The 71,224-nt window shown below is 43.1% G+C and overlaps 4 protein-coding genes across 5 annotated transcripts; 2 read left to right on the forward strand and 2 right to left on the reverse strand.

Moving 5' to 3' along the window:
- Nucleotides 1–13,998: 13,998 nt before the first annotated feature.
- On the reverse strand, nucleotides 13,999–22,017 carry RsfS312 (ribosomal silencing factor RsfS-like protein, 312). The gene is made up of 3 exons (XM_077646815.1): nucleotides 21,163–22,017; nucleotides 20,509–20,687; nucleotides 13,999–14,512 (listed from the first exon to the last, which is right to left on the reverse strand). The coding sequence occupies exons 1-3, from the start codon at nucleotides 21,731–21,733 to the stop codon at nucleotides 14,228–14,230; spliced, it is 1,035 nt and encodes a 344-aa protein (XP_077502941.1). The 5' UTR covers nucleotides 21,734–22,017; the 3' UTR covers nucleotides 13,999–14,227.
- Nucleotides 22,018–22,215: 198 nt separating this feature from the next.
- Nucleotides 22,216–24,937, forward strand: LOC144113635 (transmembrane protein 41A-like). 2 transcript variants are annotated; one of them, XM_077646817.1, is made up of 6 exons: nucleotides 22,216–22,469; nucleotides 22,535–22,737; nucleotides 22,809–22,965; nucleotides 23,043–23,204; nucleotides 24,064–24,202; nucleotides 24,527–24,937. In XM_077646817.1, the coding sequence occupies exons 2-6, from the start codon at nucleotides 22,637–22,639 to the stop codon at nucleotides 24,688–24,690; spliced, it is 723 nt and encodes a 240-aa protein (XP_077502943.1). In that variant the 5' UTR covers nucleotides 22,216–22,469; nucleotides 22,535–22,636; the 3' UTR covers nucleotides 24,691–24,937. The 2 variants fall into 2 exon arrangements, with proteins under 2 accessions (XP_077502943.1, XP_077502942.1); XM_077646816.1 differs by having other exon boundaries at nucleotides 22,232–22,436.
- A 90-nt stretch (nucleotides 24,938–25,027) lies between these two features.
- Uba5 (Ubiquitin-like activating enzyme 5) lies at nucleotides 25,028–54,697 on the reverse strand. The gene is made up of 12 exons (XM_077646814.1): nucleotides 54,436–54,697; nucleotides 53,958–54,003; nucleotides 53,801–53,890; nucleotides 47,045–47,154; nucleotides 46,870–46,956; nucleotides 43,976–44,057; nucleotides 43,280–43,384; nucleotides 40,796–40,923; nucleotides 32,701–32,836; nucleotides 32,504–32,582; nucleotides 29,477–29,586; nucleotides 25,028–25,140 (listed from the first exon to the last, which is right to left on the reverse strand). Exons 1-12 carry the CDS (start codon nucleotides 54,570–54,572, stop codon nucleotides 25,066–25,068), a joined length of 1,185 nt encoding a protein of 394 aa, XP_077502940.1. The 5' UTR covers nucleotides 54,573–54,697; the 3' UTR covers nucleotides 25,028–25,065.
- A 469-nt stretch (nucleotides 54,698–55,166) lies between these two features.
- Nucleotides 55,167–58,950, forward strand: LOC144113636 (uncharacterized). Its single transcript, XM_077646818.1, has 2 exons — nucleotides 55,167–55,490; nucleotides 58,576–58,950. Exons 1-2 carry the CDS (start codon nucleotides 55,301–55,303, stop codon nucleotides 58,806–58,808), a joined length of 423 nt encoding a protein of 140 aa, XP_077502944.1. The 5' UTR covers nucleotides 55,167–55,300; the 3' UTR covers nucleotides 58,809–58,950.
- The last annotated feature ends 12,274 nt before the right edge of the window (nucleotides 58,951–71,224 follow it).

Genomic DNA, 71,224 nt, shown 5'->3' on the forward strand with positions numbered 1-71,224 from the left:
GCCGTGACGCTATTACAGAGGTCAAAGGTGTCATGTTGGATTCAACGCTGTCCCAGGCAATTGCGGCTGCTGTGGAGGCTTCCATGTCTAAAATGGTAGAAAAGATTGTCGCAAGTGTGTCGGAGTGCCTTACAAACGTTCTAGCGACTCAGCTTACACATGCCGTGCAGGCCGGTTTGCCCCCTCTCTCTACAGCAATTCCCTCTCCTCTTATCCGGTCTACAATTTCAGTAGCATCACAGCCCCAGGAACAAACTTCTGCCCCTTCCGCTGTACCTACCTCGGGTACTTCGGGGGATGTTGGTATAATCTATGATTCCGAGATGGTGGAGCCTGATGCGCGGCTTCTTAAGCGCAGCGGGTCCCCCATGTCTCATTCGTTGTCTTCTCTGTGCACCCAGCCCAAATCAAAGAAGCAGCAGCTTGGCACCAAACCCAAGGATACCATTTTGGAGGAGGCAGTTGCTGCTGCTAGGCTTTCACAACCATAGCGTCGTTGCGAGTTCTGAAGTGGAACTGTCACTCTATTCTTTCAGCTTCCACAGATTTACACTACATTTCTGCCCAGCTTAATCCGGATGTCATAATTCTGCAACAAACGTGGCTTTCAACCGACAAACATTTTCATATCAAAAATTACCGTTCATTTCGCCTGGATCGCCAGTCAAGAGGAGGGGGTTTACTAACTTTAGTCTCTTCAAAATTTTGCCACAGGGCTATGTTTTCAACAAATGTCTCCTTACTGTGAGATTTTGGCACTAGACTTGGTGCTTCCTGGGTGCTCTCCATTTTCAATAGCAAATTGTTATTTCCCCAATGGAGTCCAGGATGTTAGACCTCTGGACTTGTTACTCGCTAACTGTAAAAACCCAGTTCTCGTGGCTGGGGACTTCAATTCTCACCATGTGTCGTGGGGTTTTAGGACTAATACATGCGGCAAGCGCCCTCGAGACTGGGTTTCTGATCACAACCTGATGTGCTTAAATTCAGGATCGGCCACTATCTTCGCTCACACACTCAATCTGTTTTAGATCTCACGTTCATTAGTCCTGCAATTGGCGTAACGAATTGGTCGACTGTTGATAGCGGCACCTCAAGTGACCATATACCTATTCATTTTGATATCATATGTCGTGTAACTCCGGCGTCTTCTAAGTTGCGGTCACATGTAAATTATGACAGATTTCACACGGCGCTGCGCTCTGCCCTTGCTTCGGTGTCTAACATCGCCGAGGCCCACCAGTCAGCAAGCATATGTCTGGCTATAGAGGAAAGCTGTAAAAAGTCGGAGTTCCTGGTGAGGCCAACAAAAGGGAATTCTAACTGGTGGAATGCGGACTGTACAAGAGATTACATGCGGAGGAAGGCAGCATGGAAAAAGATTCTTCATAACCAATGCCCGAATAACTGGAGGGATTATAAATTTATTGCAGCCACCTTTAAACGCACAGTTTCTCGCGCGAAGGAAAAATATGACTCAGAACACTTCGATTATCTTTCAAAGGCGGGCAACCGACGTGCACTATTCGGTTTTCTACGGTCTAGGAAACAGTTTATGTCCTCTCATAATGTTCAGTCATTAGTTATGTCGAAGAACCTATCCAGGCGGTTGAATTAATTGCCACAGGCCTACAAAAGCGGTTCTCGTCTTTACTACCTTTGCGCCCAATGTTGTTTGCACCAGTCGTGCCAAATGATAATGCCTCACAAGTAAATCTATCAGAGCTTTCACAAGTTGTCCAGAGATTGCCAGCTGCTGCTCCTGGTCCTGATGGTGTTACTACAAAGATGCTCAAGATTCTCTTTGAAGAGTCTCCCAAATCCTTATTGCACCTAATAAACTACTCTCTCAAACACGCTTGGACCTTCTGAGTGGAAGCTTTCCAAGGTGATCCCTTTACTTAAAAATCAGGGTGGAGGCTATGAATTGGATAATATTAGGCCAATTTCTTTAACATCAAACGTGGTAAAGTTGATAGAAAGGGTGTTACTAATTCGGGTGTCAGCCATTGTGGACCGCAAAACTATACTCAGCCCGTGCCAACTCGGTTTCCGGCCACGGTGTTCGATATGGAATGTACATGCTGATATTGAGAGCAGAATTCTCCTTGCTCGTCGTCAAGGCCTGGTCGCGGATTTGGTAGAACACTCCATCCTGATACATAGGCTACAGTCTCTTCAATTTCCAGATTATATAGTTGCATGGATATCTGCATTTATTTATAACAGGGAATTCTTTTGCGTCCATAATGGTGTTCAGTCAGAGAGGTACAAACGCGAGGTGTACCGCAAGGAGCTGTTCTTTCTCCTGTGCTCTTTAATATTCTGTTGAGCTCAATTCCTCTCCACCGCCATGTACGCACTTACGTCTATGCGGACGACATTGCGTTTTTTGCTGCTGCGCCGGATATACATTCCCTGTATGGTCTGTTGCAGTCATATTTGAATACACTTGAGCACTGGTTGAGCGCATTACACCTGAAGTTAAATGTTGGCAAGTGCGCCACCCTTGTTTTCCCTCTATACACTCCTGTAGTGGTCTCTCTCGCTTGCCACTTACAACCAATACCGCAGGTTCAATCCCTAAAACACCTAAGGGTCATTTATGACGAGAAACTCACCTGGCGACCTCACATTGACCATGTCGCGGTGAAAGGGGCTCGTGCCGTGGGCATGTTACGGAGATTATGTCATCACCGGTACGGCATGCGCAGAGATGTGCTATTAATGATCTACATAATGTATGTCAGGCCAATTTTAGAATTTGGATCAGTGTTGTTTTCAGGCTCGGCTACATATAAACTTCGTCCTCTTGTCCTTTTAGAGAGGGAAGCACTTCGCATGTGCCTCGCCCTTCCAAAATTTGTGGCTACCAATGTGCTGTACCTTGAAGCCCGCATTCCGCCTCTCTTATCACGACTTCAATTTTTAACTGTGCAAACTTACCTCAGGATCTATGAATCCCATTTCCACCGTTCCCAAAGCATTTTCTGTTGTCAGCCGACCTTCTTTTTTGGTGTCTCCTGGTCTCGTTTCAATTCCCCTCAGGTAGTGTTTGTGCAAAGATTACTTCAGCCTTTAGATGTAAACATTTATGATATCCTTCCTGCGCTTCGCAATGGGCCCGCTATCCTCATTGTTTTCGACGACATATTCCCAAAAAATGCAAAACTTTTGCCACCGAGTATTCTAAATGGTCTACTAGAAGATCATCTGAGGACCCTACCTACAGATATAGCAATAGCCACTGATGCATCGCAAAGCAATGAAAAAGCAGGTGTGGGAATATTTTGCTCGCATTTAGACTGGTCCTCTTCACTGCGCCTTCCAGATTTCACCCCTATTTTTCAAGCAGAGTTTCTAGCAGTTGTACTTGCTCTACGCAAGCTAGACCCCTCTATTACAGCAGTTGCAGTAATTACTGATTCTTTATCTTCGTGTTCGTCCCTCGCTGCACATGTTGACGGTCCCATTTTAACAACTTTCTTATCCCTATTTCCTCCGCATTTGAGCCTTGTTCATTTAGTATGGGTTCCCGGTCACAACAGTGTGACAGTAAATGAGATTGCTGACAATCTCGCAAAGGCTTCCCTCAGCGGCCCCGTGTTGCCAATCATCCCGGCTACAGCCTATATTACAGCATCTAGATTTCGGCGACGTGCGTTTTTAAGAACGCAAGACACAACACTTTTAACATCGGCTGACTATGAGCACCTTAAATATTATTGGAACAGGAAAATTTGTTGCTCTCGGCAGCTTGAAGTATCACTGACGAGGCTGCGCTGCCGCATCCCCCCTCTAAATTTTTATTTGCACAAGTCGGGTTTGCCGCTCTCTCCCATTTGCGCATTTTGCCGTGAGCCTGAATCTATAGAACATTTTTGGCTGTATTGTCGCCGATTCAACTCTCTGAGAAAAAGGTTGCTGGAGGAGCCCTTGCAGCATCTTGGCCTTAGTTTGAGCAGCCCGCTCTTGCTATCATTTGGCGCCATCACATTTGGGTTCAGCCACAAATCTGTTTGTACCGCTGTTCTAAATTTCCTGATAGAATCTCACAGACTGCCTTGCTAAGTGTTCCAAATTTTTCTTTTCTATCAATTATTACATTTTGACTCAATAATTATTATTTATTCCCTCTATTATTATTCTTATAATTTTGAAATCAAAACTCTCATCCCTTTTCTGTTCATGAGGAAGAATTCACCGGTGTTGCGCTCCCACGTGCTTTTCCTTTTAATTAACTGCGTTCAGGTGAATAACCACCCGATTCTTGGCTGATCCCCCAGTGTGGGTATGTGCCATCTTTTGATAGGCTAACAACAACAACAACGCAAAAGCGCCCGTGTGCTGTGCGATGTTAGTGCACGTTAAATATCCCCATGTGGTCGAAATTATTCCGGAGCCCTCCACTACGGCACCTCTTTCTGCTCTCAGTCCCTCCTTTATCCCTTCCCTTACGGCGTGGTTCAGGTGTCCGCCGAGATGTGAGACATACTGCGATTTTTTTTAGAGATTTTCTCCGATATCGCGAATGTAGCGGGGACGTCGCACCGTGAATCTCGAGGCGGGAAGCGCACTTGCCAACAGGGTAACCTCCCGCGGTACGTATGGGCGGGCCGTCCCACTGGGTGGTAACAAGCTCGCGAAGACGCCGAGAGAAGTTGCCGCTGAAGACCGAGTAATCGGCGCCGGTATCGACAAGCGCCGTTACGTCGCAACCGTCGATTAAAACGTTTAGACTGCTAGAGGCCACAAAACTGTTTTTGCTTCCAAGAGTGCCATCGGTCGAACTGGGACATTCCAACGTAGGCGGAGGCTCTTTACTGCGTGCGACACCAGGAACGCCACCTCCAGGCGTCGCCGTACTTTGTTTTCCCGACGTGGCGAAAGGCTCTCACGGCGAAATCCGCGAGAAGGGGATGCTGGGCGGCGACCGGGAGGTGCGAGGTAGAGCTGACATTGGCGATGGAGAACGTAGAAGGTAGTCCTGTATCTCGCGGGGCTGTTCACCGTAGCGGGGGCGCGGATCAGCCCGGTTGAAACCTCGAAGGCCGGTCGAGTTCGCGCTACGGAGAGTAGCGATACATGTGGTCAGGCTCACTGCAGTGGAAACACAGCGGCCTCGATCCGGTCTGCAGTCCTCCAGATGTCGGTCTTCCTGCGGCCCAGCGGTTCGAGGCGTGCATCAGACGGGGGCACGAACTCGCGGCGTCGAGGTCCGGAATCGGCAGCGTTCTGGTACTGGCGATGGACGGGAGGCATACGACGGACGGCGTAGCTCAGCTGGTTGGTCGGCTGCAGACACAATTAATTGGTACATCTTCTGGCGCCAGCGCGTACGTGTCGCAGTTCGTCCCGTACAGCCGTCGCGATGGAGACAGGTGCAGGCTGCTCAGGAACTGGGATCAGCCTTTTTAGCTCCTCGCTGATGATGTCGCGGATTATTTCACGAACATCGGTGAGGCCAACACCACTAAAGCCAGACGAGGCAAGACTTCCTAGCAAAAAAACCCATAGGGAAATTTATTGGTGTCATAAATATTAGTATTGGTGCTATAGTTTCTCTGTGGGTTGTATCTCCATTTGGACTAGACCAATACAAAAACCGATGCACCTTATTTATTGATACATATATATCTTATAGGCTATGGTATTGACTGTATCGGTCTATCTAAGGGCTGTATATGAAAACTATTAGACCAATAGAGAATTCTGTATCGACTGATACATATTTGCCCCATACGCCAGTACCTATTTGTCCATGGGACTGACAGACTGATATGCATTAGTTAGCGGGTCTTACAAGACCAGTCGGTTGGTGGTTCTAGTTGTTTTTCATTGCTTCTTTCTCCAGTTCAGGCTCTGATCTCAAAATCAACACATGCAGATCCCATGGCGCTTATGAAGCATTGCAGTAACGTAAATTTTTGCCACATTAAGAATAAAGTACGCTGAGGCATACAGAAAAACTGCCGCCTCACGTCCCAGAGGATCCGGCGCGCAATGAATGAATGAATGAATGAATGAATGAATGAACTTTATTCCCGTCATCACGGGGCCTCAGGGTCGAGGCGCAGCAATTAGGAGGGGTTGCCTCCCGGCCGGCTCTCAGCACCGGAGACGGCGGAGAGAGCCTTGTAGTAAGCTGTCTCCGCCTGACGGATGATGAGTCTTTACTGATCCGGGTCGTGGCTCCGAATCAGCTCTTCCCAGGTGGCAAGTTCTGGGATGCTTTGTGATTTAGCCCCAGGAATCCTGACACTTCCAAATTAAGTGATTTTGCGAAGTCATTCTTTGGCAGCTACTGCAGAGCTCAGGCTCCCCAGTGTCTTCATCGTGTAATATAGAGTACGGAAAGAATCTGTTGACCTGAAGCCTCCTGCAGGCCCTGCACTCGATCCATTGGAGTGAGCGACCGGCGCGCAACGCTCTCGAACAAACTACGTTTGAGTTTGACGCCGCAAGCCGCGGACAACGCTGTGCCCGCTGCGGAGAGAGGGACAGTCGGCGCCGGAAAGGTCTAGAAAGGTCACGAGAGAGAAATACTTTTTTCCTCTCTCTCTCAACAAGAAAGCAAACAACAAAGAAAAATGACCAGCTGTTGTGGTTGCCCGCATGCCGACTCTCCAAGGTAGGACTGGGTAGGACCGTATGATTATAATGAGTAAAACTTTTTTCCTCTTGTTTTACGTTTTAGTGCGTAATTATGCAAAGACGCAAGTTGAGGCCACACTGGTGAGTCTTTTTTTATGTTACTAACATTTTTTTCCATTTATCGACTGAGTTTTATGCAGGATTTAGCGAAATGGTAGCGAAAACGTAGTCAAAGAACGGCAACATTGCACAGTACATGGGCCTCTAGAATTTCGTCCCCATCGAAATTTCAACGCCGCAGCCGGGATCGAACCAAAGCCACCTAGACTAGGTGGCTTTGATCGAACCCGCACCTTTCGGGTCAGCAGCCGAGCGCCATAACCACAGAGCCACCGTGGCGGCCGAAGTAATATTGTTTTCTCGTGAATGGTAATCATGAGGCAAAATTTGCACATTATAAGCAACTCTTGAGTAAGTGCATGATCAGGCAAATGAAAAATATTTTGGTTTCTGAAATCTGCAACGAAGCTCCACGTACATTTATGACTGCCACGCATTGTTTGGCCTTTACAAGAAAATAGTCTTCTGTTAAAGCTTTTATTACCTTAACAAACTGCTAGTCACAAAATGAAATCTTAAGTGCTAGAATTTTGATGTTTTTGACATGTATAATGGAACGGGAGATTTCGTTCAAAGCTGTGTGAAGCACCCTGCGGACCATAGACCATTGTTGCGCATTGCTGTTTAAGTTGTAATAGTAGTGCCCTTAGCTTGTACATAAGGAGGAGAGTTATTGCCACCTGCCAGGGATTTGGAGCGCTGGGAGTGATGTAAGTTGTAATATGTGGCCCGGAAACAAACCCAATGGCATGGAGGCTTCTGAAAAGGACAGCACACCATGGTGTAGATTTAAAGGGGCTGCGAAACACCGCTTGAACGGATGCCGGTTACACTTCAGATGGATTATTTATGTCGCACAGATGCTGACTCAAAAAGAATTACGAGAATCGATGCATAGGAACGGGAGTTATTCAATGAAGAAATTTCAAAATACAAGCAAACAAAATGCCCTCAACTCTATTTTCGCGCAGCTTCCCATTCCCATTTCACTCTCCCAATGACGACACACTGTGCGACCAATCAAAACAGCCTATCTTAGACGTGGCGGAAGTTTACACTTCATGGTTGCCTGTTCTCTGTAACTCGTTCATGCCAAGGCTAGCGGCGCCGTTTGCATGGTTACAACAACCATGTGAACGCCCAGCTGACCCAGCGATGCTTCGTCACCACGAGGGCGCAGAGGGGAACACTGATCAGTGACGTTCCCTTACTTATGGATCCCATCTCGAGCGCGAGATACCGCGTCGGTGTGACAGCCTGCGCAAGATATCAGGCACATTTAGCATAGCGCGTACCGCTACCGCTTACGGCGCCACCGCCCGGTGATCCTCCATAAGCTGACGATGCGCACTGTCTGCTAAATGTGAACTGAACGCATCATTCCTTGGGACCGAAGCGAACGCTTATGGAGTGCAATAGCTCGATCGGATCAACTCTGCAAAGCCGCTCTCAGATACATAGTGTGCCCATAAGTGTTAGTGCTAGGTCGTAGGATGTTTACAGAGAGGCGCAAAGTCCGTCGATGCAAAATGTAGCCAGAGCCTCTAGTGGTGTATTTTTGTTTTACTTGCTTTACAGTGCTTTTATCTAGGGCAAACAAGTTGGTTTTGTTAATGTAATATAAAACACACAACTTGACAAAACGCATCTCTAGTTATTAACAAAATTTGCAGTATATTTACTCTTTGTCCAATCATAAAGCTCGCCCTCCGTGATGTCATATCCGATGCTAAAAACCGCCACTGTATGGTGACACCGTCAGCGCCATGAATTTGTTTTTGCGAGCTAATTAAAATATTAAAAACAGGAGTATACGTGGTACGACCGATGCTAATAGCATCACTATAACTCCTTCTATGCAACCAACGGGCAAAACAATGCACTGAAAATGTGTTTCGGGGCCCCTTAGATTTAAGCACTCACTATATTTCTCATTACAGGCAATGGGTTTCAACAAACTCTTTGGATGTATTTATAAGTTCCTCATGCGACATTCCTTGCTGCAGGTGCACAAAGTGATGCACAGTATTCTCAAACACCGTGGCGGCGTCCGTGCTGCGATCCAAACGCAGCACAAGAGTTCTGATAGTGTCGCAAGAGCTCTTAATCCGGGCGCGACGCTGTCGTTCTTTATCGTTATGGCGCGCTCGTCTGTCTTCTGCGCTAGACGCGCTAGCTGCAGCTGGATTGCTTCCCTTGATATGCCTTGCTGGTCACTGGTGCAGTATCGCCAACGTCGGGGCCATCGTCGCTGTACCAGGACGTTCGGCACCAGTCTTGCCCAGGGGCTGTACTACGTACGCTGCATCGCCTTGAACAATGCACGGCAGTTGCTCACGGCTCTCCATTTGAAATTCCCTCACGCACTGAATGCATCCTCACTTTTGCTGCTGCCGTTATGCTGTGCTGCTGCTGTTTCAGCTTCCGGTTCTCACCAAAGTGCAGTGCGCGTGAAATGTGATTAGTTCCGGTTGGCATCCTGGCGGTCGCCGATCACAGCTGCGAGGTGAAATCGTCTTTGCAGGTCTTGCCACGGTCATCGCGCAAATAGCTTGTCTCGTACCGACGTGGAAGCTTAACAGACGATAGAAAGGGCGCTCAGTCGCTGAAAGCGACTGGTTCTTGTCGCCAATGCGTGCTCGATGTTGGTCGCTTCAGCGACGAATTCGGCTACTCTGGTAGGAGGATTGCGGATGAGGCCTCCAAAGATGTCATTCCTGACACCCCTTATCAAGGCCCGCGCCTTTTTCTCTTCAGTATCCCGAGGGTCGGCGCGGACATTCAGACGCAGCGCACGTCTTCAACGAAACTTATGATCCTCTCGGTGGGACCCTGGATACGAGCGTGGAGCAAATCTTCAGCATGCTGTCGCCGGTGCTGGTTCCCGAACGTGCGTATCAGTTCGCTCTTGCACGTCGTCCGTGATGTTAAAGAAGCCTCATGGTTCTCGAACCAGTACTTCGCTGTGGCATCTAAGGAGAAGTATGGGTTCTGCAGACATTGGTCGGGTGTCCACCCGCTATGTCGAGCTACCCGTTCATTGTGCTGGACCCAGTCGTCAACACCATCAAGGCCAACGCCACAGAACGGGGCGACAGATCCTGGGGTGACAGGCACGTAGACGATCCTCGGCGCAATCGCGGGGTTAGTTGCGTCTGGGACGCCATGGTGACATTGTTCCTAGATGTTCTCGATCCCTCGGGCAAGAGTCCGAATTCCGGCAGCTGGCCTTGCTGACGTCGGCTAGCGCGAATCTGTATGTGCCGAGGGCTCCAAGAAAACCCGACGGCCAGGACTTAGTACCGGGCTCGAATTACGAGGCGGAGTGCGCTGCATCAGATGCGTTACCCAGCACCTGCACCAAATGTCACGGCTTGCCGTACATGCTGGCGGCGAGCACAGATGAAAGCAGCAGCAGCACAAAAGCAGGCAGGTGATGATGATGTCCTCTGGCTGAATGGCACGTACCCACGGCGGGAGATTGACTAGGGTGCATTGCTGATTATCGAATTACTCCACCTCTTACGAGGTGGAGTAATTCGACAATTTTGTGAAGACTCAAATTTGGATTAAAAAAGGTGATAAAGAAATGAAAATTCTAGCATAAGAATCTACCTGATGAAATTATATATCCGTGAATAAAATCGCACACTGGTTTCAAGGCACATCCCTTGGCGCTTGCCCCAAAGAAGAGGAGGATCGGGATAGAGGTAGCCCCAGTCGAGCGCGGGGGATCTCCAAGTATGGTACCGCTGGCAAAAGAAAAAAAAGTGATCTGTTGACTCAATTTCGCCACAAGACTCACAGAGGTTGGTCAGCGATAACCCTGATCAACATAGAGATTTAGTCGCGGTATTCTGCAGTGCAAGAGGGTCATGGACACCTCACATTTCCTTGACCTGCACATCCACACACTCCAAGGAAATGCCAGGTGTTGAAAATCCGCTACAGCAAGGAGAGGCTCATAGCTCAAGTAGTGGAGGCGATGGAACCATTGGAAGCGTGCTGCAGTCAAGAAGACAGTATTAGGGACGAACGGGACAATAGGTCCCCCAAGGGCGGACTTAGCTAAAAAATCAGCCCTCTTATTAGAAACAACGCCACAGTGCCCAGGGACCCAGTGAAAACGTACTTCTGTAATATGTGGTGGAATGAAAAAGCAAAGGGAATGGCTCACAGGAGGATCCCTCGATTTTTCGAGCGCTGCCAAGATGGAAAGGCTGTCTGAAAGTATAATAACCAGAGAGATACTGCAGGGAATCCTTATTAAGGCATTAAGGCCACCTCAATGGCCAAAAACTCAGCAACAAAAATAGGGGTATAATCAGGGGCCCGAAATAACTCCAATCAAGAGTCATTGAGTAAATGCCAATGGCTGCCTTTTCATTTTGATGGGAGGCGTCTGTAAAAACAGCAATATGGTTAGGAAAATTATCCAGATACTCCTCAATAAGCCCATTTAATACACTGGGAGGCAGATTTTTAGCATTCCCTAGGAGGGTGCCATCAAAGGAGACTACAGTATCAGCGCGGCGGTGGATAACTGGTACTGCCGATTTTATTGATACAGATATTTTTGACAGCAGGGAATTAGAGATGGGTTCGTTGTAAGTATGGGGTTAGCCAATCCAGGTACACACCCCAAAGACCTTAAAAACATTCGCACAGTAAGAAGCTGAAACCACAAATTTTGATCAGGTATCCGTGCCTCAAGTCCAGCACAGCATACGGCACTGATTTAGGCAGACCTAAGCAAAGGTGCAGAGCGCGTCGCTCCATAACAGCGGTTCAAGCTTGTACCTTGGGCACCCAGAAGAGAGAACAGAGCCGAATCCAAGTATTGGCCGCACATAGGCCTTATAAAGAACGAGCAAAGTGTCCCGACGGATACCAAATTTTTTGTTGCTGATCCTAACCAACCGGCCAAGGGCATGCTCACCTTTAAATACAATGCTTCTAATACGGGCCGCCAGTATAACTGCGGGTCATATAATATACCCAAGTATTTAACCGAATCAACTTGTGCGATTAGGATAGAGTGATATGACAAATAAATGTAAAAAGGGAATAACTGTGGAAAAACAAGGACGGCACACTTGTTGGCATTTAAAGTTAACATCAGGCTGTCAAGCCAAACTTCCAGAGCATTTAAATACTCTTGCAACAATTGATACAGGATATGAATATTTTTGGCAAAAGCGAAAAAAGCAATATTATCCGCGTACACATAAACTTTGACGACCGAATGAATAGAGATATCAAGCATTAGTATATTAAACAACAGTGAAAGAACAGCTTTGTGGGACACCTCTAGACTGGGCGTATGTGTTAGAATTAGCATACCCTTAGTGTAAAAGAATGATCTGTTCCTTAAGAACTCCCTTATCCATGCGAAGAGGTACCGAGGAGGCTGTACACCAGCTAGTTTTTGAAGCAGAATGCTGTGTTCAACGCTGTCGTACGCCTTTGCCATATCCAAAATAACCAGAGCAGATAGCTCTTTTTGCTTCATAGCAACCCTAATACGGCTCTCCAAGTCTATGTGCGCGGTCCAAATTGAACGTCCACTGCGGAAACCAATCTGAGCCTCACTGAAGCCTTTAAGAGACAGAACATGATTCGTGAGGCAGCTAAATACTACCTGCTCTACAACCTTAACCAAATTTGATGCGAGAGCAATCGGTCGAATACCGTCGAGATAAAAACCTTTTTTCTTGTCTTTTAGCAATAAAATTATTTTCGCTGTTTTCCAATTTTGTGGAATCCAGGCCTTTTCCAAAAACGACAATGTGCAAGAGGGCCGGGGCAAAGTCTTGCATTAGTATCTTCAGCACGCCAATTGTTACTCTGTCAACCCTAGGGGCAGCAGACTGCAGACAGTTTACTATAGACGCTAAATCAGATACATAGACCTCAGTGAAGTCTGCACTCAAATGAAGTCGGGTCAAAGGAAAGGCAGTGCGGGCATGAAAACGCACAGCAAGGCCTTGAGCTATGGACTCCAATTGGTCTTTCCTTTCCGAAGGGGCAGCACTGTGGATTGAATATGAGAAGAGGGCAGCACGTTAGTATGTTCCGTGTATTTATAATAGAGAGAGTTCCGGTTGACTAGGTTGGACAAATAGGTGTTCAGATTTGCATTGTATTCATCCTTAGCATTAGATATGGTTCTTTTAAAAGATGTAGCATTAGATATGGTTCTTTTAAAAGATGCTGCAAAGAATTTGTAATTTATCCAGTTCTTAGGGCACTGGTTATGCGCTAGCCTCTTCCATGCGGCTTTCCTCTGATGATAGGCTTTTTCGCAGGCTTCATTCCACCAGCTTGAGGAGTCGTATATTTAACGGTTGACTGAACCTTAATATACTGATCGATGAGTGGCGTCTAACATGGAAGTTAAAACTTGAGGACCCCGGTCAGATTTATCCGAGGGAACAACCGATGAGAAGGACTCACCTACAAGTCTCTTGAACAGTGCATTACTGACTAATTTTTGTGCGTAACCAGTCACCTTAAGCGGGCTGCATGCAATAGTGAAAATGATTTGGTAGTGGTCACTTGACGGACCGTGGTCAATTGTAGACCATGAAGATACCCCAATACCATTGACAACTAACGTTAAATCAATGGCTGAACGAGAATTTACCCTCGTGTAAGTTATGACACGACTGTTGTAACAGCACACACCATTTGCTAACATCCAAGACCAAAGTAACTGCCCGCTGTAGTCTGTCCTGAAACCCCATACAACATGATGCGAATTGAAGTCCTCAGCCAGAACTACATTTTTGCAGGTCTGCTAGCAGCAGCGTCGTCGTCGGCGCCGCGCTGCGATCGCACCTGGTCTTTCTCTTCCAGAAGCTACAATATCTCATATACTTTGCAATTTATTTCTTTGCTCAACTTTGCAGAATTATTCTTAGTCCTTTTCATTTTTGATGAGTCATTTGGTCATCATTAGTCATCAGTTTTACAATTTTTGGGGGGGAGTGGGGGGGTCTTTTCATGGCAGCCACCTTCCTGCTTCTCCCCTACAAGTGCAGGGGGGATTTCCTCTCGCCACTGTGTCACTTGCCAACCACGGCAGGTGGAAAGTGTACACAAAGTTAAGCTGCCAGACACTTTTTCTCCACGATGGGGCTTTTAATGCCAGTGCATTAAAATGCAGTCTAGAGTGCGGCAAAGCCGCTAGTACTGTGCAAAGACACTGCTGAAAGGTAGAGCTAGAACATTCAGGTGGGAACAAAAATAAATTTTTAATGTTCAGTCATGAGAGGAGCCTAGTCACTCTGTCCGTACAGCATTTAATTTATAAAGCAGCTTAGTATCCGGCCATGAGCAACTTTAATCATTCTGTTTAACAGTTTGCGAGATTTATTTGGAGCTGCACTCTCAACATCAACAACATGCCAGATTGCTTTGTGGGTCAAAGCATAGACACTGATGGGTTGCACTTATACCATGCCTATATTAAACAATAAAAACCATGCCTGTGAATTTGTCACCAAATAAATCAAGACTGCTGCATAGCAGAACGATTCTCAAGGTCTTTGGGCTGTACCTCTTGCAACAGCTGGATCTGCTGCTGCAACAAATTGTACACAGGGTCATCCTTTATGTGTGTAAGGTCATCATAGGCGCTTCCCACAGTCCACAAGGTCTCCACGTCATAATGCCTGCGTGCTTCTGGCAAAAAGACATGAAGCACCACATTCCCCATATCAAGAACTTTCCAGTCTGCAGTTTGCTCTCCTTCAATGAACAGGGTGGGGTCCTTGCTATCCTTCTTGCGCTTGTACTGCAAAAGCAAAAAAAAAGATGATACTTAAGGTTGGGTTACCACTGCAGAGCAAAAAAAAATTAATTCTGCAACATACTGCTACAAAGAAAATGGCACAGAAAAAAAAAGTTGCAATAACTTGAACCTAGCTTTGTTTTGCACAGCAGTGGCATTGACAGCACATATCATGTGGGAATGAGAAAATTTCTTTCCACAAAGATGCCTATTTAAAATGCTTGTATACAACATGCAGCACTACAGTAAAAAAGAAAGCAGCGTGCCAAATCGGTGTTGGAAGAACCAAACTACAAAAGAGGAACTTTGTCCAATATACAGTATTGTGCATTTTTATCGTCAAGAGTTAAAAAATTTTCCTGATTCAACCGCTGGCTCGTTTGCGGTGACATTGCACACAGAGTTTGCATATTATGGTAACTTTTGTATCGTAGCTAGTTTGACAACGGTACTTACTTAGTTGAGCCGTGCATGATGCAAATAGGTAATTGCCCGTGTAGAGATCTGGGAACCGAAAGTAGTAGTAGTGGTTTATTAAAATAATAATAAAAAGGAAGGATAAGATTTTTGCTAGCCGCGGCATCTGCCATTGATACTGAAGCATCTCAGCTGGGGCAGCGCAAATAAAGGACAGCAGGCAGAATGGAGAAATGAAATGAGAGGTGAGAGAGCATAGGGGAGAGGTAATATATACAAACTATTTACACAATAGCAAACCGAAACCCGCAAACGTAGTTTTTTTTAACCGCAAACGCCATTTTTTTCGCTGAAAGGCGGCAGTGGCACCATCTGTATTCTACAGTGGAAAGCATCACGACAAGGTACCGAGGCACTGCAAGAAGCCCCGCGCGGGCCCTTTGATTACACAGTTCCGGACGTTTTGTCCACTTCATCTGAAGCGCTTCGAACATTTCCAGCTAATTGAGCGGAAAAAATATCAGAACTGATTTAACGAGGCTTTGCCTTTCAAAGAATATTGTTTAATCTCTTTTTCTGCAGAGTGACTTTATCCATTTCAGCTCATATCGTCTGCTTTCGTGACTCTCCGAAAGCATCGGAGGGTGACAGCAGAAAACAGATGGCGCCACTGCCACCCTTCAACGAAAAAACGGCGTTTGCAGGTTTCGGTTCGCCGATCTCGACGCAGCCAATTATGTTTCTGCATCATGCACAGCTCAACTAAGTAAGTACCGTTGTCAAACTAGCTGCGATGCAAACGTTACCATAATACACAAGCTCTGAGTGCAGTTCCACCGCAAATGAGCCAGCGGTTGAGGCGGGAAAATTTTTGCAGGTTTCGGTTCGCCGATCTCGACGCGGGCAATTATGTTTTCGCATCATGCACGGCTCAACTAAGTAAGTACCGTTGTCAAACTAGCTACGATACAAAAGTTACCATAATATACAAGCTCCGAGTGCAGTTCCACCGCAAACGAGCCAGCGGTTGAGGCAGGAAAATTTTTGCAGGTTTCAGTTCGCCGATCTCGACGCAGGCAATTATGTTTTCGCATCATGCACAGCTCAACTAAGTAAGTACCGTTGTCAAACTAGCTACGATACAAAAGTTAAAATAATATACAAGCTCTGTGTGCAGTTTCACCGCAAACGAGCCAGCGGTTGAGGCGGGAAACGTTCTAAAAGCCTTCAAGATAAAAATGCACAATACTGCATGTTAAACTGCATGCAAAGTTGCCTTCCATGATGAGCAAAATTACTGCACAAGCTTTTTGCATAGTTCATAGAAATATGACATGTAAAAGTTATGAGATCAAACTGTATCAACACTGCAGATAACATATACTGCAAATATATGTTATGCATACTGTCTGGTCAGGAAGTATGGCCAACAGGTGAAATTCAAATGTCGCTAACCAGTTCAGTGTGAAAAAGTGACATGTCAAGAGCACTGCAGCTCCCTTGTTCAGAGAATCGCTAAAAATAAGCACTGCAGCTGAAAAACCAAATGGCACTTTACTTTGTGTTACCATACTTTGTGTAACGTACTTGTATTATGCATTCGTACACAGTTACGTCACTTACTGCAGCAAGGGGAAATACTAATGCCACTTAAAGGGCCACAGAAAGGGGTGTTTGAGCTTGGCTTTAAAATGGTTGCACTATGTAGAGTACAGGCCACCGAGCATCCATGCCGCATACGAGACCTCAAAAGTGAGCGGGAAATTTACAATACATTTTTAAAAATTCTCACTTTCACACCTCGCGGCGACGCGCGGTACTGGGGTTTCGCGCAAAAACTGGCAAATGACATTATGTTGTGCAAGTGATGTCAGCAGCCGGGGGTTATCATTGGTTCACAGCGCCAAATTCTTTACATGTCACACACTACCACAGCCGCGACCACTCCGCGCACGCTGCAGTCGGCGGAGGTAGGGGAGGAGCTAAGTGTGTGGGGCCAGCAGAGGGGCGCCACCGTTCTGGCGTGCAAGAGGAGAGGGAAAGGCGCGCAGACGCGCAAGTTCAAATTTTGTCTGCATATAACTCAGCTTCCACAAAACGCATTAAAATAAATCTTGCTGGGGGATAATTTATGAACCGTGATCCTTTAACATCCCAGACATATCGCAACTTTATTGAGAGCCCCTTTATGGAGCCTTTTAATGTCTGTACATCATTTACAAAACCAGGGCACCCACCTCCTTGTTATATGATCAGAATATCCTATCAGTCCGCAACCTTTTTCAGTACTACCTTGGGATCATACTCTTTAGGCAATAAATCTCATCCTACATATCCAATTTATCAATCACATCTTGAATAACTACAACTCCATTAGATTTGCAGCTAGAAACAATTTTCTACTTCCAAAAGCCCACACTAATTATGGAAAAATGATGTTATCTTTTGCAGCCATTTCATTTTAGAACATAATGCCACTTCAATTGATAACTTCAGCATTTTTACATTTTTGCAAGAATTATCTGAAGGTCTTTTTATTTCAAAACTCACATTTTTTGTTTTTGTATAATGTTAGTGCTATTGTCATTATGAAGTTTGACTGCATTTCTGCATGGTACTGCTACCGCTCATATTTTGCTCCTTGTGTTGTAACAGATTCCTTCGATTTTGCTGTTATTTATTAATGTTGTAATGATGTACCCAGGGTGCCGGTACAGTCTTGGGTGATTGCACGAGAGATCAAACTGCCCAAACATTTCAGATTTTTAATATTCTTAGTTTATATGTATTATGCATACATTATTCAATAGGCTAACAGTAGATTTCACTTTGATAAAATGCTAATATTTTAGAAAAAAAATTATGAATGAAGTCGTGGGAGAGGCATTGTTTTCGTGTACAGCTCAATTCGGGAAACTTTGCAATGATGTAAGAATCGAAATATGAAAGCCATGATAGATATATTTTGTGTGCTAAAAGTAGAAATGAGATAGGATATATCCGGCTTATTTCTGTCATTGTGAGGAATCTGTTGCTTACTAGAAAAAATCTTGAAAGCAACACAAGTCTCAAATGCGGCTATATTCAAGAATTATTTTTTCTGCAAATATAAAGAGCATCTCCTTTAAACCTGCAGCATAGATAAGTATCTATGGGCTAAAAAAGTGTACTGACTTTCATTGGTATAAAATGTAAATAAATGCAAGGAACATTGCCATAAATCTGGCAATTTTGAATATACCGACGTTTTTCAAAAATCAAAAGAAAAAAAATCATCCATAATTGTTCTTAAAGCTTCTAAAGCAAGTCTCTAGAAGGAGGCAGAAAAGAGCATGAAAGAACATGCTGCATTAATTTGTTTTCAGCAATGTTATCGGAGCTGATACCTGTAGCTTGCTCCCCTAGCATCGGCAGGTGCGCCTAAAGGAAGGGGTGGAAGCAGCAAACGTGCTTTGCTTTGCGCTGCTCTAAATTTTTCCCAGGTCTCTAAACACATCTTTTCTGTCAAGAGACAGCATGCCTAATTACATCTTTATGGGCAAACGTCGATCTCTGATGTAAGCAGGATTCAGTGGCGCCATATTGCCGGGTGCGGGTAACAGCTAGGAGTGCTTTGCGTGTAAAGTATTTAATGCAATTTTATGACTCACAGTGCATCTATGAAGCCGTGCGTGACCCCAGGCATACCAAGGCTAATTTTGTTTTCTAATCTTTCTTTTGTAGCCACTTCGTTATTCTAGTTAGTTTAAGCCTGCGACAGCAATGCTGGAGTACGCATTCCCTCAACTTATTTACTATTTTCTTTAAGCTTTTGACTATCAGACAGACTACAAAATGAGTAAACAAGGTCCTCTTTCCTTAATAAAAGACGATAAGAGCCTAGTACAGAATGTGCACTTCTAAAACACCTCCGGCAAACACACATTGCGATGCTTAAAAAATACACAGGCTTTGAAATGATGCTGCACACTTCCATCCGCCTTTCTAGGACGTAGTCACATTTTTTTTAATGAAAGACAATCATAGGTGCACTGTGCAGTCAGAAAAATACATTGAAAGCTTTTGTTTACATGCATTCCAAAGAGCAGTACTCAGTTGTTACCAGCAGTGGAGGATAAAAGCGCCACCGAATCCTGCTCACGTCGCAGATTGGAGTTTGTCCATAAGTATGTAATTAGGTATACTCTCTCTTGACGCAAAAGGTCTCAGTCTTGGGATATAGGGAAAATTTAGAGCAGCGAAGGGAGTGTTTGCTGCTGCCACCCTTCAGTTAGGCGCTCCTGCTGATGCTCGAGAAGCTACAGGTTTGAGCTTGAACGCCATTGTTGGAAACAAAATAATGCGACATGTTCTTTCATGCTCCTTTATGCCTCCTTCTAGAGACTTGATTTGGAAGTTTTATGAAAAATTGAGGATTTTTTTCCCGTTGATTTTTAATAACACTACTATATTCAAAAATGCCAGATTTAAGGCAATATTTCTTTTGTTTCCCTAGATTTTATAACAATTAAAGTGGGAGCACTTCTTTAGCACATAGATACATATCTATGCTGCAAATTTGAAAATGTGCTTTTATTTGCAGGGAAACAAATCCTTGAATATAGCCTCATTTGAGACTTGTGTTGTTTTCGAAGTTTTTTCTAGTAAGCAACGGCTTGCTCACAATGGCGGAAATAAGCCTATCTCACCAGTACTTTTAGCATGCAAAATATGTCCATCACGGCTTTCATATCTCGATTCTTACATCATTGCAAAGTTGCGAAACTGAGCTGTGCGCGAAAACGATGCATCTGCCATGACGTCATTTATAATTTTGTTCGCCTGAAATATTAGCACTTTTACAAAAAGAAATTGGCTGTTGGCCTATAGAATAATTTGTGCATAATATATAAAATAACCAAGAATACTAAAAATCTGACATATTTAAGCAGTTTGATTTCTTGTGGAATCAACCATGAATTTGACTTTGGAACTTTAATGCTGCAATAATTCTTGAGCCAGTAAGCCAAGTTAGTAAATGTGGTTTTGCTAATGAAAAACAAAATACTCCTTCGTGAATATGGCCCTACACAATGCTTGCAGAAGCGCTTACACTGAAGGGAAGATTTCTAATAAAATCCACAACAGTGACACCTGCATGTGTTTGAGCATTCCACAACACTAGACAGCACACTCCAATGTGAACTGGTGACATTAACCACAGCTTGCTGGGCTCTATATACATCTTTGAGGTATGAGGGGTAAACCACAATTTACGCGACACCTCATGCAGGAAACGACATCGCAGGCTACTCGTAAATGACGCCAACACATTCCACAGTTTGCGCGCTCTAGACAAGTGTGTGGTGCACGTTTCAGCATAGCACCGTTCGGCCAAATCCGAGCATTATTGGAACGTTTTTGTAAGCTAGTTGGTTTATGTCAATAAAAGGTACGACTGCGCGAAGGAGACAGAAACGAAAACACCACCACCCCCGTGGTGTTGTTTTTATTTCTGTCTTGCCCGTGCCTCATTCGTTGGCCACTGTACACTTCCCACACAACACGATTATATTTGGAACATTGACAGTAAGCTGGCATACCAATTTTCGCAAAAATTCTGTCACTCCTCGAGCCTGACGTGGTGAGACTGCCGTCGCCAAAACCAAGTAGTCAGCATAGACCATCTCCTTTGGAACCGTGATAACAGCAATGTCAGTCAGCTTTTCTTCTCGCAGAATGTCAACCAGCTCTTCAACTTCAAATACACCGGTCTCGCCGCCTATGAAGGTGACAAAAGGAAAGAGGAAGAAAAGAAAAATGGTGGACTCCGGGAGCAGCCACTCTAGCACCTCGCGTCGTAATTCTACGCCGAAAACGAAAGACGTGCTACAGTGGGGCCGGAATGAAACGCGACCACGCACGTGCCGTACTTCTCTATTTTGCAGCCAGATAATCCTTTAAAAGAGGTTTTTGAATACTATTTCGATAGGCCCTTAGCTAGTTGTACTCACACTGCAGGTGAAATATTTCGTTTCGTTCGCAGGCGCTGTTCGCGTTTCATTCCGGCCTGACTGTAGAGAACATCTGTTTAATGTGCATGGCATGCATGCCGCACGCAAGTTAACGCTTGCACGCCTGATATACGCAAGCAAAAATGGACAGAACGCGCAAACAAAAGCAGTAGCTATTGGGCTTTTCATTACATAATGGCAAGAATTTCAGTGTCGAAGCATTCAAATAAAAATTGCGCTCACGTTTCAAATTGAAGCCTTCAAATGGGTCAACTTTGACGTTTTGAGGAATGTAGTCCACATCTAACTGTGCACCCAGCAATGCGCTTTGTTCTTCGGTAGAGTCCAGGATTATGGACGAGTCTTCGTCAGCGAACAGCTTTTTGGCATTGGCTCGAGCGGAATGCAGCAAACTTTGGATTCGAGGGCCATCCGTCGCCTTTTCCTTTGGAACGTCTCCTTTCGGCGCGGCAGCAGGCCCTGAACTGCTACCGCTGTTACCTCCTTCGGCAGGGCTCGGCTTTGGCGGTACGCACTCGAAGTCGCGCCAAATATCATTCAAGATAGACCGAGTTTCGTCGTCTGGTTCCATCAGGGGCTTCTTAGAAGATTGGCTGCTTTCCAATTTTGAGTCCAATGCGTCGTCCTTCCGCAAAGATGAGTATCGAGCAGAGAAATGACGTCGAAGAGCGGCTTGGCTAGCCAGGCGCTGACATAACTGGTCCCGATGAAGATCGGCAGCCCGGTAGACCGTTTGTCTCGCACCGAATCCTCCCAATCGGTACAGTGCCGTTAGCACCATCTGCGACCCCATCGTGGTATGCACGCCACTTAGTCCTCGACACTACGACGACAAAAATGTCGACGAGCCACCTCGCTGCCTAGATAAATTTTCTTTCACTTGCACGGCGCTTGCAACCTAGAGCCCCACGAGCTGCAACACGGAACGAAGTTAAATCCGCCTTGCACGGAACGACGAAACCGGAAAAACATTACAAAAACGGAAGTGAGTAGAGTCCCCAAGGTTATCGGGAAGCAAACATTGCGTCGCCGAGATTACACAATTATACCAACGTTACTCGTGCACGATACGGTCATACAGCAGTCGAACTCTGAAGCTGCGCATGTTCTTTATTTTTCTTTAAAACGTAGCTACGTTCTGATTAACTGGCAATTTGTAATTTTACATTTGAGTAAAACGCTGTGCTAGCTAATTTTAATATCATGCAATGATACGGCTACGCTACTGCGGATTGCTGCTATCCGAATGACGCATTCGTTGGCGCTGAGCCAGCTGAGCCGACTGAGCGCTGTTGGGGCTTGGGTGCGCTCGCGGCGCTCGCGCGCTGTTCATGCGCTGCATGCAATACACGGCCGGCGGCACGCGTACGGCTGCTGAAAATCGTGTCGCGTGATTCTACCTCTTGGTATCCGGTGACGTTCTATCAGTGAAATGAGACAGCCATATTGACTTTGTGCGACTAACACCATTGTAGCTGAAAGGCAAAAATTGAACGGTAGGCATTACTTCTGGTGCAGACGACCTCTGGGTGCGTCACGGTAGATTGTTCAAGCGCGCAGGGGTTTCGAGTGTTCTATTTTTCTTTATTTTTAGGTTAAGATGGTGCAGATGCCCTAGGAAACGACTGTGTGAATCAGTGCGTCCGAATCGGTGCATCGTAAAACAGCTGCAGGACTTCCTCCGTGAGGTGCCTAAATGCCGCCCATCCTACTGCTTCCAGCCTGTGTAGCCGCTGCTACAGGATGGCTGTATCTCCTCGCCAGTCATCTGCCATGCATCGAACATGGAGGCAATGCGTAAGTGGCAAAGTAGCTGCTAATACAAGAAAAGTGGTTTATGTATTTTACTTGACGAGATTATGTTTCAGGAGCTGCCTGAAGTTCCCTAGCAGCCACCAAGAATTGAAGGATTTAGCGGCGCTGCTGAGCTCATACAAAGAGCAGCACGCAGCTTACGTCTTCGTACTGTTTTCATCGGCGTACTTGTTTAAGCAAACATTTGCCATTCCTGGATCTGTTTTTCTGGTGAATCATCTTTATCATCCTACGTAAGCTGAAATTAGTGTATTGTGTGAAATTTAATCCTTTGTTTTGGTTTTTAGAACGTTCTGGCCGGTGCACTTTTTGGCCTCTGGAAAAGCTTCTTGTTGACTTGCCTGCTCTCCGGAATGGGTGCATCACAGTGCTACTTGCTCTCCAAGTTTTGTGGCCAGAAATACGTAACGAGGTATTTCCCTGACAAAGTAAGGCTGTTGCAAGACAAGGTAAGCTGTGGCGCCGATTTCTTCCCACTGCGCTCGACATCGGTAGTGCCATCTGAAACCGCTTGTGTGAAACCGTTTGTGAAACCCGGAATGAATTTGTATTATAACAGGCTGGTGGTACATTCAAGAATCAAATCAATGCTTGATGTTGTTTCTGGCTCCTAATTTTACACATTTCATACCACAATGTCAAACAGCGCATTTGACAGAATTGTGTGCCTGTTTGCATAGATTCCCATATCGTGGATTTTTAATTATGGTAATGCATCCTTTCACACTTCATGGTTTGTCGGAGAATTATGACTGGAAAGAGCAATCCCAGTGGATTCAAATACACCGAGGGTCGTACTTAGGACATAGCATCAACTTGTGAATTCTTTTCAGCAACAGTTTTTAGGAATCATTATTTTCCAGATACACCTCATACAGGGCTCAGCCTTGTGTGTAATCAAACTGCAAGACCTTGTGGATCAGAGAAACTATGGCATTTACAGTATTCTACTGCTCTCTAGTTAGTTGATTTCAAGGAAGCCAACAGTGAGCAGAACCAAGAAAAGCATATGGGAGTGTTTTTTTTATTTCCATAATGTGCAATAATTTTTTACCTGAAAGGTAAAAGTAGAAGACAAATCTTTGTTCCAGCGACTGTAAGCTTCCTCCAAATACATTTCATAATGAGCCCATCATGTTGCTACCCTAGTCTGTTTTCCTTTAATTATACATTTTGATATTATGACATGGTGCTACACATTTAAAGCATTGGGAAGGTTTTAGAACTAATCTGTGCACCACTAATGGCTTGTGCATCAATGAACTGGCTCTGCAAACTTAAGCCTCTTTTTGCATACTACTTACCCAGGTCGAGCAAAATGGAGATCGGCTCCTGTACTGGCTTCTCTTTTTGCGCCTATTCCCCATGACACCAAACTGGTTTCTCAACATTGCATCTCCTGTGGTTGGTGTTCCACTGCATCTCTTCTTCATGTCAGTTTTTATTGGTAAGCTTCATTTCTTTTGACTTACGGTTGCACTACAAGTCATTCATCTATCTTAACAAGTTGTGTGAAAATAGTGCCCAAGGTTACAACGGTTTAATACATGGGGTGATTACTGAAAATTTGGCGGCAGTGTGATAGCTCTTGCATGAGGAAATTGGTGAACCATAATCTGGTGTGGTTTCATATTTGCTTGTGACACTGAAGCTTTACATGCTTTATTTCTGTATACTTTCGTCTGCTTTCACTGTTTTGTCTACTATTGACTACAAAACTGTAACTGCATTCAATTTAACTCCTTTCTTCATTGCAACCTTTGTCTTTCAGGTTTGATGCCATACAATTTCATATGTGTTCAAACAGGGTGCATACTCTCAGAGCTGAAGTCTATGAATGACATTCTCACATGGACTACAATGGCCAAGATGGCTGCCATTGCAAGTGTTGCACTCTTACCAAGCCTTCTGGTGAAAAAAGCCAAAACAGAGTGACTTGTGGACTGATGAGGCTTTATCCTGTACATTCCATTCTTACCGCATTGAAGTCTGCAGCGTTTACACATACCAACTTTTGTTTACTTCCCCAAGGTTTTCTTTTTCACTTCTCTGATGATGAAGTTCAAGAAAAGAAAGCTTGTATTTCTGGCAACTAAAGCAAAAACCACCACAAAACACCAGAGCTGAAGCACAAATATCAAAGGTGACCAATAAACATGTGCAAATTCCGCCATTTGAAGAACTCGCCCGTTCATCTTTCATTCATGCACCTCAAATAAGGTTCACGTTACACTGCATTTGATACCATCAGGATTTCAAAAGCTCCAGCACGAAGGAGGACTTTCATTTTTATTTGAAGTTCCACTTCTGTTACAATGACTTCATTTGTGCCATAAGTTCTTCTAGAGTCTGTTCACTTTCAGCTGCACCTTCTGTGTCTTCATCCTGATAAAGAGAAGTAGACGTCTTGATATCTCAAGTCTTCAAGTTCAAACAGAAGATGTGCAGAATATTTTGCTGCAATAAGCATTCAGCCATGAAGTTTCCCATGCCATAACATATAACCTGGCAGCTTTGAGCAGAATGCATTGTGTTTTGCGACATCACCTGCCATCATGCAGCTTGAGGCACAAGTGTTTGCTCTGCCAAAGCTGCCACGTTGGCTGTACCATGATGTGGAATGCCATACATTGGGCATGCCTCTCCCTCTTGAGACAGAACGCTATCGTATATGACAACGCAAATAACAGTGGCCCAGAGTTTTGAGCAGAGCAGCTGAGCAAATGCAGCATTGCCAGGACACTGCAAGCTGCCGGCATGCATTAAAAATGCGGAATGATTCCCCTGAACCATGAAAATAAGAAAAATGTGAAATAGTGACTATATATAGCTTCCTTCTACACTGTAGTCTGTGTATTAAACGCTCATAGCCAGAGTTGCCTTGGGACATTAAATTCTACTACCTAAACCTGAACAAGTCTATGTCTTCAGAATTTGACAGTCCCACAACTCGCACCACATTTTGCAATCAAGACACAATGCGTCTAATTTTTTATTATTACATTAACTAAAATTCAAGGGAGGGGAAATATTCAAGGGAATATTCTATTATATGAAGAGCTGTTTTCCTGGAGGGAATCTCTGCTCAGTTATAATATGAAAGGCCACTGCTGCATTGACAGTACCATTGTTGATCCTAATTTCACTGACAAAATTTTTAGAAAGCCTTCCTAGCAGGTCATTGTGCTCAAGTACAAAATGAGCACACTCTCAAGTAATGGTGCACGATGCAAATGGGAGCATTCCTGCTGCAGTGGAGACAATCATCCCGCACATCACTGTACCTTTATCATAATGTAAACTTGGCCACCATTACAAACCGCTCATATATAGGGCCCTTCACTTTCAGGTAAAACCCGATTTTGCCTGATTCTTGCACCCTGAACATATTTCTTGATCTCTCCCCCTGATTATATTGGTTTTTCAGTTCACGTTCACAACTGAATGCACCAAAAGTACAATCTGTGGATGTCTAGTACCTATTACAGAGAGGTGTCCTTGGTCAACTGGGAATCGTAAATTTCTTTTAATGCTCGTTTTTATGAGGCAGATGAATATGAGAATAAATTCGGAAAGGGTGATTTAGAAGCGAGAGGCTGAAACAAGGCTACTTGCCAGGCGTCTTATCGGAGTTGCTGTATTAAGCGCTACCCACCCTAATGAAACCCTGACCCAAGGACCTTGTAGGTTCAGAATGGTTGCTGTGATGTTGAATGTTTTTGCACTCAACAAATAAAGACAGTCCGTTCTTTCCCAGACATGGGAATGCTCCGTAGGAGATTGGTAACATATGTGAAGAAGTAGTTGTAATAGAGTAGCAAAAAATATCTTAATTGGTAACAGTTTTTCAGTGGAACTTGTGATTTCCATGTTGCTTATGAAAGAATGAGCCAAAAATAGGGCATCTTATGTCTAGCAGAAAACAAGCTTATACTAAACTGACTTGTGGTGAAAAAAATGCCCCAGAAAAATCCGAACTACAAAATTTTTTATGAATGACCTGATTCATACCTGAATTTAAGCTAAAAAATATTACCCAATTTTTCCACCCCGAATTCTGAAAAAAATAAAACGACAACAAATCGCCCTACTCATATGTGTGGATTCTGACTGCGAGGATAATGCACTAGGAAGCACTCAAGGTTCTCAGAACCTAACACCCTCACTTCATGGTATACTAGGTATTTTGCTTTAATGCATAAACTCGGATAAATACTGGATATTATAACAGGCATTAAGCTGCAATTATTGTACTAACCAAGATTTTTTTTTTAGTTGAAAGGTGTCCTTCAGGAATTTTTCCTCAGAAACTTCCAATGCTATACAAATTACCCAAAGAGGCAAGGCATTTTTCCAATAGGAATGACAGAAAAGAAAGTATAGACAAATAAGATTTCTGTACTCTCTTCCCTAAATAATATGGTGTTTAACGGTTAAATACTGTACACACCAGGTGTTTCAGGGAAGCCTGCCACTAATTTTTAAAATAGGGTTTTTGAGGTGAAGATACGCTTTCTACAGCATAGTAACACCAGTGCTGGCAGATGTCAAAAAACAGTTGAATCATGTTAATAAAGTGATTAACTAAATTGTAATAGTTAACTCTTACCAATAGGTACCCAATCACAATTTAAGATCTGTAGCCTGCCGTAAGTAATAGCCATATCAGTTTTTCGAATTTCGATAGTGTGATTACCCTCACCACTGTGGCTCAACAAATTTGGGCCACTTCTCACGCCATCTGAAAACCACGAGCCTACGGGGAGCACAAGCGACGTCCATCAAATCACAACATTCCATGATGCACATGCCATGTGACAGTCTCTACCCCGCCTGCGCTGGAGCTGCGAAGTGGCGAGGAGCGGCGAGCACAGCAGTGCAATGTCTAAGCAGAAAGAACTATACAGACCATAAAATCGATGATAACCAAGGAAGGCAAGGATCTAGTACTAGTGCTCGACTATCACTCCACACCAATACCAGGAGGAAAATCACCGCTTGAGCTCCAGATGGGTAGAAAACTTCGCACAATCCTACCAAGTCTACCAGGTGCCTTGAAAACAAGCATTTCAAGCAACCCTCAACAGAACCTCCTGCTGACAAGGTAAACCCACATAGATCCACAATAACCAGAACTGGACAAAAGCCATTGTAGTAAACGTTGGCCCAGAACCTCGAAAGTACACTTCAAAACAAACACCAGGGGCATATTCATAAGAAACTGCATCCATCTGCAATGCTTAACAGCGAAACATTCTGCCGCACAAACTTTGCTGGAAGACCAAGAGATAACTGACCCAAGCCCTCCACAACAGAACCCAGAGTACCTGGTCTTCCCCCACTCCCACCACATTAAGTACCTCCTTGCCCATCTCATACAACTTGCTCAGGAAGAAAGATCAAGCCTCCTGTGCATTGCCCAAGCAAAAGGAGTGACTTCTGATAACCAGGATATCCTGTGTGCAACCTTCTTAGTTTCCTTAAAGAAGGGAGTGTTATGTATACACACAACAGCACTGTCGTTTCTCTTCCAGCTGTGCCATCTCTGTAGCCTCGTCACCTAACAAGGCCTCACAGCTCGCACCACCTATGTAACAGCAACCAGACTTAATCCTGAATAAACTTCAGTTCATTTCCTGGTCTTAACTGGGCTAGTCCGTGCCATCAGTCTCTCCTACAACGCCCAGATGTAACACTGGGGAGGCACCGTCCAGGTCCAAAGGGTGGCTGGAGGGCTATGGGGACAGCCCTGCATATTTAGATTTAAGGTACCTGATCTGACAAATACATCCCTATACGGAATACCGCAGAAAGTTACAACGCATGTGGACAGCCCTGCCGCTGCCACATTTTTGAATCACAAGCTAACAGCAGCTAATGCTGTAAAATATACGTTCACATTAACCCAAGCTCAAATTAAAGGGAGCTGGGTAACCACATCAGGGATGCGTTAGCCCATACTAGACATTTTCGCACATATGTGGCCTAGGACAAGCCATGGATCAGTAGAGGCCTCCAACGCACATCAGCATCATGTTGGTGCCACTTGGGCGCCATCAAGTTCACAGGTGCTCAGCCACAACAAATGTGCGGGAAAAGATGGAACAGGGGAATTGAAGTTGAGTAACGACTGCCACGATGGACATCCAATGCATGTAGCATACAATGGGCAGAAAGAACACAAGTGACGATTAGCGGAATGTGCTGACAGCTGATGGTCATGGATGATAACTGCGAGCTTCATGTGCACACAGCACAAGCAACGCCATGACAAATTGTGCAATCAAGGAAATCACGTGATTGCCTGCCATGGTTAAGGCACACAGCCACTCACTGCTCTGCTGGACATAAACCGGGGCACTTGTGTGCTTCATTGGCTGCAGCAAGTCTTCTGCAAGGCCCATTCGATAACCATTGCATGCACTAGTGCATTGAATGATCAAAACTTTTCTCTCACTAAATACATGTGAGTTTGACAGGACAAAAGCATGAGTTCAAATTATTAAGACTCCAATTCAATGCTTACTTTCATGGTCCAGATGACATCAGTATGCAGAGGCTCTGTGACAGTAGTGTGAAACATTCACATACACACGTGTACACACACACTCAGAGTCACACAGATATGCTATCATGCCAATGCATGCGTGTGCATGCCGAGAGAGAGCAGCATCTGCCTTATGAATGGTTGCTACAGACGTGAGAAGATTGCACTCCTCACCTTTTGCTGCTTGGGGACAGTGTAAGCCAGCTGGAGCCCGGAAGCAAGACCAGGCATGGCGCACTCATCGTCATGTCCTTCCTCCACAGTTTCTGACACTAAACAGATACCTGGACAAAACCCCAATTGAAGAGCCTGACAATTCTGCAATATGCAAGCCTTTTTCTACTCTTCAGCAAGTATAAAGCAACCGCAATGTAAACATGGGGGAGAAATGAATATTAGCACTCATTTTCTTAAAGAAAGCAAACAGATGGTGGTCTAGTAAGGCATTCTACAGAATGCAGAAAGTGGGCAATACGGACACTTTACAGCAAAACAACAGGGTACTGCCATCTTCGGTCATATGACTACACTTTCTATCCTCTGGTTTCAATAACTGCCAGTGCACGGGTGCCCTCCTGAAAAGTGCTATTCTATCTCTCACAGTAGATAATGAGCTAGTAAGCAACACGAAAGCATCATGCAGATTCTCAAACGATGTGTTCATGCTGCAAAAGGCTTGATTTAACCCTCATTTATTTATCTCTTTCTGATTGCCCTGACCAGACATTGTCAAGTCTTTGTGATCGAATTGTAATTAAAGTTAAAAAGCTTCTTACATTGTGTAGCTCTAGTGGACTACAGGCACTGCCCAGATGTAAGAATGATTGTATTTCCAACCTGACTGATGGAAATCTGGTGAGCATGACAATCCTTGCAACACCACCCAAATACCAAAGGTTATTTACAGAATGGCAAACACAGAAAGAGGAGAGAGTATGCCGGCGATAATTGCTTACCTCCAAAAAACAATAATTTTGTCTGCCTTTTCTTTTTTTCAAAACAAATGCCACCGGATGATCCACCAAATGATGCGAGACGACGCCAGCAAACTGCTAGCTATTCTTCATATCACACCCTTTGCCACCGTTGTCTTCATTATCACCACCTTAACTACCCCCATCACATTACTGCCAATAGACCACAGGAACCTTTCCATATACTACACTGCATGTCCACTTCTTTGAGAGTAAACAGAAAAAGTTGGTGCATCCATGAATCCCAAGTGACATCACAAAAAAACTTTCCAGCTTGAATTCAGAGAACCCCAAGATAATGTCACATATCCACTCCTTTTAAGTGGCAGCATTCTCTCTTCTTTAAGAATTCCACTAGCAATTTGCCTTCTATACCACAACTCTTCACTTTTGATGAGCTGCACAGGCATGCTTTGTTTTGCTGTGGCATGTTTAAAACAAATTTCACAGGTATTGGCAATACCAATCCCATCTGCACCCTTTTTCTCCACATCCTTTCCACTGTGCTTGATTTGCTATAATAATAATAATAATAATAATAATAATAATAATAATAATAATAATAATAATAATAATAATAATAATAATAATAATTGTTATTTATTGACCATCATGTAGCCAAGTGGCCCAAAATTCTACCCTCCTAAGTTGTAGTATGATTATATATTTCTGCTTCTTGTGTTAGCAGCACCTTTGCCCTAATGTGGTCTAACAAATCATCCTTGCTGGACAAGTTCTTAGCATTTTTAAGGGAATGGTTACAGTACGACAGACAGGAGACAGAAGGAAGGGCACAGCGCTGTGTTATGCCCTTCTTTCTGTGTCCCGCCTATCGCGCTGTAACCTTGGGTTACAGAAACCACGTCGCCCAACAAGTTATATCAATAGCTTGCTCTTGATGCTCCTTTTTTTTTGTTGCAATATATAGATCACATGTGAACTCCTGACATGTATACCAGTAAAAAAAACCAATGGGTCCAATTGGGCATACTATTTGGTTTCAATTTGCACCAGTACAGACTCAATTGGTCAGCCAATTGGGGTCATATATCCAACTGGGTAGTCCAGTTGGTTTCCCTAGTTCCAGTTGGGCATTCCAATTGGCTCTACGCTTCCAATTGGATTAGCCAACTGATTCGTGAGGTTTCAATTGGTTTCGGCACTCCCAGTTGGATCGTCCAACTAGAACCATTTGAAACCAATAACAGCCCCCAGTTGGAACAAAGAAAATCAATTGAAAGCTGATCTCCCAACTGAAAGCTCCGGTTGGTTCCAATTGGGCGATCCAATTGAAAAATCCTGGTTGGTTCCAATTGGGCGATCCAATTGAAAAATCTAAGTGAAGTCAATGATGTCCTTCACTGAGATTGGTATATATATTTAGCTGGCTATAAAAAAAGAACACTAGAGTAATTAGGCTCTTGTAAGAGATTAGCAGTTTAATCTCTTAAACTGTTTTCGTCATCTCAACCATCATCGCGGGCATTCTTAAATTAGATAATTTTGCCTAATGGTCAATCGCCACTGGCTCCAGCTAGAGGGTCTCAAAGGTGGAATATATAAATGACTGCAAGTGTGTTCTTTGGATATATGCTGAGAATTTATTCGTATATAGTGTTTGACTACAGTGTTCAATGCACGCTTGTTGGTCTCGCTTGATTTTCATAACAGGCTGCAATTATAATCTCAATTCCCTTCTAGAAATGGCAGAAGTCTCACAGCAGTCTAATTCTATTTTTTTTTTGCTGGCCAGTTCAAACCATTTGAGTCGAATAGGTATGCCATTTGTGTTCAATCGGTGGGCCATTTGGTCTGGTTGGGTGACCAATTATTTCTAATGGAAGCACCAGTTTGGCTCAACTGGTCCAGCCCAATGGGTGGCGAAAATACAATTGGTTTTTGACCAATTGGTTTCAACTGGAAATTTTCCAATTGGACCCACTGTTTTTCTTTTTTTTTTTGACTGGGGATTCATGAGTCGTTCTATGGCTAGCTGCAGCCTGTCTGGCTATCCCAACAGAGCACTTTCATTCAATCCAGGGCTACCTGTATTCAAATCACGCATAGTCTGGCCCAGCAACACATCCCGCCAAGTTAATTTATGGGTATTTATGCATTTTGCAGATTTACTTCAGGCAGGTAATGTCAACTGGAAGGCCCTAAAGGCATCAGGATGAAAAATAACAACTAGGGTAAAGCAGCTAGCTACAGAGACCAATGTACTTGCCCCATTCATTGTCCTCATGGACCACTTCTTCCTTCTGTACCTCCACAAGTTCTGGAGCTGGCTTGGATGCTTCCCGGTCCTACTTTGCATACAACCACAAAAAAAGGGGGGGGGGGGGGGGGGGTCAAATGCACCGAAGATTATCGAGAACAAAGCCAATGTGACAGTAAAGGTTCACAGCTAGTAGTGCACATCACCTGGTACTCCTTTTGGCGCTGCCTGCAGAAACTGTCGTCACATTGGCTATTGGGTTTCATTTGCATTGTTGGGAAGAAGTCCTGGAGTGCATTATAACCAAGGTAGTGGGAGACAGTACCAAAGTTCAACAGGTATCTGCATAAATTTGCAATGCATATTATGAGACAATGTTTTTGGTTCAGGTAAAAATAGAGCTAAAGTGTACAATTACAGTAAATTCCAAATGGCGAAAATTGTCAAATAAACTCAACTTTATGTGCAACTTATGCTATTGTCATATGCTAGCCGAGTCTTTTCCACAGCCAAAAAATGCATTTTTTTCAGTTAAAGGGATCCAGAAAGGGGGTCTCAATAAAGGTGCAATATGTCTGGGATGTTAAAAGATGACAGTTCATAATTATCCCCAGCGAGAATTATTTTAATGCGTTTTGTGGAAGCTGAGTTATATGCATACAAAAGTTGAACTTCCGCATCTTTGCGCCTTTCCCTCTCCTCTCGCACGCCAAAACGCAGGCGCTCATCCGCCAGCCCCACTCACTCGGCCCCTCCCCTACCTCCGCCAGCTGCGGCGCGCGCGGCCGCGGTGACGCGTGACGTCTGAAAGAATTTGGAGCTGTGAACCAATTTATCATTGGCTGCTGACGTCATTTGTACGACGTGACGTCGTATGCCAGGTTTTTGCGCGAAAGCCCAGCACCGCGCGTCGCCGCATGGTGCGAAAGCGGGAATTTTTAAAAATGTATTGTAAATTTCCCGCTCGCTTTTGAGGTCTCGTATGCGGCATGGACGGTCGGTGGCCTGTACTCTACATAGTGCAAGCATTTAAAAGCCAAGTTCAAACTCCCATTTCTGTGGCCCTTTAAGGTAACAGAGTGGATTCCAATGGAAGTAAATGCAGCAGGAGGAGGCAAAGAGCCAGGAAAGACGAGATTAGGGTGCTTGCAGGGTAGCGTGGCCGCAGGCGACGCAGAACAGGGTTAATTGCAGACTAATGGGAGAGGCCTTAGGAATTGTACTATAAAACTTAATACAGTGAAACCTCGTTATAGCGAACTGGTAAAAAATAGTAAAATAGTTAAATATAGCTGAAATTTGTAATATAAAATGTCGCCAAAAACTAGCGATGACGAAGCAAAATTCAGTCAGCGAAAGAATGGCAACTGGGAGAGACCTCTTCCATAGCTTTAGCACTATTTTGAAGCCACTCGCTGCGATTGTGGAGGCCGCAAAAAACCGGGTGGAAAACGCTAGTCAAGTTGGCTTCGCCTCACAGCACCGCAGCACACGGCAGTGGCGGCAGATCAAACGCCAGGAACAACGCTATCGCCCTTTTCACTGCCTGCCCTCCATGATAGTCGACGTGAGCAGAGAATGGCTGTTGGAAAGCTACAACTGACCGTGTCACTGGTTATGGGGCACTGTCGATGGGTGCGAGAAGTGCAAACAGGTGCCGTCTGCCTGGCTACCAGCTTTCCTCGCTGCTATTTCTGTGGCGCTATTGGCAAAGCGAAATAAAGCATGAACCGTGGCCCGAACCCCCTCCTTAGTGCGGCAAAGCACCCATGTAGTGCATCAAAGCATGCCGCCTGCCATCCAAACGGGCACAGCTTGGCGCTCGGCAGTTCGACATATCCGTTTTATGGAAAACCGCGTTCAATGCACAGCATTGTGCACCTTTATCGTGACGGCTTTTAAAAATTTTCTTGCCTCAACCGCTGGCTCGTTTACGCTGAAAGTGCGCATACAACTTGGGTATTGTAGTGACTTTTGTCTCGTAGTAAGTCTGTCAACAGTACTAGCATGGCTCAGCCACACATGATGCTCGTAATCGTATGGGTCGAAATCGAAGCACTGAAATCCACCAACTCTGGGTTTTCGCCAAAGGGTGTAAGTGGCGCCAAGGTCAGCATTGCAAGCTGTGAAGGTCCTTTGATGGCGCAACTGCCACCCTTCGTGGCAATCCAAAGCTGGCGGCTTTCAGTTCGTCGATCTCGGCGCAGATGATTACAAAGTTAGACCATTCATGGCTGAATCAAGTAAGTATCATTGTAAAACTTGCTACGAGACAAAAGTTACAATACGCAAGATCTGTGCTCAGTTTTACCGCAAATGAGCCAGCAGTTGAGGCAAGAAAATTTTTTGAAGTCTTCATGATAAAGATGCACAATACTGTATAGAGTAAGAAATGCACTTGTTTGTTGCAGATATTTAGAAAAAGTTCGATATAGCCAATAATTCGTAATATCCATGTTCTTTGTAACGACGTTTGACTCTTCCCACGATGAACAAAAACTGTACTATTATGCTGCAGCATAATCAATGTGTTCAGATGCAAACTAAGAAGAAATGTTTACATAAAAGACACCTGAAGAACTTGGCCTATACATAGCAAAAATCCACTGCTAACCAATCAGCTCACGCAATGAGGCCAGAAACTGTGAAATCCTAGACTGCTAGTGCCTTTTATTACCTGTCTACTAATCTTTGTGAGCAGGCTCTGCACTGAAGTTCACTCCTTCCTTATCATACCCACAGAAATTAATCACCGATAATCTATGGTTTCAATCCCTCATTTCTTCATGTTCAAGGCGCATTTAAAAGCCACATAGTTACCAGTACTAGTTAGCCCAGCAAATGAGCTTTCAGAATCGGTTTTGGTTTTATTTTTGCACAGAAAATTATATATTTTTTTAAGTGGATCCAAATTTACTGAAATGCAAGTGTAGCGCCATCACACACCACTGTAAAAAAAAAAATAATATACTCTGCACCGTTCGCTCTGACGGCATATCAGAAATTAAATCAAGAGTGCCAAAAGAGAGCTGGAAGACAACATCTGATACTTCGAAACATTGTGAATTATTTACTTCTGCAATTTTATTATCTGTATGTGTTATATTTGAGATACTGAAATACAATACTGGTCATTTTCAAGAGGTTTCCTCCAATACAGATTGTGTTTCAACAGCAAAAGCTTGATGTCAACCTTAACTATGCAGGTGAGCCCAGTGGCCACAGTATTTATATCACATACATTTGCACTGATATTTACACCATCACATAATTGCATCAATAGGCTCCTTAAAAAAAAAAACATGCCACTCGCAATGTTAGCATTTTCACTACCTTTCTTTTTCTGATATAAATGATTCAGTTTTCAACTACAAGGCAACAATGGATAGTCAAATATCAGTTCCAATGGCAACAGTGTGTGCAGTAAACCTGGAACATCAATAGTAGGAGCGTGACAACTGTGGTTTTTTGGTTCGAAGCAAATTTGCAGTGAGTAGTAATTTTCTTTGAATAATTTCGAAGCGAATATATTTTGAATACCTCTGGCACACAAAAGAAAGTTGGCATTATAAGCACTTCCGAAATCATGTGTTAATCTAACACACAAGGACGTTCCATGAAAAAAAAAACAGAGCACAATGCAACTTTGTCAAACTCATTGAAGCTGGCAATGTTGACTTTCTGCAAAAAATTGGGGAACACTTAAGCTCTGCCTTTAAGGGTATGACACGACAGCGGTTCCCCTTGCCCACACAGACACGGACACTGTTTCCTCTTTCACAGTCATTATGTGAAAGACCCCATGACATACATATAAACCCCCGCTTCAACCAAGCCGTATGAACGCGTCTGCGTGGCGTAGCAGTAGTGTGTCTGATTTGCAACCCGAGGGCCTAAGGGTCAGGGGTTTCCAATCCGCCGCTGGTGTGGCTGCTGCCTTCTATGGGAGCCTCTTGTAATCGACTAGTCCTAACTTTTCATCACGCCGACAGCAACGAAGCACACTGGCTTTTCAGCGACACGGGGCCTTTGCGCTTTCACGTAAAAATGGCTATCGGCAATTACGGAAGTCATCCTACATGCAGCGCTGATATATTTGTGAGGTGTGATACCTATTTGTGGAACCTCCGACTGTTCATAATTGCAACTACGTCGTTGCACAGCTGTTGTGTTCCAGTGGCAACTGCATGGACACCTGTTAAGCATATACACTGGGTACCCAGCATAACCCTTCGTCAGGCGTTGGAAAAGGACACCCACCTCTATAAGTCTCGTGCTAGCTCCCCTCCATGATCACATCGTCGCGCTTGATTATCGAATTTCATGCGAAGAAGAGCGGCAGCTAAGACTCATCCTGTAGAAGTCAAAGTAGCTATGCTTCCTTCAATTAATGCACACCGCTGTGCCAGTTCTGGCACATGTGCACCACGGGTAATCCCAGACAAAATACATTGAACCGAAACCACACGAAGCAAGCGTTCCCGAAATGTTATTTGCTCGAGACGAATACTTCGAGATCACGAATACCAAACATTCGGATCGAATTGAATATCGAACAGTTTACTATTCAACCGAATATTCGACATTACTGAATCTTCAAATACTCCTAATCAATAGCTGTTTACTATTTCTGACTCCAAGCAGTTTCCTAATTTTTATGTGCTTTCCTAACAGGCTTGCACCACCGTAAATGTAGTACTGGCCATTTGCAGAGTTTTAACAAGTGTCACTAATATTCATTGCCACTAAAAGTGAAAAGAAGTTGTTTTCTTCTAGAAGTCATCTCAGTGTAGATATCAGCTACCTCGCTGATGCCACAATAGCATTGCATCATGACTGAGCTTGCCAATAGCACTTGTTATGAAGAACAGCAGCTGGCCGAGCAGCTGCTTGGATGTGACAATGAAGATGAACTTCCGCCTTATCGACTAGAACAGGATAGAGAGAAATACACCAGCAAAATATGCTACCAAGAAAAACCATAAGCTAGAAAACATTTTCGTGCTGTGAATGTGCAATCTGCTGCTTTCTGGAGAATTGAGAAGCTTTCTTACCACGTGGAACAAAAATCATGTGGAGAGAACACGTTCTCTATCTAGGATGCACGGTTTACATCTCTGCCTGGCAGAATAAAGGAACCCCTCTGTATCACAGTTTCTTGTTCTTGATGCAAAAAGTTCTTGTCCATATAATTTATTTTCTAGGATATATTCCCAAAATGTTCAGCTATGAAATATACATCGTAGGTTTTTCAGAAACAGTCATTTATTTTTTAGATAGTTAAACCTGGATATATCAGCAATGAAAAGCGTTCACAAGTTTCCACTGGTCAAATGTTTAGGGGAATCCCCCAAGGTGGACTGCGGAGCAACTGCTCCGGTGTAGCAGTGGTCCCATGTTCGAACCCCAGACCAGGATGAATTTTTCTTTAACTGCGATGTTTCTGAGAAAGCTGTATAGCTTTCTTTTGAAGCTGCAAGGCTGCGCTTGGGTGGATGGCAATGAATAATTACTCCCTTATTACAAGTTTCTATTACATGCAAGTTTATGTTGCATGCAGTTTTTTCTTGAAGACTTGGTAGGACAATGCAGAAATGAAACCAAAATGATAAATCAAACTATAAATCCACATAGCAAATGTTCGCAGTAAACCCTCACTAAATAAAAGTTGCAAAAACATAGGTTCTCCATGAAATGTTTTGATATAAATAAAGCACTGAAACTGTACATGCAGTGACTGTGCAATATTAAAAATTTGAGACTTCTATCTGCCTTTATTTTACAACACAACTTTCACTATGTGAACCGAGCATTTAATAATAAAAGGAGTTCCGTGCAGTGCAGGGTAGCGAAAAAAAATGGCGGTGGTTTAGCTCTGGTTAAACCTGGAGTGACGCGATAGCTACAGCTGGCCGAGTAGAACTTGCTCAGTTGAATTGCAAAGTGCCGCTGGCAGTTGTTCCGCACCACGTGACCAACCACGTGACAGTGCAGCCACGGGGTGACAGCGCCGCCACCGCCACGGTGGCACCATGCTGAAGGCTTGAAATGCTACCGTAATGTAGCTATCGCAACAAAAACATGGCCAACAAGGATGATCACCTGAGCTACGACTACGCGACTGCGTTGATGATGCAGCTGTGGCACCAGCCACTGCCATCCGTGTCATGACTCACATGATGATGCTATCTGGGTCTCTTACAAGCCAAGCCACCTTCATGAAAATGTACGCAACTGAGCTTGTTAGCGCAAACAGCCGAGCAGCAGTTATCCCAAATCCATTTGAGAAAGGTTTCCTGGAGATATTTTTTCACATATGTAACAATTTTTAACCTCTATGACAGTTGCAGGCCTTTCAAAAGCAAGAGTGGCGGATCAGGCTAGTTGGTGCACGTTTGTCATTTTTCGAAAGCGCTAAAACAACACGGACAAAGAAGGAACAGACATAGACAAGTGCTACTTCCAACTGTTTATTTCATGAAACCACAAGTGCTTTATACAGTGGTCAAAGGCTACTATGACACGGCAGAAGACTGTACGTGTGTGATAAAAATGTGTAGCTGCTGAGATTGACAGAAACCAGAAAAAATGTGCAAAATTACGTTCACACACTGAGGAATGCGAGTTTTTTTTTTACAATAAAATGGAAGGAGTGCTGACACAAGTGCTTCTCAGTAATGCTATTTTCTGTGCTTCGATAACCTTTCGGGTAAGTTGATCATGACCACGTTCGGTAAGATGACACTCAACAATGGAGCACAGTTCCGGCACTTACTGCAGTGAATGGCTAGGTTGCTTCCGGATGAAGTATGTTGGACAAACAGGCTGTTGTCTCAACAACCGGCTATGCCAGCACAACAATAATGTCAGAAATTCGTCTAGAAGCAACCTAGCCATTCACTGCAGTAAGTGCCGGAACTGTGCTCCATTGTTAAATCAGTGTCATATTATCGGATGTAATCGTGATCAACTTACCCGAGAGATTATCGAAGCACTTGCGTCAGCGCTCCTTCCATTTCATTGCCAAAAAAAAAAAAAAAACCTCGCATTCCTCAGTGTATGTACGTAATTTTGCGCATGTTTTCTGGTTTCTGTCAATATCGGCAGCTACACTTTTTTATCACACATGTACAGTCTTCTGCCGTGTCATAGTAGCCTTTGATCACTGCGGTTTCATGAAATAAACAGTTGGAAGTAGCGCTCGTCCATGTCTGTTCCTTCTTTGTCCGTGCCGTTTTAGTGCTTTCGCAAAATGAAAAAATGAAAAAGCAAGCCTCAGGAAACATATAAAGGCGTGATTTTTTTTTTTCTTAGTGCAATGGTACTGTGCACAACTGAATGCTAGCAACCACTACTCTAGCACTTCCTTGCATTCAAAATTGCAGCTGCCATGTTGAAAGTGTTCTCCCATTTAATGGTAACATGCAATTGCATAACAAATCTGTCGCAGAGATTAAAACAGCATGAATCCTGATGGTAATGTTAATCACAGGAGAACAAAAATTGTGAAAAAATGCATTATGCAAGTCGCAAAGTGATACAATTACAAACAGCTGTTTGACCTATATGTAGAAATTAAGTTTTTTATGTGATGCAAAAAATTAACACACTTCCTGTATACACTTGTTCTGAAAATAACAAGAAAAGCTCACATTTTAGCAATTTTCAGAAAAACATGCTTTTTCACTGATTGAGCCAATAATACCAAAATTTTATCCCTAAAATTTCAAAATCAAAGATCTGTACATATAAAGTAGCACTTATCATTTCAATTTTTTTGACCCTACAATCTATGTCATCTTAAGCTACTAAATGTAAGCAACAAAAGATGTAAAGGATAGACAGAGTTAGTCGTACAGACCTTTTGCAAAACTATACGAAAGTGAGCTTTTCTGCATAGCAAAAACCCCTTTACCATGGCAGCACAGCCTGTCCTAGGGGGAAAATGTTGGTTGCTGCGCTGAAGACTTCTCTTCCAAGCATTCTGTTGTGCACGCAACCGGCAAGCAGCAACTTGGCACAGCTGCGGTTTACCCTTCCTGTGCGACTGCAACACAGGGCAAGTGCATTGCATCTGCAAAGCATTGGCTAGGCGGAGCAGCACTTGATCTCTTTATTGCAACAGCAATACATGATAGAAGCGAGCAGGACAGGTGCGTGGAATTCCTCGGATTACTGATGTCTCCAGCGCTACACCCTATTCCTGCCCCTAAAACCAGTCGTGATGCCATGGCCAAGGGGTTTTCTTTCTGCAGAAAAGCTGACTTCCTGAGTTTTGCAAAGGGTCCATGCCATACTCACTTGAGGGTGTTTTGCACAAGAAATCCTGCAACGATTCCCATTGTAGTGGGCAAGCTGGCAGCACAAACTCCTTCTCGTTTCAGCGTCTTTTCATCTATGTTAGAAGCAACAACTAATGGAGGTGCACACTGCAAAGAAAAGAAAAAAGAAAGTCATGAGAGTCAGTCATCTCTCTTTCCCCAGAACGTATACAGAGGTTAAATGAGGTTCTCTTTTATGATATGACGTATGGCATGAATGTGGACTGCGGTCAAGAACCCTTTCTGAAAAGCAGCCTGTCCATTCTGAAGACAACCTAAGTTGTGTTGCCGGAAAAAAGTTCTCCAAATAGGTTCTTGCCCCTTCCCTCTCTCTCACTTAACTGTTTGATGGAAGTTTACTGTACCGCTGCTCTTACTCTGTAGTTGCCCAAGTAAATGCCTCATAGGTAATAAGCATTGAGATAATTGGTCTACAATTTTCCACATATCATGTCTCAGCATTTTTTCGTGTCTCTAGTAAACTTAAAATTATGAGGCATGGTGTCTGAGCACGGTTGCCACCTGCTTGCTACCTCAAAGAAACAGTAAACCACAACATGAAATGAATCTAGATGAATAAACTACCGCTTATTTTTAAAGGATATGAAAAATGCAGAAGTTCAGCAAAAACAGACCTGTTAAAACAGAAAATAACTCAAACACTAAGTAGTGACACCTTTCCAACAAGCAAGCTGATCGGCAGTGCCTCTTCAAATATAAAAGATATGACTCAGAATGTGCTAAAGCAAGGCATTTTGCACCTTGAAACTGTTTTCTCAGATTGGTGCATGAATAACAAAATGAAAAGAACAGAAGGCATAGCAACAGAAAAAGAAACCTCCACTGGTGTTGCCACATGATACCATCCGAACCATAGTATGCAGTTTCATTAAATAAATAATTATGTTATGGTTGACGTCTTAAGTTCAACCAGTGTGATGTTAAATACAAATTCAATTATTCAAGCAAGTTCCTTGGCTTATTTAGTAGATTTCCACACTGAACAAATGGGGAGATATACAGAGTGTTTCACCCAAAGCTTTCCACAATTTTTAAAAATAGGCTTTTTGAGTTACAAACCACTTTTTTCGGCATAGCATTGTCAGCGGTGTAGGACATCAGAATAGAACTAAGACGTGCTAACTAGCAGGCTGGTTAACTAACACTGAATAGCTAACTTTTTAACTTTTACTGTTAGGCTCCTTAATTATTGAGAGGCATGTAGCCCACAGTAAGCAATATCCATATCAGTTTTTAGAATTTCGAGAACACTGTTACCCTCGGCACTATGGCCTAACAAATTTTGGCTATTTCAACGAGTTATGTACACTGGAGAGCTAACTTTGCCAGCAAGCTTCTCGAAAGCACATGTATTTTGGCACAATGTAACCAAAATTTGTTGGACCACAGTGCCGAGGGTAATTGTGTTTTCAAAATTCTAAAAACTGATATGGATATTACTTATGGTGAGCTACAAGCCTCTCAATAATTGTGGCTCTTAATAGTAACGGTTAAAAATTGATCTATATAAGTTAAGCAGCCTACTAGTTAAAAAGTCTTAGCTGTATTCTGATGTACTATACAGCTGAAAATGCTAGGCAAAAAAAGCATTCTTCTAACTCAAGCCTACTTTTAAAACTTGAGGAAAGTCTTAGAAAAAACACCCTGTACATGAGAACCCCAACTATTTGCATCAAAAAAGTGCAATGCTCAGGAGTGCCATAATTTACAGTCCCTTTCACTACCAAATTCAAACTCCTGACGAAATTGTCATTTTTGTCCATCCTTTTGTCCACCAATGCCCAATTTTTACCTGGTTTCTATCCAATATCCTCTGTGGCTCAGTGCTTCCCCAATCTTCTAAATACCATTTCCCTTCCACTTGCAAGTGACAATTCTACTAATTCTACCTCATCTTTGGGACCAACGAATTTCATGCCATAAGCTTCTTAATTATGTCATTTTGTCTCCTGGCACTACTTGCTGATGTCCTACCTAGCTGCCCTACCTTCTGTTTCAATAGCACACCAGGCAATTATTCTTCTATGTTATCTTCACTGCCTCTACCCTATGTTCGCCTCCCTTGATAAAAGCGAAATATGCTGCTACAGCTGTAAAGGACGACGAAACAAAAACCTAGGAAAGAACGAAAAACCAGCACGAGCGCGTGCCTGTCCTGCCGTCTGGGAGCACCTAGCTCACTTCAGTCTAGCTGATTGTTCCCTACCTCACTCATTCAACATTAAAGACGTAACAACATTCTTTTGAGCAACACCCTCAATGGTTACACTCACACTTGCACTGCTTGCTATGCAATTACGCTGCCAGAATTACGTCCTCCTTGTCCTTGTTACAAAGCCCATCAAGGCAAAACAACATGAGTTTTTCCAATATGTCCAATTTGGCTCTATTGACACAGAATGAGAGCCTGGAATGAGTCACCGTTATCAAGCTGACTACTTACTGCAAAGCAAGCTGTTTCACCTGGAACTACAAGCTGTATGTGGCCAGAGACTGCATTTTCACTGACACCAGATTCAATCCACACCTGGTTGAGCTCGTTGCAGGCCTTGACAGCAAGAAAGAAAAGAAAAAATGCATGAAGGCAGTTTTTACTGTCTATAGAACAAAATATATTCTAGGTGAACCCAGTGAACCGCAAGTTAGTGTAGCTACTTCTATTGGTTGAGCCATGAACACTGAAAGTAGATGGCACAAAAACGCTTTGCACATGCACAGGAAAGGCTTGTATGTCAAAAAAGCAAAACCCATATTTGTGTGCCAGGTACCATATATAAAACAAAGTGAACAAAAAAAGGAGGGGAGCCTCAGTCCAGTAGCCAACATTTTGACAAGAAGACTTGTCTTCGTCTAGGCCCAGACAAAGACGTGCTCTCTTGTGGAAAACGGCTAGTAAAACTGAGGCCCCGCCCCACAAGCCTTGTTCATTTTGTTTTGTGTTGCGTTGTCAAGTGTTCCATCTTTCCGCCTTCTTTCTACTGAAGTACCACTTATGTTATTTCCAAGCAGCTCATCCAGCAACATGCAGAGTGAACAGACAAGGTCAATCTAGTCATGCAGGGTGCATACCATAGCTATCTGTACACAAGTGAAATTTTGCAGAGTTCAAGGTTGTCTACAGTTCAAATTAAATACATACTGTGTTAATTGCCATACGTGCTTCAAAGTTGTCCACACAGCTCAGAACAAGATCTACTGGGCCACCCTGCAGGCTGCCAGTCCTAAATGAACAGAAATTAGCAGGGGTTATCATAAAATAGCACTAAAGAAACAGCACAATTTGCAACTTGAACCTTTTTCCCAACCTGTTCTTTCAGCCGCCGCGGTGGCTGAGTGGTTACGGCGCTCGGCTGCCGGCCAGAAAGACGCAGGTTCGATCCTGGCCGCGGCGGTCGAATTTCGATGGAGGCGAAATTCTAGAGGCCCGTGTACTGTGCGATGTCTGTGCACGTTAAAGAACCCCAGGTGGTCGAAATTTCCGGAGCCCTTCACTACGGCGTCTCTCATAGCCTGAGTCGCTTTGGGACGTTAAACCCCCATAAACCAAACCAATCAAATCAACCTGTTCTTTCTTAAAAGTGGAAGCTTCTTCACAATCGCACTAACACTAAGAATCCCTTTCTGGAACTTGCAGCAATTTAAAAGGTGTGTAGCAAGCCACAAGGCACTTCTAAATGGAATCCTGCAACAGCATTCCACATGAAATCCGATAATGACCAGAGTATAAAAGCTCTTCATTTGGGTAGAGCATAGCAAAAAAAGAAAAGTCTTAATGTAAGGGATTGCGATCCATTTAACAGCAAGAATTTTACTGTCAATAAATGTATACGAAAATCCATCAATTTAGTTGTGGCTCCTTGCACAATATTAGCCCCTGGCAAAATGCACCGAAATAAACAGTTAACTAATTTGAATTATATCTAAAAGTATGTGGAGCCCTGTTCATGAAGCAAGAGACAAAGAAGATTCCGCTGTAGGACAGGAATAAGCATCTGCTACAACTGCGCACCCATGTAATGCACAAAAGAAAGACTGCTCAAGTTTCTTTGCTTTCAAATGCAGAGCATTTATAAGTCCCAACCCTTAGGATTCTGATGTTTGACATAGCCTAAATAGAATAAAATATTATTTAAGTAGATCTCAAAAATAAGAAAGATAAGAAGCAGATATCACAGCAATTGCTTGGTGCATAACAGTAATATTAGGAGATGAAAGACAGGAAGAGCAATGACACCGGGCAGGGTACTTGCTCTATGCCGGCTAAAATTATAAATCGTGAAGTTTAACGCCCCGAAGCGACACATGGGCTATGAGGGATGTGATACTGGAGGTCTCCAGATTAATTTGGACTACCTGAGGCTTTCTGTTGTGAGCTGACATAGCACAGCACACGGGGGCCTTTTGTATTTCACTTCCATCGAAATACAACCCCCATGGTCGGAATCAAACCCGCTACCTTGGGATCAGGAGCCAACCACCAAAGCTACAGAGCCATTGTGGCGGGCGACCTACACCTGCTGGCTTTTGAAACTGCCATCACAAACATATCAAAACAGAATAAAATTTGGCAGACACTTAAGAGTGCTTACGTGTGCAAATGCGAAAGCATTAAAGTGCTAAGTCATTATAAGTTGCAGAATGACTATAAGTCATGACTATGAATACTTTTTACAAACTCTATACACCTTACATTACCTTACTTGTAAAGTAATGTGTCATGCTACATCACAGAATGACTACGAGTCACGAGTCATGACTCTCATAAGTTAAGTTTCGTTATTCATGATTACACATGTTCGCTTACATGTGTTGTGACCTCGTGCATAGGCGTTTTGACATCATCTGAATTTCATGCCATGGATGACGACGGATGCCAGCTTTTCTGCTAATAGGACATATAATGCTTTCGCATTAAAAAAAAAGGCCTCTGTGTATGTGCATGTATGTGGATGTGTGGAAGAATCTGCTAACATACTTTCAAGACTACGCTAACAGCAGCGTCAGCCATTGACTTCCAGACGGTGAGCACTTTGTTCATTCAGAATGTATTGCATAACACTATAATACTGTAGTGCAAGAGCGCAATCACACAATTTTTGTCCTATTTCATGGGCTTCCTTTAAATGCTGGAAAAAAGGACCACATAGAAGATACACTGCTACAAAAGACTGCATCGACTGCTTCATAACCACCTCTACCTCTGTATTTCGTTAAGTAACGAAATACATGCAATCTCAAAGTGGATATTAGAAATCCTGCACAATTAATCTTAGCTAATTAATTAATTAAGCAGAATTTAAAAAAAAATATTCCGAGGAGCGCCACATGACAGGAAAAAATATGTCACTGGTCTCACCCAGCTCCGGTATGCCACCTTTTTAAAATTCTTGGCTCAAGTTAGGTGTAACACCCAGTATATGCCCTTGCATATACTCAGAATTTTCTCTTGTGTACATTAATGCCCATCCCAGAGTCTGATTTACAGGTGCAGCTCATGGTGGCCCTACAAAGCTGGGAAATTAGAATGCCTGTGCGACATGCCAAAGAGAGAGCCAGTTTTTTTCTTTTTATCCATGTAATAGGTAGGAATGCATTCAGCAATATTTCACGATAAGAACTAGACAGAGCTAACACACAAACAAGCAATGAAGAAAAACATCATTTGCTCGATGCAATTAGTAGCCTCCAGTGCAGTCATACAACAATAAGCATATCATACCACTGCTTCACCTAGCAAAGCCACCTTTTCTAGAAAAGGAGAGCAGGCATTTCTGATGTGCATCAGAATACAAACTGCCTGTGTAGCACTGCAGCTAAAGGCAAAGCTACCACCCCATTGCTTCCTAAACTCCCACACAAGGGTGTAATTTTTCATGCACCGGTTGTGTCACATGCGCAAACTGGCTGGCATGGGTGCCACAACCACCGCCAACAACGGGACCATCAAGCCATGCCAGCAGCAGATTTTGTTCACTGAGGCCAGGACTGAGAGCAGCACGATTGTACAAAACAATCAAGACGACAGTACCTCACCTGATAGTGTCTATGAAATGCTGGAAATTGTCAACAGTTGTAATGTTGTAGTTGTAAATGTCAAATTCTACATCTGGATTAATAAACCTGAAATAAAATTTCAAGACAAAAAGCTTTAGTATAGTAATCAAGCATCACAGTGCTAGTTGGATTTTTAAAGGCAAAATGAACATACTGCAATGTCTTGACAGCTGCCTCCACCTTGCTTAAACCTGCTTGGTGTGGCTGGAAGAACAGCCTGTTCATGTTGGCAAGCTCAACTTTGTCATAGTCAAATAAAATAAGCTGCACAAAGAAAAATAACAGTGAACAGATAAAATATTCAGCAAATGTGGAAGCGCCAGCAAGATAAATATGCAGTTAACTATGCAAAATCTCGTATAGAACATCTTCCCCATGCAAGTTAAGACAACTCTAGATGTACCAGAAGCTCAAGCACTCAAGCACACACACATAAATGCTTCTTGCAAGAAAACCATGTGCTCGCTTATGCTTAAACTTCCAACACAGGTGGCATTTGACATTCAGTTTTATTTGACACTAAAATGAAAGACAAGATATTAACCCTTCGTAACCAATTTAAAACAGATAACATCACTATCAGTGAAGATTTCTCACCTGCTACGCGCCGGGATCGAAAAAAAACTTTTTGAATTCGGATATAATCACGCTGGCCCTTTCTCCTTTAAGATATGATATAACAAGCTGCACATCAATAAAAAATGCTTCATGTATAACCCTACCACGGACACTGTTGAAGAAATCGTGGCACGTGGCGAATCGTCTGCATTGGATTCCGTAGCTGGATCTTCCGCTGCACCGTAGGGAATCGCGAGGGGTAGTGGACAGTTGTCATCGTCGATATCAGTTCTTTATACTAACGTCAGGAGCCTACTTAACAAGCATACTTCTTTATCTTCTGCCATAGACACATGTTCATCTGACATTATAGCGCTAACAGAAACCTGGCTCCCAACGCATGTGTCAGATGCCGAAATCTTCCACAACGCTCATTGCTATTCGGTATATCGTTGCGATAGAACAGCCAAGCGTGGCGGTGGTGCTCTACTTGGCATTTCCAAACACATTCCATCTTCATGTATCCAAGTCTTCAGTGAACTAGAACTAATTTTTGCGTTAATAGTGATAGGTCATCTCAAATTGGTTATTGGCATCTGTTACCGTTCTCCTTATTCGCCTACATTCACTAACGAAATTCACGACGCTATAAATCTTGTTCGCGCACTATTTCCTTCATCACCGCTTTTTATAATTGGGGACTTTAATTTCCCCACTATTTTATGGACTGCTTAGCCACCGTCTCCATCTCCCCCTTCGCATCAAGCTAAAGAGTTCTTAGAACTATGCACCACATTTTCGCTAACTCAGTTACAAAAGCCACTAGGATGCTAAATAATGCTTCGAACACTCTCGATCTAATTCTAGCAACTAATCCAGAGTTAGCTACTGACATAACATATCTTCCAGGCATCAGCGATCACATTCTGCTCAATTTTTGCATTAATATACCACGTCCAAAAGTGAATAAAATAAAAAAATCATTCTAGATTACACGCCAACATTACTGCTATTAACAATGAACTGGGCACATTTGTTGATTACTTTATTGCAAACTCAGACTACTACTCTGTCGAGGATAACTGGATATCTTTCAAAACGAAGGTTCACTAACTAACTGATAAGTATATCCCAAAGCGCATCGTCACCTCTAATCCACAAGCACCATGGCACAACTCTCACATCAGACGATTATCTAACAAAAGCGAAGCTTTCACCATCTAATGCGCGATGGGCGAAGTACAAGTCTGCTTCCGACGCTTACGTCAACGCGATTAAACTTACAAAGAATAACTTTTTGTCTGCCACATTACCAACTATTTTTAAAACGAGTGTTAAAAAGTTTTGGCGCTTTATACACCCTGCGAACGACCCATTAATTAGACTACAAGACGCCTCCGGTAAATTTATCCCCAATGACCTTTGTGCTTCTGTGCTGAATGACACATTTGTTGAAAGCTTTTCCTCCATTTCAAGCGTTATTCTTCCATTCATACCGCACCACAGGTTCCCGACAATGTCACCTATAACTGTCGATCCACCTGGTGTAGCCAAATTAATTGAATCTTTAAAAAATGATACTTCACCTGGTTCTGATGCGATTGGAGCGAAATTCTTAAAAATACTTGTGCTTATAGTTCAGTTATACTAACCAAACTTTTAAATCAGTCACTCGACACAGCAAGCCTTCCTAACGACTGGAAAATTGGGAAGGTGGTTTCACTTCACAAGTCCGGTGGTAAGCACTCCCCCCAAAACTTTCGTCCCATTTCGCTCACCAGCACATGCTGCAAATTATTAGAACATATCATTTTCAAGAATGTCGTTACCTTTCTCGATGAGAATTCATTTTTCACGCCTGGCAACATGGTTTTCGTCAAACATATTCCTGTGAAACTCAATTACTTGCCTTTACTGATAAGCTATACCACATACTTGACAACTCATCTTGCGCTTACTGCATTTTTTTGGACTATTCCAAAGCCTTTGATAAAGTATGCCATAAATTGCTGCTACATAAACTGAGCCATCTTAGAAGGTTCTTGCTGACGATTGTGTCATATTTCGGGAAATAAATAACGTCAACGATACTGACACTCTCCAGTCAGACCTCAATTTGGTGTCAAACTGGTGCACTACATGGAATATGGAATTAAACACTAATAAATGTAAAGCTTTGCGTGTTTCCCGGACATCTAACACTCTTCCTTCATATTATCTTGATGGCACTCCTCTTGATTGGGTAAAAACATACAAGTACCTAGGAATTCATATCACTCAAAACTTAACATGGTCTATTCATATTGACTACGTGATTAATAACGCTAACCGCATGTTAGGATGCTTATGTCACAATTTCTCTGCCGCTCCCTCATCCCTTAAACTTATATTCTATAAAACACTCATACGTCCTAAACTAGAATACGCAGCATATTCAATGTGGAACTCTACACATGAAAACCTCGTATATTCCTTCCTTGGAATTAGTCCAAAATAATGCCGTTTGCTTCATTCTTTCAAATTACAACCATACGGCAATCATCGCAGCTATGAAATCTAACGTCTCACTCCCACCGTTACAATATCGACGCAAAATTGGTCGCCTAACACAATTTCACAAGCTATATCATCACGTTGCGCTTCACGACTATTTCATGTCACCCCCCAATACATTTCACATCGCATCGATCACCGCCACAAGGTTGGCATCCCAACATGCCACACCAAATCTTCTTTTCAGTCATATCTTCCCCGCACATCTGTGGAATGAAACCGCCTTCCCCCCGATGTTGCAGCCATTACTGATAATAAAATCTTTCACGACGCTGTAGCTAATATTGTTTATTGTGAAGAAAGTTGATTGTGTGTTATATCTGCTTCCACTGTATTGTATACATTGTTTTTATACTATTTACGTTCTCTGGATGTTGTTGTTTGTTTTATTCCGGAGGAAATTTATTTCGTAATATTTATTTGCACTGTATTCTATTCATTGTTGTTTATCCCAATTAACCCACTCCCCTCTGTAATGCCTTTGGCCCTGAGGGCACAATAAATAAATAAATAATTTTGAGTGCAATGCTTGCTTGCATTGTTAACTTGTTTGTTTATTTATTTATTTATTCTGATACCCACAACGCCCGTCGGGGGCATTATTGTAGGCGGTATACATGGGAAAAATACATTTTCATAGAGATGACACACTATGTGGAAAAGGGAAAAAGAATTACAAAATAATCCAAGTGCCCATAATGCCAGGCCAAATAAGCACAATTTCACAATGGAAGCAACAGTGGAGGCATTTGCTGCTAGGGTGACAAAGGTTACGGAGGTCTTCCTGACACTAGCTTTCTCCTCCTAGTGACTTATGGCGCCACTAGGTTCTAGTTTATTGGACTGATATTAATGAAGGTGACATGTACAAAGACTTATCTTGTAGCAGACAGGCAAATACTGCATCCAAATACAGGGCATTGAATAAAACCAACCAACAAATGGCACCACTCCGTAACACCCAAGTCAGCAGCTCAGCCAGGAGCAGCATATTGTCTCTCTAAACGATGCAGCAATTGGTACATTTTTCAGAAAAGTAACTTCTGAAGTACCATCAGGCAGTGACGGAGCAATTAGCTCCACCCAATCGTACATCAAGCATGCCTTCCTGCCACCTGAAGCTTCCTAGCAGTAGTCTCACGTTAGCAATTTTTTTTTATTGTGTGTAAAACTGTCAGCATATCCATTTGCAGTTAGCTATGTTACAGCTCTGAGGCGAAACTTGTTTTTCATCTCATATTAGAGTCAGAAGCAGCTATTTACATGTTATATGCTTGCAAAAGCAGCAGAAGAACAACCTAGCAGTGGTAAATACAGCGAGGGGAGTCCCAAAGTGAAGTGGGCTGAGGCTTTCAGATCTCACTAACTCTTCAAAATAGATGCACCATTGTTAAAATTACATCCGACATTGTGTGTGCAACACTGCAGTTATGTGCATGCAATGGCACTACCTTGCCTCACACAAGTATTTCTGATACCTCTGCTCAGTTTCCACTGCTGCAACAACCAAAAGAAGGACTCATCAGCTCATCTTCATGGGCTACTAAAACTATTTCAAGCACAGTGCCACATAACTGGTCATCAAGAGGTGCAAAATCCCATAAAGTTTAAGTAGCTCTGTCAGCAATATGCTTTATGTGAATATTTCATGTGAAATGAGGTGCAGGGTGCACACCCAGACTTTTAAGTGCATGGTGCAGGTCCTGTGTCACCCCAAATAAAGTATGAACTAAAATGATGTGTCGTTTTGTAGCAAAAGTTGCTGTTTCGGTTCCTTTAGTTGTTTATATGCAATGATCACCTTGTACAGCAAGCTAAAATGCTTTTCACCCGGCAACATTACTATCTCAACAGAGTCGGCAACAAGAAGGAAGACAATACAACTCTCAGCAAGCAATTAGATGCATTATTTGGTACCATAATTTAAATCATTTACATAGATAAAAACAAGGGCTCCTGTTGTGCATTTTCCTAAACACACAATATGCTGTATGACAATGCATAACAGCAGAAAAATGACATGTAAAAGATTCTGCCATTTTCTTCAACTTAAATGGTTCCTCCTTTTTCCTATGGCTTGCATATACAAGTCCACTGCCAAGGCTGCAGGCAGCATCATTGCCTGTAGCAACCTGGCTCTCAGTGCTATCTTGAATAGCCATGCTGGCACCCTGCTGGTGTGAGCTAATGCAGGCACTGATCTCCCCCACCATCTCCAAATGCGTACTTCAGTATTATGTCACACACACATGGTAGAGGCACCGTAAGATACAAAAAATTCCTAGTTCTTCGCAGTATCCTATAAAGGAATAATGGTGATGGCTCAGACAGTGCACGCTCTGCTGCACTTTGCCCAAAAACACACTCCAGGACAATGCAAAATTTATCACTGCACTTAAAAGGCACACGATAATTGAACTATGCTGCTACATTTAGACAGTCAACAATACGCAGGTCGTTTCCCAATATCAAATCCAACACTATGCGATTGATTCTGGTTGGTTTTGTGCTATGCTTGTGCACTCCAAGCGGCGCCACTGCTATCACAACGTCTTCTGCGGCAATCAGGTGCTGACGACAAGGACATGGAATGATATTCAGCCCTACGTCTTTTGCGGAGTTCGCATGCCGACCATAAAGACACTGGATGAATTTCCAGCTAAAGCAGTTGCGTTTCAATAGTGGCAAAATGCAAAAGATGCATCTCTGCTCTGCAATGTCAGTGCACGTTAAAGAGCCTCAGGTGGCCAAGATAATTAGCAGCTCTCCACTACGGTGTATCTTTTGTCTATTTTTCACTCCCTGCTTCAATTCTGCCTTGGCTGCTGAGCCAGATGACATGGGATAAATCCTGGCCATGGCGGTCACGTTTCGATGCAGGAGAAGTGCAAAATTTTCCCATGTCCTGTACAAAGTCTGTGTACGTTACAAAATGTAAGGCGATTGAAATTATTCCACGGCCTTCTACTGTGGTGCCTCTTCCTGTCTTCCATCTTTCACTCCCTGCTTCATCAGTTCCCTCATGGTGCAGCTCAGATGTCTGCCATTTTTTTTTTATTTTTCCATCACAATACATCTGACGTGTCCAGCAAGAGTGAGACAATTACTGTGCCTTTCCTGATAGCCAGCTCTCTTAATCATCTCTCTTCAGGCCTCTCCCCTATTCAAGTCCCAGATGTTGTTGTGTGAACCTACATGCTTCTGCTGAGTTTCCCTGCCAATAAAGGCTATAATATAGGCCCTTTGCAGAGAGATCAGTTACAGATCAAAACACATGGAGCACGTCATCAAGCCATGTCCAGTCCAAAGGCCAGCAAAACATACCAGCTAAAAAGTGGAGATGATCACTTCCAGAGCTCGACACCTCAATCCCTCCTATAAAATGAGTGCCCTCATGATAATGGTATTTCCCTCATTCCTCCCCTTTCATCTGTCTGAGTGCATGTGTGTGCTTGTGTGCACGCATTGCGGTGCACAGAAACAAGCTCTGAAGAAGGCAGTTTCCATCCAGCAAGGCATGGTTTTCCCTGAGTCTTTGTCAGAAGCTGGTGATCACTCTCTAAAGTGACTGTTCTGTATGTGGAATGCTATGCATAACCTCTGAAATAAAAAACACTAGTTCAAAATGCTCTGCCACTTCTACAACATAATTTCCTGGTGAATGGACAAGAGGCCTTCCCCAATCGCCACCAAAGGCTTCGAGCTCCCACCATTTGCAATATTCTGCTCATGCCAATGCACGCCTGCAGAAACAGTGCAAAAATATGTCATGCCAAAAGGATTGTACAATAAAGCTCACCTTTCCGATTCCACACCTCGTAAGCATTTCGGCGGCCACACTCCCTACACCACCAACGCCAACGACGGCTACAGTGAAAGTCCTGATGGCCTGCAGACAAAAGCACGTCGAATTTGAGTTATTATGCAAGGCAAAAGTGTTGATGCCGGTGACTTGCCTCGTAATTATCGACGATACCCATACGCTTCAGGGCCATCAAACGGCTGAAAGTGAAGGACAAAACAAGTTACAACAAATACAAAGTAATACGCGGATGAGCTATTAAGAAATGGAAGCACATGAGCATAACAACCTAAGCTGGCACAAGAAAACAACACCATGCTCCCAAAGCCGGTTTCTGTCAAACTTCATGACATTATAAATGCGCTGAAGTGTCTGACATGCGCAGTGATTCAATTCTGTAACTTCTAAAACTCGTTCATGAATAGCACGACATTACGGAGAGTATAGTAGCCTGATTTTGCTTAATTCAATGAAGAATGCCAATTCCACAGGGTACCAGAAGGTAGGCGGAAAATGGCACGCTGCTGTTACTTCCGCCTGTAGAAAGCCGTTGTAGCGACAGTAATGGCCAAATAAGTTCGCCCAGCGAAATGTCGATGAGCAGCTTTCTCAAATATAAAAACGAAACCGACCTGTATGGGTTCGAGTCCACAACCTCGGAGCTCATCTGAGCAATTTTTTCGCGTGGCGTAAATCCTGGGTCTCTCATTGAATGCTCCTCTTCCCTGAGTTTCCTGTCGAGTTCTTTGAAACAAGCGGAATCCGCCATCGTATGAAAGAGAGACGATCAAAACACTGGCAAACGTAACAAGCGGCAAGCACGCAGATGATCTTGACAGATGTCTGCTACTCCTCAAAGCGCCACGCGCGCACTGAAACCGCCACTGTCCTTGGTTGCTAGACCACGCCAAATTGTGAGGCGTCTTTAGACTTTAGGCGAGAAATAGGCGGTGTAAAAAAAAAAAAAAAGTACGCAAACCGCTTTAAAACAATTCAAATCCTTATATTTGTTGTGAATAATATAAATCATATCTTTACTGTTCTACGTTTAAACGGGCATTGCTTGCGATGCTGGTGTGCAGCGTACGTGCCACACAGTGCCGGATACAACAGTTTCGGTTTTAGACTTGCAGCGTAGCACAAGGAAAGAGTTCCTAAGTTTTTTTTCCGTGTTGCAAAAATGTAATGCAGTTTAACGTTTTTCTGCACCTATTATTACATACGACGTTCACTGTGAAATTTATGAGCTTTTATTTGCATTGTTTGCTCCAAAACAAATAATCTTGTTAGGGGTGCGCGGATGGTCACGTACAGTTCGTCACTTGAATACGCGTTGGTTTCGTCTTCGCTGGTTGCACCTGTTTGTATTTTGACGAACTGAATGGCTAGTATGGCTTCTTGAGTATCGCAGCAGCGACGTGAAGAGGACGATTGGGGACAGTCGTTTTTACTTTTGTCGTATTCACGAAGACACATGTCACCTTGTGGAGAATCAAAATGAGGACGGGAACGTTACAGCAAGATCAAGAACTGAGGTCGAGACGTCTGAAAAACGATTCGCAGCGTTCCAAGTTTTCGAGCGATGGAACCGTTGTTGACCGGAGCCTCAACCTTCAAGGAATAGTGACAATGCTAAAAGAAGATACGTGTAACAAGTCTGTAGGCGGCATAAACTGTAGCATCTGTGGTAAGGCCTTTGAAGTAATTAAGTGCAGTGTTGTCGTTCGTGTCCAGCTGTTCAGTGACGCAATCAGTGTTTCGGTGGCCATCGTTGTTGCACCCATTAGCAATTGGCTCGCTTTCACTCAATTCATTTAAAATTTGCCCATTACAGTAAAACGTTCTTATCTGACCAGCCGGGTAAAGACGCAGTGCAGCTACATGATTCGTATCGGTTGTTGTGCAACTGTTCGGCCTTCTATGAAACCCGAGTTGCTGCTCGTATGATCCCTACGCAGCACGCATTCCTGCAACATTCGTGTTCTGTACGATCACTGACACGTATCCAGTTTTATGTCACAACTAACAACAAAATAAATGCTGAAGAAACGCAGTGATGTAGGTGGCACCGTTCCTGTTTTGGGACCGTGCGCTGCTTGAAAGTTTGCCTGCTGGGGACACAATAGCGGCACCAGATGACCCTTTTTTCATCAGCTTTACGGGGAACAGAGCGTTTCGGCATTCCTAGAATAAATTTACCCATTGAGACATGACAAAGGAGCAGTGGTATTGCACTTTTCTTGTGAATCTCTTATTTACATGAGTCATTGTTGCATGCAAATGTTTTTGAAACATTCACAATATGTGTCAGTGAGAGCTCTAATTTGACATTCACGTGCTCGTTAAACTTTGTGAGGACTTCAGTGACAGTGGGGATTGCGATAACAGTCAAGCAGTAAATAATGGTCGAGTTTTGTTGAAAAGACCTATACTGTGGTTATTTGCGAGCTTTATTAGTGCCTTATTTGTGAATGAGATGTTCTGCCTGTAAGCGAACCGGCTTGCATTGTGCACCTAATGTGTTCCGAATGATGCATGTGTGAAGGTGCTTTAATCATTTTGCATATTTTTGTTCCACCCTTTGTTCTAACATTATTGTATCATAGTTTCTTTTACTTTCTGCTCCACTCCTGCATTACAGCACACAAAAAAAGGTTAGACTTCTGCCTTGCATGCTTATAAAATGATAGTTGTCTGAAATGTATTTCATGTTAGTGATACCTTTTCTTTTCCTTCAATATTTTAGTGCCTTGTTTATGATGTGTTGGTAATGTAATTATGCCAAGATATTTGTCACAGGAGAATTTATACTACTTGTGTAGCAGTGTCAAGTCTATTGCATGTGGGCAAATCCTATGTAGTTATGCATAACTGTTGATGTAAAGTTTCCACACTGCTTGATATATATACCTTGGTACATCTGTTTAGAGGTGCTCGAGAGGCACGCTCCATGTGCGTCAATGGCACCTGCCTTGGGCTTCAGGTTTGAGACTTTCTGAGTGTGTGCTGGATGTGCTGACTTTTCATTTCATGCCCTACTGGGTGCCATTTCTTTTGCTCGCAGCAGATGGCTTCCACGAGACATCATGACTGCCACGATGGTGTACCGTGCATAGCTTCCATGGTGCAGCTTGTTACAGGTGGCCATAAGCAGATTGGACAAATGCATGGCCTTCCACTGCGCTCCTTGTCTCTAGCATAGCGGCCACCTGTTGGCTGTTGGAGGCACTGTTTCTAGTGACAGGCAAAAGCAACGACGCACAATGGCAACTGTACCACAATGCACAGAGAAAACAAAAAAATACAAAAAGGAAAGAAAGGATGCTGTTGGTCATAGCAGTTGCTGTCTAATATCTTGAGCACTGGAGCTGTGGGTAGCAGAAATGAAATTCACAGGGAAAGGACAGTGAGGAGAAGTATGAAAAGTAGAATGGGCAAGAAAAAAAGAAATAAAAACAGAGGAGAGGCATAGTGGAGAGCAGTAGCAAGAAAGCATAGGGGAGAGCTATGCACACTATTTTTTCTGCTGCTCGCGTGCGAGAGTCCTGGCACTAGAGCCAGCAAGACACGTCGGCATTTCTGCCTGTTGTTGAAAGGGGGCCTGTGGTAGCAACTGGAACACAGTGCAAGTGGCAGCCAATCAGGCACAAAACAAGTTATCATACCCAGCACATACTCAGAAACAAGCTGTCTCAAACCCAGAGGACAAAAATAGACATCACTGGGAGCACACCACTTGAGCACTCTGGACAACTGTGTGGTTGCTTGCACTTTGTGTGATTTGCAATGCACAACTGTGGCCAGGGTGCACTGTTGGGTGAACTAGTAGTGCCTGCAGATCGAGTGTCTCGTAGCCTTGAGGAGAGGGTTAACCCTGTACGTCATCCCCTGAGCTCTTTCTTTTGCAGCTTTGTTTCTTTGGAGGCATAGCGACAACCTGATGAAAGGCACAGACCCACAGATGAGAATGTTTTCATGTGGCCAAAACAGTATGACTATTTTCGTCACAACTTTGGTTGCACATGATCCACTTTTTCTATCATACTATGGTGCTGCGTCCTTTTTTATTTTTGTTTTGTTAATGTTTAGTTTTTATTTTTTTAATTTGCATGGAAGGCAACCATCGCTACAGAAAGATGAAAGAAAAAAACCGGCAGTACTGAGTGTGCTGACTCCCTTGCCAAAGCAGACCACAGTGGCTGTGTGAAATCGTGTGTTTGGTGCAGCACTGCCTTATTGCCTCTGCAGATATATACCATACTGTCAGAGAAGGGTATGGCGGAAATGGCTTGGGGATGTTCTTGGAGTGGCAGAGTACTACCCACTTCTTTGTTTTTAAATGTATTGTAGGCAGTCCCACAAAACTGTTCTGGAGAGCACTGTGGCCACTACTCGTGCACTGGCAGCCATGTGGAGCACAGTAGCACATATCTGTAGCACTGCACACAAAGGCTATCTGTGCTACATGCATATGAACTATAGATGGCACTTATAGTCCAGAAATTAATGAGTAATTGCTCCCTGTATATATATCTGCCCCACTTGTGGGGATTCCCATTTTAACTGAGCTGGAAGCAGTTTGTTAAAGATTGGAGTTGATATTGAATTGTGTGCATGTGCAGTCAGGTGTGTGGAAGTTTACTTCTCACATGTAGTATAATGACTGAGATGAATAGCTGTACACAAAGGCATATATGTTTTGGTCTCCATCTATGATTTGTGTGCACAGCTTTTCGCAGTTCTGATATTCTCGCTTTTGCTTGCCTCTGCAGGAAAGCTGTACAAGAGCAAAGTGTGCTTTACCAAGCACATATGGGAGCACTCTATGTACTGGGACCTGTTTGACGACATGAAACACCAGGACCGCGTCTTATCCATTCAGGGGGCCCTCATCCTCTACAGCTTGCTGCACCCAGGTGACCTGGCTGGTCTTTTGGTCACTGACCCACCGCGGCTGAGGCGCCGAGAACGGCTTGAAAGGGCTGGAGTTCGCACCCATCCCTAGGTGGGCACCCACGTCGTAATCATCTCTTGCCTCTTCTTGTCTCACAGCTGGCCTGTGGGAATGGGTGCTTGTTGTTCTCCAGACACATGCAACCCTGCTTAAATTGGTGTTAGCTTGGACTTGTGCACTTGTGATTGTTTTCATATAACAAGCCTCTGGAACAAATCCAGAAGCTTTCTGCTGTATTTGGTGTGGGTCTGTGTGGTAGAGTCCTTGATTCCATCTGGCACAGTGGTTTGTCTCTTGAGTTACAAGCCAAGGAGACTTTCGGGGAAGTCGTATTGCTTGCTCAGATGTTTTTTTTTTAGGCCTTGTCCTTGTTCCCACTGTAGATGAACACGGGAAGAAAAAGGGCGATAGTTTTTTGCAGCTTTACCTGTTGATGAAGCCTGCTGGTGTAACCATGTTGTGACAGCACAGTCTGCTTGACAAAGCTTCATCTTGGCTGTCAGCTCAAACTGTGGTGAGCCACCAGGGTTTTGTATTCAACTTGGCTTTTTTATTATTATGGCAGTAGTGAAAATAACTTTTATAGTCTCAATTCCCACTCTGCATATTTTTACCGAGCCACTGGTAATGCGCTTTCTCTCTGAACTGTGCATGATGCTTATGTTACCCTCAGAGACTATCGCACGCGTGGTAAGCATTCTGCAGTGCTATATGCCAGAAGACACAGACATGTAGCTTATTTTTGCCTTTGTTCCTATGTTTGTCTGGAGATAAGTAAACCTTGTGCTAAATATAATCTTTGAGGGCCCAGTTCAGATCAATATAATACGCCCCAGAGAACATTTTACTCAGTGTGCCCTGTTTCATATAAGCCGTGCCTATGAAAATCAGAACTGATGTATGCAACTAATATTCACTGTGCTTGCACAAACCAGCACCTGTATAATGCTATCTGATGTATGAGCTAATATATTTCATGCAAAAAATAATGTGCAAGAAAGGACACAGTATAAAAGAAAAAGGATGAGGAAGGGTGTTTGGTTGTGCAGTCCTCTCCTTTTGTCATGAATCCTTGCTTCATTTTCATATCTTTTTCTTTGTGAAAAAGGTGTATAGCTCGACAAAGCCAGTTGCTGGGCGAGTTGGTTTTCACAGTGGAAGGTCCAGTATGCATTGGGCAGGTACCTGCATTGTGCAAACCTTTCTTTTGTTCTGACACGCAAAAAAAATGATATATCATTTATTCATTATTTTATAACAATTTGTTACATTTTTCTTTAATGACTGTGAAGATTGCGAATTACTGCAGTAGTCTGGGCAGAAAAAGTTGCTTAAAAATTGAGTACCTTTTCTGTTGAACACAATATGTGCAATGCGCAAGATGCTTTTCACTAACGCCGACCTTATTTGCAGATTTAACTTCATTTGCTGTTTAGAGAAACGATATGTAGTCTAACAAAGAATATACTTGTGCAAAGAACACAGGACACAACAAAGTAACATATACGACAAGTACAGAGCGATAGTACAGATATGTAGTCATATCATCAAGCTCAGCACAATTTCAGTGTGTGAATTTACCTGAAAGAACATGTAGCAAAGTAGTTCTAGAAAAACAAGAAGACATATAAGAAGTATTCAACTTTAAAGATAGCAGCAATATTTTAATAAAGTAGCACAGTGCTAGCAAATATTGAAATTTTGCTTTCCCTTGCTTTTTTTTTATTCTTTCTGGCATGACCACTATATGACAGTTTTATATCTTTTAGGTTTTGTTCTGTATGAATGTCTGTAAGCAGCGAATTTTAAGTTTCTTTCCTGTATGTGTGCACCACATCCTTTGTAGTTGGCACAAGAGTTAAAAGTAGAAATTCGGGCAACATTTCGACATTAGCTCAATGCAGTGTTGCTAGTGGTCCTTTGCTACAGCAGGGAGTGTTTTTAATTTTGAATATGCTTTTAGTTAATTGGGAGCATTGGACATTTTTAGTTGGATTGTTATAAAGCTTCAAAACTAGTAATGAAGGCTGCAATTTTCAAGAGTGGTTGCTTGCGTTTGCTGAAAATTGGTTTTGAGGAAAGGAAATGACGCAGTAACTGTCCCACATATCTTGGTGGCTGAAGGGTGGGGCCCTAAGGGAAGGGAGGGAAGGGATAAATGAGGGAGTGAAAGAAGAAAGGAAGAAAGAGGTGCCATAGTGGAGGTCTCTAGAATAACTTATACCACCTGGGGATCTTTAACATGCACTCACATCCCACAGCACAACGCCGTTTTTTGCATTTCTCCTCCATTGAAACGCGGCCGCTGCAGTCGGGTTCGAACCCAGGTACTTCGGCTCAGTAGTTAGGACAGCTTTTTTAGTGTATTGCAAACCCGAGCTGTAAACCAAAAAGATAATATCAATGTGGCATGATCTGGAGCGTCATGATTTACCTTCTTTGCTTGACTCTTGAAACTAACCAGAAAGGGAAGTTTTGGTATTCAGTCCGCATTAAGTATTTTTTGTGGCACTTCTATTCACTCATCGGCTATGCTTAGAGAGTGCATATAGTGTAGTCCCTTGTGCAAAAAGGAACTCAATGCATGGTGCCTGCTGTTGCCTGATTTGGTAGCTGAAAGTGCCGGATACTGAACTCTGCCAAGGTATTTGGCATCACTCAAAAACTCATTTAGTTTCTTATGGGAGAATGTGCCTCTTATGTTACACTGCACTAGTGACCTAGCAGAAGGTCCTGTGGCAACACTTTGCAGCATCTCTGTGCAGAGACAACTGCTGGGGCACAGTTTGTAGCAGCAGAGATATTCATATTATTACAGAACATATTGTGGCTGAAGTTGTATTTAGCACTTTGATCTGCATTGCAGCATGTCCTGGCAATGTCGCTCAAAATTAATTAGGAAAATCCTTTGCCTCTGAAGTGGTCTTAAAATGTCATCTTATCAGCTGCTGCAAATGAAGTCTCATCATACTGTTAGACATGGCTGAGCTGCAGAGTCCAGGCAACATTACTGGTAAGAGCAATTGGAAAAAATAAAAAGGCAGCAGCCAGGACTGTAAAATTTATCACAAATTATCCCTGATGCTGCAATGCGCAACTTAGCGTAGGGTAAGTGCAGCGAAGTTTTGCCTGAGGGAAGACACAAAAAAGGTGTGTCTCGGTGCACATTAAGAACCCTGTGCTATCATAATTGATCCGGAGCTACCACAGAGGTGCGTATCATATTTCACAGTGTTGCTTTGGAACATAAAAATCCAGTAGCTGTTAGCATGGGGCAGGCCGTCTGTGCTTTGAAGTACTATTGGAGACAAAAGTAATTAACCCCCTCTTCAAGTTCCGAACCGTGCCGTATGCTGTGCGGCATGGTTCGGAACTTGGATGGGGCGTCAGTTACTTTGTCCCTGATAGCACATTGCTTGTTTTCTTCAGGATGGTGTAGTTTGGTTTATGGAGTTTAACGTCCGAAAGCGACTGAGGCTATGAGAGACGCCGTAGTGGAGGGCTCCGGGTAGGTTCGACCCCCCTAGGGTTCTTTAACTTCTACCGACATCGCACTGCACATGAGCCTCTTGCTTTTTGCCTCCATCGAATTGCCACCACCGCGGCTGGGATCGAACCTGTGTCTTTAGGGCCAGCATCTGGGCATGGTGTGGGGCTTGGATGTGTTGCTGCATTATAACACTTAGGTCTGAAAGTGTATTCTTAGTCCTAGCGCATTTTTTTGTTTTCTCTTAAGCAGTTTAAAATTCCACATTTATCTAGGGTATTTGAGCAAAATAACCCTAATTTTGCTGCAATCCTAACCTTTTGACTACACATATGAATGAAACCAGTTTGAAGTGGTGTGAGTCATCCTTTATTGTTTTTTTTTTATGTCTGAAGCTGGTCTGTGACTGATAACCTATGTTCTCTTAACCAGAACAAATATTTGAACAAGAAACTCGTGCATTTGGCGGCCTGGTTGGGAGCAAGTAATGTGTCTGTATATGGGCATGTGTGTGTTTGCATGTGCTGAAAATGCAATTTGCCAAATATTGTTACTTCAGGCTTCTTTCGCATTCAGAGTAAATCACATTAACTCTTGTAACATGTTTTTCACTGCGATAGAATGTTACCAGCAGATCTGGCACTCTTCTTCACCTTATTCAAAAATTTTCTTCATGTTCTGTGAGGAAAAACCTGACGTCAATGGCCCAATTTTTCTAATGGATTGATTTTAGTTAACAAGATTTCTTGCATTATAGCATGTGGTTGTGTGAGTGCATGTGCACTTGTGTGCTGTTTTTAAGCTATACAAAAATTTATTGATGTTATTGAAGTATTTTTATGAACTGCAGTGCAAATGTTTTGCATACTGCTGGTGTGAAAAATATTCCTTTCTGGAGCATTAGCACATATGCTTAGAGCAGAAGGTTTGCATCTTTCTGTCAAAGTAATGTGTTCGTAGTGGTGGGTGGAATTGTTATCCACATCATCTTGCCACGTGGAGGTCAGTCACAAATCCAGTACTCTTAATTTCTGCACATGCCAAGGGTACATGAAGCGTATCCCGAGACCAGGGTTTGCTCCAGTGATTAATTAAGGCTTCCTTTGCCCTGTGACGGGAAAAGGGTACTACGGTTGTGAGTGGAGCACTGTCGTAGTTTTTTGCGGAGTATGCATGTGTGTTTTCTGAAAGCATTCCGACTGTTTATTTTTCTACTGGCCTTATGGCAGTTCATTTAGCTAATATGGGCGTTTCGGAATATTGTTTTTCTTACGTCTAAACTGACATACAGGTATGCTTTACTGTGTCATAAATGTCATCACTTTTTTGTAGCATGCAGATGGTGCTGTTCTTGGACTCTTGTGTGTCCAGTTTCTTAGTTGCTTAGTCCTTAGTTGCTTGATTCACATTAAAAATTGCATGGAGGCAATATTTCTCTGTAAGCATGTTAATTTAGATATGAGAATGTGTGCTTATTAACATGTATTCATGTTGCAGTAGTTATAGGTTGGTTTTTGTTCGGTGAACAGAATGCTACTTTTTAACAGTGTCACAGTGCATGGCAGAAAGGAAATTTATTTTGTCTCAGTTCATTCAGCTCCTTGTCAGACTACAGTTACCACTGGGAACTAGGGTTGCTTACTTTTCTTCAAAGAATGTCACAACAATTTTTTTTTTTGGGGGGGGGGGGGGAGAGAGAGAGAGAGAGAGAGAGCATAAAAGACTGAGAACCACACGATGATGTTAAAACTTTTGTTCCTCTCTTTCTCTTTATTTTGTGTTTGCCTCTTTCCGCATCTTCAGCTGCCAGATCTCAGAGTATTACTTGGCTACTGCTTGCTTGCAAGGCATAATTCTGCTTTAGAACATGTGCTTGGCAGCCCTTGTATTTTTAATTGAAGGCGAAGGGACCAGAGCATTCCATCAGCGACTGTGAGAAACACCTGGCAATCAGCAGGGTGCCTTCTGACAAATGTCACCCTGTGAGAAATTTTTAGAAAGCACAAGATGAGGACAAAGAAATCACAGATGCACATCTCCCTTTTTGTTCTTTCTTTGGCACTTGAACCTTTCCTCCCTCAACTCGAATGCGTGGGATGCAACACTCCATGTAGCCACTGCTAGCCACTGGCAAAGGTGGCAGTCATGGTACTTAGGAAGGAGAGTGCAGGGTAGTTCGAGCAAGTTTAAGTAGGTGACTGTCCCTTTCTCCAGGAAACATGTCATTCCTGAAACAGTTAAGGCTGTGGACAATACTTTTGGTTTGGTTTGGTTTGGTTTATAGGGGTTTAACGTCCCAAAGCGACTCAGGCTATGAGAGACGCCGTAGTGAAGGGCTCCGGAAATATCTACTACCCGGGGTTCTTTAACGTGCACTGACATCGCACAGTACACGGGCCTCTAGAATTGCGCCTCCATGGAAATTCGACCGCCGCGGCCGGGATCGAACCCGCGTTTTTCGGGTCAGCAGCCAAGCGCCATAACCACTAAGCCACCATGGCGGCTGTGGCCAACGTTTTTAAATTCTTAATTTGAATATATAAGAAATTGTGTAATTAAGCTCTCTTTGTGGCTTTGTGTGCTGATATGCAGACTTTGCTTTGTACTGCTGACAAGCATATTAAGCAGCTGCTTGCTGATATCTTGAGGGTGCCTGCCTTTGCTTACTACTGCTATTTGACTGGTCTTGCAACTCAAAAGGTATTAGGAAGGCTGCTGCAGCAAGAAATGGAACAAAACGACTTTGTGTTACATTTGTGAGCACCAGGACAGTGCAGCCCAACTGAGGTGTCCGTAGTCATGTACTGCTTCGCTGAATTTTCAGTTTTTTTTTCTTTTGAAAACACTCAGGTCCACTTTAACTTTTACTTCAAGCTGCGCGATGTTGACTTCCACACACATTCATTTTGTCACCTCCCTGCAATGCTTGTTGTAACTGTAAGTACTTTTTACTGAGAAAGAAGCAGAGGAAAGTTAACAAGCATGGAGGACGGAGTTCAGATAATAGCAACTTTAGAAAAAGTGTGCATACTTCAAATTAGCAAAAAGTTCTCTCCACTAGCTTTGACATTGTGGAATAAATTATAAATTCCAGGGCAGTCCCACAAAATTTAAGGTGGTTGGCAACCCTATCGAGAACACCAAACTCAGGGACTTGTGGAACTCTTGCCCTGGGCAATAATATGGTCTGTATAAGGTGGAGCATTTGAAGACTGGCTTAATGCTCACTGCAAAAGTGTCTAACTAAGTAAACCAAAAAAATGTGTTGTATAGCAGAAGCACTGATCAATACAAATGCCCTTACTACTGAGACTGTTGACATTGCAAAATTTGCATCAACACATGATTTTATTGTTTCTTATCCTCTTGTACCAGCCGTGAGATAAGTGGTGGCAGCATCATTCTGCTAGTGTGTGGATATAGCTCTCATCTGGCAAAGAAATGTATATGATGGCAGTTCACTTTGGACTTTACAGAAGATTTCCGCTGCAAAAACACAGACTCATTGCAGTTAATCACTGACATACAACTTTGCAGCCTTCCACTTTTGCACCTCACATGCTATGTAAAAGAAGCACTAGCTGTGGGGAACATGGGACCACCGCAGTCGTGGTCTAGAGGCTTGGCCGTCCGCCTCGGCTGCGGAAGGTGGTTGGTTCGAAACCCACCGCCGGCCACCCACCGGCAAAAATGGGCACAAGCGTCCTGGCTCGGCGCCCGGCTTCCTCAGGGGTGTGCTTGGAAGAGGCTCCGCAGACCCCGCTGCACCCCACGGGGGGCAAAACAAGTTTCGAACACTCAGCCTGCAAAGGTGGTTCATGATTCAGATGAGACATTGATCTTGGCATTCGATGAAGTTTAAATGAGCTCGCTCTAATGAGTTCACCAGATGAGAATGTGCTCAAAGAAGTTCAGCATGCTGTGCCATCAAAAATAACTAACGTTATAAATTACTAACTAACGTTATAAATAACTAACGTTATAAATTACTTATAAATTAGTAATTACAGCCTTCTTACTAGCATATATAAGCTCCGTTATTGGCACAGTTGCCCTGCCAGTCATTGGAACTCAATAATGTAGCGATGCAGGTGAGCTTTAATTTACCCTCCTCTAAATGCTATGAAAACTTACACTTGGTGATATTTTCGGAACAGTTTGTTAAGTTAAAACCTTTAATATTGATTCACTACCTGAAAACAGTTGATTCGTGACAGCTACAATTTCTTGTCCAGTATAGACCACCACGCAAAAAGCAAAGCTAAAAGGCTAGACAGAAGGGGTATTCAGTGTTATGGTGTCATAGGCTGCTCTGACACAGATGTGGTCCATATTTTCCTCCACCCTAGTTTTTCTATTGGCGTGAACACTGTGCTAGCTGGGAGGGAACATGAACCAAAATACAATTTCTACATATATATGAAGGCCTACATCTATTTTTGCCATGTGAGCTTTCTCCTCTTGCAGTAAGGTGCATAGTGTGGTAAATATTCAAATTGCATCATTATTCGCTCAGATAGAACTCCCTGACTGTCCCACCATCACAGCCGCAGTTCAAGTTTGAAAAATTAAAAAACAGAAATAACTTTAGGTACACCCTTGTAAAAGTGGGTCACATAGGGACAGTAATCATACAACTTAACTGTGCAGTTTACAAGATAGGATGTGAGCAGTTCACAAGACTGCACACAAGCAGAGGTAAATTCTGCTTGTGAGCAATCTCCAGCTTACTGTATGTGGGTACCCATTTAAACCCAAAGATTTTGGACAAATTAACTTATCAGAGCATGTGATTTCTTTACAGATGCACTCAGTTATAAATATGGCAGTGATCATGTTGTTTGGTTTAGCATGATGGCTGTCTGTCATAAGCTATCATAAGTGCCGTGTCATAAGTAATTTATCATAAGTTCCATGTGGCAAAGAAGTTAAAATGCCTATGAACGGCAACAGATGCGGTGATCCTTCATGGCCTATTTGGCCTAACAATCACTACTTTTGTTACGTCATGGGTGTGAGGTATGGTTCACATGAACTTTGTCAGAGGAGGCAGAGGAGAAAATGTGAGTGTAGAGAAACCATGGAAAAAAAAGGGATATCAAGATGGATGTGTCCCATACACAAGCATGCATCCAGTGGTAGCTAGTAGACGATGTGAGAAGCAATCCACACAGGAACAGTTCCTCACTGTCTGCCAAAGTGACAACTCTGCTTGATCTCACAGCCAACGGCCACAACTTGTTTGGATGCTGAGGTCTAAGAAAGAAAAGAAAATAGAAGCTTGTGTTGCTTCACAGCTACAAGCAATTCTGTTGCAGTAAGCCCAACCTGTAGTTTGTCACATGCTTGTATAAACTTGCAGCATTCAGCAGTGTATGTATACATACCCAACAATTCTGGAAAAAAGCATTTTTCAACAGGAAAAAGTTTGTGAGCACAATTTTTTTCATATATTTTAATATTTCACTGTAACAAGCAATATATCCGCAGATCTCCTTTCGACAGGCTTGCAGTCTTTTGCTATCGCCAAAAACGTTCTCCACTGGTTTTCTATGGTAGCCTTACTGCTCCATGCAAGCAATAGAAAAAGTGTAAAAGAAAGATATTGCTACACATCACAAGGATGGACCGTTACCTTCAATACTTCCATGACTGTACCTTACAATTTTCTAATTTTCAATATTTTTGTCCAAGAACGTTGGATGTGAGTTGACTTACAGGCCATTTCAACATTGTTAGCACTGTCATGTACACCTGATAAATTCATGTGGATTGAACTGGCTCTAGAAATGGTAATGCAAGCTATGTGCACAGAACCATCGTTGTAGAACGTGTAGGGATGCACGCCACATAAGGTTGCTTTGTCATGCGATGTGATGCTTTGCAAGATCCACCATGAGTAAAGGTGCCTTTCTTGTAAAACTGCATTGGAACAAGATCATGACTGAAGAAATGTCACTAAGAAAAGTGAATAAGCCTCTTCCGAATATGTTTTAAATATTCAGAAGACCACTTCTTGATAGCTTGGTGCGCTTCCCATCATTTCCACAATCATTTAGCAAATGTTGTGCTACATTTTTCTCTTGGTCTTTGTGAGAAAGTTCCCTCGCCTGGTTCTCACATTCCCATCCTAAAGAGCGATAAGAGCAACGCTAATGCTTGCGGCTCTCCAGGGTCCAAGATTTGACACTGTTGAGAGCTTCAACCATGTGCTCGCTGGCTTCCTTTCATATGATTTCTTTCCGCTAGATCGTTTATAAAAAAAATATGTGCAGTTTTTATTCCTTCTTTCACAATTGTTGTGCTGTTGAGCAGCAATTTTTTGCCAGGACATGCAGTCTCTTGTGTGAAGGGTGTTGGAACTCATATGGAAATTGGAGAAAATGGTGTGGCTACAGCGCACTGTGAATGCACCACTTCTTGCTCTGCACATTGGTGCCTCATGTTGAACTTACTGGCAATACAGGATCTCTACTGTGCACACAAGCAAAGCTGGAGCTGCACGCATACACACATCTTTTTTTTTTTTTTTGTAAGAGAAGCAGGTTGAAAGGGTTGGAATATGACACCCTGATTTCGGGTCTTTAAAAACTAACCATGCAGTTTCACAAAAATAAGAACTGCACTTGGGACAAGGCTGCTATGGGATTGAGGCAATTTGGTTCTCATGCACTTGTGCCTTTGCCTTTGTGTACTTCGTGGTGGATATATGTGATGCTTGCATTGTAAGGCCAATCATACCTATGCTGCTAAAATGTATGTGCTTTCATGGTCTCTTTATTGAATCCCAAACTGCTGGACTATTGAGGTGCTGTGGAGAACCTTCTGGAGCGATGGGTCTGTTCTGGCTGTCTTTCTCTGCAGTAGCCACTGCATGGTTTAAGTAGCAAGAGATGTAGCATTGGCCAGTCACACGCTCATTTTAATGCCAGAAGGAATGGCCCCTGTAAAAAGAAGGTTGATGTCCAATTGTTCCATGGCTAAGCATTTACTGTGTTGCCATTTTTGAAGTCCTGTTTCTTATCCAAGTATGTAAATGTATGCATCTTTATGCAAACATTTCATGTTTAATGAAAGTGGGTGCAGTAGAAGTGCAATTTTATAATTTTTAACAGTTTCATACAAGGTGTCACTTATGTTGCATTGTGACAGTCATGTTGAAAGGATGGTGGTGTGTTTCACTGAGGAAATACCTGCTTAACTATTCAAGAGCTGCTTAGAACCTCAGTAGAACTGTGCTGGTGAAAAAAACTGCAGTGTTGTGTGAGTGGCAAGCATTTAGGCTTGTCGGTGCATGAAAGTATTTTCAAAACATCAAATGCATTAGGAACCTTTATAGTGATACAGATCTTATGCCAGCAGTGTATGTATCCTAGATGCTGTTTCATAGATAGAATGTGGACATGTATAGTTAGTGCTTTTATATGTAGGTAATTGCATGATGACTCCATGTATACAGTTTACCTTTGGCTTAGGCACTGTTAGTATTTTGGTGCCAAGTCTAAAATGATATTTGTGGAATATTTAGTGCGTAAAAATCCAACACTTTTTTGTCTTTTCCAGAATAGTATGTTTATAGTTATTTTACCGAGATTATATCGTATGGTGCATCTAAGTAGAGGACCTTATGGATCCTTGTTTGGCATCCATTTTTAGCAAGGGCGCAGCTGTGATGTTGATTTTAAGGTTAGCTACCACATGTAGTGCTGTTATGCCTTTCTTGTTACTTACACTGGTTTAACTAAGAGGAATGCAATTTCATCTAAAAGCAATTTGTTTTTCTTTCATTAGGTGGCTAACATGTCAGTCTTGTGTTTTTATATGCAGCCCAACTGTAGAAGTGAGACCACTAAATGTTAAGGGAAGAAATGGTTAGAAATTTATTTAGACCACTTCTAAGCTTTCTGAACAAAGTTTTACATGTGATGTAATGGTCATTGGAAAGAAACTGAAAAACATCTGATTGAAACTCCAGTTTTTGTTATTGATTGCTCGATCATATTGGAAATTTTTTGCATTTTGTTATTAAGCTTCTGCTGTGTGCATCAGCCTAAACTTTTGCAGTCGCATTTGAGCATGTGCATATTTGGAAGCCTTCTTGCATACATAATGCACAAGAGGCACACACAGCTAATTTCACTGATGTCCCAGTGCCTAGACAATATTTTCGTACTATCTTCAAGAACTCTCTTTAAAATTGCAGCATACTGAGGTTAGCTAGCATACAACATCTTTGGATAGAAGCAAATTTTAGGAACTTGCATTTCTGTGCTCTTCCAGAATCTTTCTCATATTTGCAATACTCGGGTGGCGATGAATTGTTGCTTTCTCCACCCAAAAGGCTTTAGTAGTAGATAGTAGGAAGATTATTTTTATCTTAATGCCATGGTTAAAAGTTGTGGTAGCATAAATGTGTACATAAAATATATATATATATATATATATATATATATATATATATATTTTCAGCATCTGCAATGCATGCAATAGTACTGAACTCTTTATTGTGGTGATTCATGTTATGCTTGTGGTGCCATTTGCACAGCTGTCAAGTGCTTGTTCCAAGCACTTTTATTTTGCTTAGCCTGACTGAGAATGTAATGGATGTATTTTTTGGCTTGGAGCAAGATGTCCATGTCAGTACATTGTTTCAAGCATTGTGATATGGTTAAGATGAATTGCTGGTGCCACATTTAGCAAGTCCAAATTCATTACCGTAGTACACTGTGTTGTGCACAAGGGTCATAGGTTTTTGTGGCCATTTGTCTTGTGCTGTATTTATTTTTTGCACACACTATTCTGTGCATTTGAATGTGACCAACTATAGTTGGGAATACTGTTTTAGGAACAATAAAGCTGTGTTAGTATGCACCTTGTTGTTTGTACCTAGACTCAACGAAATGCCACCGCCGTGTAGTTAGCTCCAGAAACGTTGGTTAGCCTGGATGAAACATGGCGTTCCTCAGGACTTGAAGGGCCC

The sequence above is a fragment of the Amblyomma americanum genome, chromosome 1 (assembly GCF_052857255.1).
Source record: "Amblyomma americanum isolate KBUSLIRL-KWMA chromosome 1, ASM5285725v1, whole genome shotgun sequence".
NCBI lineage: Eukaryota > Metazoa > Arthropoda > Arachnida > Ixodida > Ixodidae > Amblyomma > Amblyomma americanum.

What these genes read in the sequence shown, in the direction of transcription:
- RsfS312 (XM_077646815.1), bottom strand. Translation starts at nt 21,733, where the DNA reads ATGGGGTCGCAGATGGTGCTAACGGCACTGTACCGATTGGGAGGATTC. An exon ending in TGAAGGCTTCAATTTGAAAC is followed by an intron (nt 20,688 to 21,162) that starts GTGAGCGCAATT and finishes TCACCTTCATAG; the next exon opens with GCGGCGAGACCGGTGTATTT. An exon ending in CAGAATTTTTGCGAAAATTG is followed by an intron (nt 14,513 to 20,508) that starts GTATGCCAGCTT and finishes TTGCTTTTGCAG; the next exon opens with TACAAGCGCAAGAAGGATAG.
- LOC144113635 (XM_077646817.1), top strand. Translation starts at nt 22,637, where the DNA reads ATGCCGCCCATCCTACTGCTTCCAGCCTGTGTAGCCGCTGCTACAGGA. An exon ending in TAAGGCTGTTGCAAGACAAG is followed by an intron (nt 23,205 to 24,063) that starts GTAAGCTGTGGC and finishes CTACTTACCCAG; the next exon opens with GTCGAGCAAAATGGAGATCG. An exon ending in CTTCATGTCAGTTTTTATTG is followed by an intron (nt 24,203 to 24,526) that starts GTAAGCTTCATT and finishes TTTGTCTTTCAG; the next exon opens with GTTTGATGCCATACAATTTC.
- LOC144113636 (XM_077646818.1), top strand. Translation starts at nt 55,301, where the DNA reads ATGAGGACGGGAACGTTACAGCAAGATCAAGAACTGAGGTCGAGACGT. An exon ending in CATAAACTGTAGCATCTGTG is followed by an intron (nt 55,491 to 58,575) that starts GTAAGGCCTTTG and finishes TTGCCTCTGCAG; the next exon opens with GAAAGCTGTACAAGAGCAAA.
- Uba5 (XM_077646814.1), bottom strand. Translation starts at nt 54,572, where the DNA reads ATGGCGGATTCCGCTTGTTTCAAAGAACTCGACAGGAAACTCAGGGAA. An exon ending in CACGTATGGCAATTAACACA is followed by an intron (nt 43,385 to 43,975) that starts GTATGTATTTAA and finishes CTTGCTGTCAAG; the next exon opens with GCCTGCAACGAGCTCAACCA. An exon ending in CCATGAGGACAATGAATGGG is followed by an intron (nt 29,587 to 32,503) that starts GCAAGTACATTG and finishes GGTTTTGTCCAG; the next exon opens with GTATCTGTTTAGTGTCAGAA.